Below are 72,089 nucleotides of genomic sequence, written 5' to 3' on the forward strand. Positions count from 1 at the left end.
GAGTTGAACAGAGATAACCTTTCTTGGTAGATAAAGCTGATACCTGAAGGCATAGATTATTAAATGATACTCTTTTGCCAGGTATGGAATATTTCCCAATGAGTTGTATTTCAGGAAGGCCTCTATGATCCATTGTGTGTGTGTGTGTGTGTGTGTGTTTGCATGTGTGTACAAATGATAGTGCTCATGATTTCCTTAGAACTAATTATTAAGGTAATAATGCAGAAAATGCTAACATCTGTTAACAAGACACAGCAAAGCCAAGCAGGAAGTGTGCTAGGAGCTTTCTCCATGTTTGATGTCTCTCTTTGTGCCAACAGGGTTCAAGCAGTGAACTAGGACAGGACTTTTACTCTCAGTTACTTAACTGTGGATTCGATGTGCAATGATAGTGACCAGCTAAACAAAATGTGCTTATCCATGTGATAGTGGCAAAATCTGGTACGGTAGTAACCATCCACCTATATTCTGATTAGATTTTATGCTCACTCCACAGGAAGAAGTTCACGTCTGGTAACATGAGCCTAATCGAAATCAAGTGGCCAAGGAGGTCATAGGCTCTAGTAAAGAAGCTCTTGCTATTGTTTTGCTAGATAGATATGATGGGCCTAATAAATGCCTACTAAATAGCTATGGTTATGCTCGTAGAACAATGCTACTGTCAGAAATGGCCAGAAAACCAATGAGGAGGAATGGAGGGACATTTTCTTAATGGCATATCCATAGGTTAGGTGTGCATGGTCCTACAAACAGCTTGCATTTACACTTCCATGAACAATTCTAAAAGAACTCATTGGGTCATAAGAAAAACTATGGTTGAACAGCGGTTGATTAGGAAGAGAAAAGGAATTAATGGATGTGAGAACTGGCTAAGGGTAGATAATGGGAATGAATATTATAAAAATTTATTATATATATTGCCTGTACATCTCATAGCAAAGCCCATTATTGTAATATGTACTATTATATATATCATATGTACTAATAAAACAATTTTAGAAAGAAAAGAAATATCAAAGGCTTTCCAAAATTAATGAGCAGTGTCTTAGTTTGCCTTCTGTTGCTGTGATAAACTTCATGACCTAAAACAAAATGAGGAGGACATTTTATAGCTCATCACTGAGGGAGGACAAGGGTGGAACTCAAGAAAGGGGCTGGAGGCAAAAACTGAAGCAGCAGCCATGAAGAAATGCTTCTTACTGATATGGTATTGTGGGGTTGCTCAGTTTGCTTCTTCTATAACCCAAGACCCTCACACAGTTAACAGTAGTCAAGAAAATATTCCATATACTTGTGTATTGGCTGTCTAAAGGAGGCTTTTCTCAATTGCGGTTTCTCTTCCCATATGACACTAGCTTACACTAAATTTACCTCCCCCCCAAAAGTTAACCAGGAGTGTGGGGAAAGGAATTGTTTGCATGGCTAGTAGGCATTGTGAGTCAAAAACATCTCCAAAGAATACCATTTTGTATTGGTGAGCATGTAGCCGGCCCTTAAGTGTGGTTTGTCTATTCATTGAGACTCCACTGGAGAAAATTTTTTCTTTGTGAGTGATTGTCACATGGTTGAAGCTTCTTTGGTAGGCATGGCAGCTTGTGTCTACTTTTCTTAGCTTTGGGATCCCACCTGGCTTAGACACGTACTTTTCTTTTGCCCCTGTCCCTATGAGTTTTATGTGCATCAGCTCTTTTGTATCTAGAAGGCCTTGTCTTTTGGCATCTTCAAACTCTCCTTGTGCCTACAATTTCACTGCCTTCTCTTCTGCCAAGTTCCATGAGCACTTTGGGGAAGGATTTGATGGAGATATCCCACTTAGGACTGAGTGTTCCAAGGAAGCTCACTCTCTGCTCATTGTCCACTTGTTCTCTGTTTTGTTCCGGTTTTGCTGAAGGTGGATGCTTCACTGATGAGCAAGGCACTGATCCACGAGTATAGCACAGTTTCTTTATGTGTCCTTTTATTGCTATGTTCCTTTAGCAGAACAGTTTTATTAGGTTTCCTCTAGGTCCACAACTTATCAATTCTCAAATTTTTGCTCACTGGAGAAGTGTCAGGTATATATCTATTATTCTACAGTTAGACATTTTAAATTCCATAACACTATATCTGACAGAGGGTTGATATCCAGCATATATAAAGAACTCAAGAAGTTAAACAGCAACAAATCAAGTAATCCAATTAAAAATGAGGTACAGAGCTAAACAGAGAATTCTCCATAGAGGAATATCAAATGGCAGAGAAACACTTAAAGAAATGCTCAGTGTCCTTAGTCATCAGGGAAATGCAAATCAAAATGACCCTGAGAGTTCACCTTACACCCATCAGAATGGCTAAGATTAAGAACTCAAATGAGAACACATGCTGGAGAGGATGTGGAGAAAGGGAAACCCTTCTCCGTTGCTGGTGGGAATGTAAGCCTATACAACTACTTTGGAAATAAATTTGGTGCTTTCTCAGATAATTAGGATTAGTTCTACCTTGTGATTCAGCTATACCACTCCTAGGCATATATCCAAAAGATGCTCAAGTATACAACAAGGACATTTGCTCAACCATGTTCCTAGAAGCTTTATTCGTAATAGCCAGAAGCTGGAAACAACCCAGATGTCCCTCAACTGAGGAATGACTACAAAAATTGTGGTACATTTACATAATGGAATACTACTCAGCAATTAAAAACAAGGAGATCATGAAATTTGCAGGCATATGATAGGAACTAGAAAAGATCATCCTGAGTGAAGTATCCCAGAAGCAGAAAGACACACATATACTCACTTATAAGTGGATATTAAACATATAATATAGGATAATCATACTAAAATCTGTACACCTAAAAAAGCAGAGCTAGCAGGAGGACCCTGGATAAGATGCTCAGTCTTCATTCAGAAAGGAAAATGGGATGGAAATCGAAAAAAAGGTTAAAATAATTAACAAGACAAGAGCCTACCACGGAGGGCCTCTAAAAGACTCTACCCAACAGGGTATTAAAACAGATGCTAAGACTCATAGCCAAACTTTGGACAGAGTATATAGGATCTTATGAAAGAAGGGGGAGATAGAAAGACCTGGAAGGGTCTGGAGCTCTATCTGGAGAACAACATAACCAAAAAATTTGGGCCTAGGGGTCTTTTCTGAGACTAATAATCCAACCAAGAACCATGCATGGAGATAACCTTGACCCACTGCATAGAAGTAGCCCTGGCAGCTCAGTCTCCAAATGGGCTCCCTAGTAATGGGAGCAGAGGCTTTCTCTGACATGAACTCAGTGGCTGACTCTTTGATCACCTCCCCCCAAGGGGGGAGCGGCCTGACCTGGTCACAGAGAAAGACTATGTAAGAAAGTCCTGATGAGACCTCTTAGGCTAGGATCAGATGGAAGGGGAGAAGGTCCTCCACTATCAGCGGACTGGGGAAGGGGCATAGGAGGAGATGAGAGAGGGAGAGAAAGCAGGATTGGGAGTGGACAAAGGTGGGGCTACAGTTGGGATACAAATTGAATACATTGTAATAAATAAAAAAATTTTATTTAAAAACCATAAAAAATTTTAACTGCATAGATGAACACAGCCTATACATGTTTATCTTTACAAGCATGCATGTATGTACAGCCCATATTTCCTGTTCCTTTTTCCATAATACTTGACTGAAGTATTCTGTGATTGTTTTCCCAGGAAATAATGATTTTTATTTTTTAGGAGCAGGAGACTGTGTGCCAACATTTTGGGAGAAATATTATAAGCAAAAAAAGTTGGTAGTGACAACCATATAGTTCCGTGATACTGTCTTGAAGAATTTAGTATGACTACATCCAAGTGTTCTTTCTTCTATGTGCCCCAAGTTGAGTTTGCTGGAAATATTCATGTATTCTTTTGGCTCTGTAAGCTTGTAGACATCACTGAACTGTAGTCAATAACCTCAAACTTTTACTGTTTATATCTCAGCTAGTATTGTGTGAATTCCAATATGAAAGCAAAAACAAAAACAACAACAAGCAAAAAGAACTATGGCTCCTTGGTCTTACCACGTGCCAATACCTAGGTCTACAGTAAGGTAATGCACTACTCGCATTTCCCAGGTTATAAAACTCCACATAATGACAACAGCTCTCTGAGGAAAGCTCTTTAAATTCACCTATATCTTTGTGCTATGACCTGAGAGAATGATTTAAAATCCCACAGAACACTTTCCATATAAACACTTGGTTTACATAACATATTACCTTTTGTATTCCTTGTAAAAATGTAGTTGTCCTTGCAAATAAGTATCTGCCATTAATATCTGTTCTCAGGACGCTACTCTCAAAGAAAGATTGAAATATTGTAGCTTTACAGTGTGTTACACAGGGAATGGATTTCTTACTGTTTAACACAACCTCCAAATATTTTTTTTCTCTTTTCATTTGTTTTAAAGTGGATGTCATGTAGCCCATGAATTTGAACCAGTATGTAACTAAGGATGACCATGAATTTCCTGATGAAAGAATTAAACTTATAGATGTCTGTTACCATGCCTAGCTTTATACAGTGCTGGTCACTCCCCCAGAACTTCATGCTAGGTAAGGATTCTACTTAGTAAACCACACCCGTACCCCTCAAAGGGTTCATGTTTGTAGTACACGTTAATCATTACAAAAATTCCAGTTAGCTAGCCACATACTTTCTAACAGTATGAATCTGCTACTGGAAGATGACAAAATTTTCTCAAAAAACTTTGTTTTCTACATCATTGTAATTTTTCATTTTATGGTGTTTTTAATCCACTCTTCTATAAGAACTTTATAGGAAATGTGATTTATAATTTTCTGTACTAGACAGCTAAGACTTATGTGTGTCCATAGCAATTTTGAACAAGTGAGAAAAAAATACCACCATTTCAGAAATGATAATATCCATTTCTTTGTTGTAAGGCCTGTTAGGATTTAACATAACACACTGTCTGAAACAAGGATCTATCTTATATTCTTAAATATGGTGTTTCCTAGAGTCAAAAATTAGCACTAAACAATTTTTATCTCCTCTTGTCTTAAATTTTCTTACTTTTGTAACAACCCCAAGAAGTGTGTGCCAGACGTTTATATTTCACATTTATTCTGTCTCTCTGACTCTGTCTCTCTCTCTTTCTCTGTGTGTCTCTCTCTTTGCCTCTCGCTCTTCCTTTCCACCCACCTCTGTGCTTGTGTGTGTATGCACATCCCATAACCTTAGTCAAAAGATAATTTACTAATATTGGTTCTCTCCTTCCATCTTGTAAGTTCCTGTTATAAAATTCAGAATGTCACTTTAATAGCAAGAACCTTTAACTACAGAGTCATCTCACGGTCTCCTAGAGAGGAAGTCAGAAGGTACAGGACCTCCCATGATAAATCCTAAGAAACAGAAAGCTTCCCCGAGATTCAGTTATGGCCCTAAAGGCAGCCAATAAAATCCTATGTACTAGCCAATAGATGAGAGTAAGATAGAACTCGTACAAGTAGTCCTCAGAATTAAGACAGCACATTGAGTGACTTGGCAACACTCTAAAACCTTAGATAAATACGAAGTTATGCTAATTCAACAACTGCAGCAAAGAAGGAAGGCGTGTTTAAAAACTAAAAGAATGGACATGTCACAGTGAGCTTGACAATGTGCTCGCTCATGAGGTTAGCGTGATTCTTCAGTCTTGCAGTGACTTACCTGACCGCTGAAGAAGTAAAGGTGGAAAAGGAGAAGATTCTGTAACAGAGTTTAAATTGGAAAGAGTTTACTTCCAACGGTAAAGTTTTCATTTCTTCTTTTTCTAAAGATATAAGGTAAGTTAATTCTATAATAAAATTGTTTTAAGCTGTTTGTCTATAAAATTTGCAGGTTCTAGAAAATGAAGTCAGCATGCTCATTGCACATTGGAGGGGCTGTGATACTTTTTTTTTTAAACCAATACTGTGTGTTTCAACATAACTGTAAGATTGACAATGAGGGTGATTCTATGTGCTTGCAAAATCACTAGTAACATTTCACTTTTGTTCTTTAGTGCCCTAATCATTGTTACCATATAACAACTAAAGAATTCATAGAATATTTCTTAGCTATAACAAATGTAAATAAGTCTTAGAATTACATCCAGTAGTTTGCATTTACTCAATGAATTGCATGTATTATTTCAAAGCAGCAAATTGAATAAAATGTCTAAAAACAGAATCCCTTCTACTGTAGGGAACATCATCACTCCTTAGATGCATTTGATTAAAGTGGTTTTTCATCTGAAAAATATTTCTGAACTAACCGTACCCCATTTGGGGCCAAATACAGGAAAACAAAACAAAACAAAACAAAACAAAACAAAACAGAAAAACCCTTAGATGGCTATTCTAACACTTTCATATACTTACACATTTGAAACCATCTGACCTGTTTGAAAACATTTACCTAGAGCTGAGTTATGAGTGAACACATTCACTTTCTGCTCGGTACAAAATGTGCCCTCAAAATGACAGTGCTGCTGACAATGTCCTAAATGTCTCCGGCATGACTCTGACCAGGTAATCAGAAGGCATGATAGAGGATGAACAAAACCTAAACTCAGCTTTCCTCAGAAGCCTTGTGAAGCAGGGTTTCTGTTTGTCAGGAAAAGCCATTACTTCCCTTATCTGACCCCCAGAGCCAACTCCTGGCAAGAGCATGTAGTTCACTCAGACAAGCCAGCCAGGGATCAAAGGCCCTCACTAGTTCTCAGCCTGTTGTGGCCCAGACTGCGCATCAACTTTCAGGCAGGTCCAGGGAATTCCACCTCCACCCTATCCCCAGAGATAGCCCCATCAGTTTGAACTCCCCATTAACACTTTCTTTTTTTTTTATTGAATTTTATTTTTTTCTTATCAGTTACATTTTATTAACTCTGTATCCCAGCCGTGTCCCGATCCCTCATGCCCTCCCAGTCCCTCCCTCCCTCCCTCATCTCCACCGTGCCCCTTTCCAAGTCCACTGATAGGGGGGACCTCCTCCCCATTCATCTGATCCTGTTTTATCAGGTATCTTCAGGACTGGCTGCAAAGTCCTCCTCTGTGGCCTAACAGGACTACTCCTCCCTTGGGGGTGGGGAGGCCAAAGAGCCAGTCATTGACTCCTGTTAGAAATACTCCTTGGAAGGAGGGGCAAGATGGCGGCGCCAGGAGGACTCTCATTCTGAGCAGCAGCACAGCAGGATCAGCACAGTGAACAGCAATCAGAACTCTCGGCCATAAAACACAGTCATTGTGTTTCCCAGGTGAGAGGATGCCCCACTGTGGGGGATTCAATCAGCTTTTAACTCACCCGGCTAAACCGCGGAAGAGATCCCGGTTCCGCCTGAAGCTTGGCTGCCGGCCGCCAGCCCCAGCCCCAGCCCAGAGCCACAAGCCAGTGTCTCTGGTCACGGTCCCAGACTGAACCTTGGGCACCACACTATCAGAGACTGGAATTTTCAGTCGAGAGATAACCCCAGGGTACAGGAAACGATTGGGACCGGCCTTAGGTCACCCAGACATCCCCTGGAAAAGACTCGGGCGGGTTCCACGGGCACCCCAGGAGCCAGGCCGGAGCCAGAGCCGGGGACCCAGGTTCCGGCACAGAGCCCTGCCTGCCTGCGCGCCTGATTCGCCGCCAGAGATAGAAACGGCGGGTCTGATCTCAGAGCACTCAGCTCACCCCCAACCTGAAAAGGTCCCCGGAAAATTACCCAGCTTAGGGAGCCACTCAGACTCCCAAAAGCCGCAAAGGCAGACACAGCAGTTTCTGCGCACCAGACAGCTGGCAGAGACTGAGCCGCCATCACACAGCTGTGCTCCAGGCACAGGCAAATTTCTGTGGCCAGCCAGCTGGCGGACACTGAGCAGTGTGCACCAGGGCAAAAAAAAGACACTAGGAGTCCGTGTCTCCAGAGAATCCACGGGGAAGGAAGGAAACTGTACTGATCTAAATCACCCAATCCTTCCCTAGAAAAAGTCTAGCAGTCTAGTGGGGCTGAGGCGCCAGCACTCAGCTGTGCTCCAGACACAAGCACAAACAGTTGAGGCGCGCCTGATGTCCAACTGGGTCACAGCAGCTGATCATTAAATTTGCAACAAGAAACCCAGAAACAGGGCAGCTGCCCTCAGGACTTCCCTGGGTGAGAGGAGAACCCTCTCGACTAACAAAGACCACAGTTACCACTCAGGTCTATATCCCTGAGGTGAGCAACTCCTGAAAAAACACCAGCCATCCAGGGACTATACCCAAAAAGCTGAGAAGACATCCTTCAGGAAAATCCAGCTTTCTGCAAAGGGGATTCTCTCCACCACAGGATCCCCAGGAACCACCAGAAAATAACCCCAAACTCCTAAGATAACACAATGGGTAGAGGCCAGCGTAAAAGCTCAAGCAACAAAAGACAGAGCAATATGGCATCTCCAGAACCCAGTTACCCAGGGGCAAGTAGCCCTGGACACCCCACCATAACTGAAATCCAAGAAGATGACCTAACAAGTATGTTCATGAAGATGATAACAGAGGAAACAAATAAGATACGTAAAGACATAGAGGAAGATAAACTCAAACAGAATATTGCCATCCGTAAAGAAATAGAGGAAGCTGCAGCCAAACAGTTTATGGCCTTTAGAAAGGAAATGCTTAAAACACTGAATGAAATGATAGAAACAGAGTTGAAGGAACTAAAAGAAAAACAGGAAAGTACAATCAGACAGGTGAAGGAAGTAAACAAAACAACTCAAGACCTGAAGATAGAATTGGAAAAATTAAAGAAAACACAAATGGAAGAAATAATGGAAAGGAAGAATCTAGGGAAGAAAACAGGAACTACAGAGGTAAGCATAACCAACAGACTACAAGAGATGGAAGAAAGAATCTCAGGTGTAGAAGATACAATGGAAGAAATCGATGTATCTGTCCAAGAAAATGTTAAATCCGAAAAATTCCTGACACAGACCGTCCAAGAAATGCAAGACAATATGAAAAGACAAAACCTAAGAATAATAGGTATAGAGGAAAAAGAAGACTCCCTTCTCCAAGGCCCAGAAAATATTTTCAACAAAATCATTGAAGAAAATTTCCCCAAGCTAAAGGAGAGGCCAATTAGAATACATGAGGCCTACAGAACACCCAACAAATTTGACCAGAAAAGAAAATCCTCCCGCCACATAATAATCAAAACAGTAAGTATACAGAACAAAGAAAAAATACTAAAAGCTGCAAGGGAAAAAGGCCAAGTAACATATAATGGCAAACCCATTAGAATCACACCTGACTTTTCAACAGAGACTATGAAAGCCAGAAGGGCCTGGACGGATATCATGCAGACCCTAAGAGAACACAGATGTCAGCCCAGGCTACTATACCCAGCAAAACTCTCAGTCCTCATAGATGGAGAAAACAAGATATTCAATGACAAAAACAAATTTCAACAATACCTACAAACAAATCCAGCATTACAGAAGACACTGGAAGGGAAAATACAACCCAAGAAAGCTAGCTACATTCAAGAAAACACAGGAAATAAATAACCTCACTTCAGTAAAACAAAAAGCAACCAAGCACACAACCTGATGACCACAGCCAACATCAAAATCAAGAGATCTAACAGCCACTGGTCATTAATCTCTCTCAACATCAATGGACTCAACTCTCCAATAAAAAGACACAGATTAACAGAATGGATACGTAAACTAAACCCAGCAATCTGTTGCATACAAGAAACACACCTAAGACACAAAGATAGACATTACCTGAGGGTAAAGGGTTGGAAGACGACTTTCCAAGCAAACGGACCCAAGAAGCAAGCAGGAGTAGCCATTCTAATATCTGATAAAATAGACTTTCAACCAAAATTAATCAAAAGAGGTGGAGAAGGACACTTCATACTCATCAAGGGAAAATTCCACCAGGAAGACATCACAATCCTGAACATATATGCCCCAAATACAAGGGCACCCACATTTGTGAAAGAAAAATTGATAAAATTTAAAGCACATATAGATCGACACACATTAATAGTGGGAGACTTCAACACCCCACTCTCAACAAAGGACAGGTCAACCAAACAGAAATTAAACAAAGAAACAATGTCTCTGACAGAGGTCATGAATCAAATGGACCTAACAGACATTTACAGAACTTTACACCCAAACACAAAAGAATTTACCTTCTTCTCAGCACCTCATGGAACCTTCTCCAAAATAGAACACATAGTGGGTCACAAAGCGAGCCTCAACAGATACAAGAAGATTGAAATAATCCCATGTATCTTGTCTGATCACCATGGAATAAAGCTGGACCTCAACAATAACAGAAATAACAAAAAGCCTACACACACATGGAAACTGAACAACTTGTTACTAAATGACAGCTGGGTCAGGGAAGAAATAAAGAAAGAAATTAAAGTCTTTCTAGAAATCAATGAAAATGAAGACACAACATACCCGAACTTGTGGGACACAATGAAAGCAGTGCTAAGAGGAAAGTTCATAGCACTAAGTGCCTTCAAGAAGAAATTCGAGACAGCTCATTCAAGCACCCTAATGGCTCACTTAAAAACCCTAGAAAAAGAAGAAGCAGACACACCAAGAAGGAGTAGACGGCTGGAAATAATCAAACTCAGGGCTGAAATCAATCAATTGGAAACAAATAAAACAATTCAAAGAATCAATGAAACCAAGAGCTGGTTCTTTGAGAAAATCAACAAGATCGACAAACCCTTAGCCAGGCTAACTAAAAGGCAGAGAGACACCACCCAATTCAACAAAATCAGAAATGAAAAGGGGGATATAACTACAGACACTGAAGAAATCCAAACAATCATTAGGACTTACTTCAAAAGTCTATATGCCACAAAATTTGAAAATCTAAATGAAATGGACAATTTTCTTGATCGATTTGACTTACCAAAGCTGAACCAGGACCAGGTAAATCAACTAAATAGACCTATATCCCCCAAAGAAATAGAAGCGGTCATCAAAAGTCTCCCATCCAAAAAAAGCCCAGGACCAGATGGCTTCAGCGCAGAATTCTACCAGACCTTCAAAGAAGAGCTAACACCAATTCTCTTCAAACTATTCCACAAAATAGAAACAGAAGGAATATTACCAAATTCATTCTATGAAGCCACAGTCACCTTGGTACCTAAACCTCACAAAGACTCAACAAAGAAAGAGAATTTCTGGCCAATCTCCCTTATGAACATTGATGCAAAAATACTTAATAAAATACTTGCAAACCGAATCCAAGAACACATCAAAGATATTATCCACTATGACCAAGCAGGCTTCATCCCAGGTATGCAGGGGTGGTTCAATATATGGAAATCCATCAATGTGATCCACCATATTAACAAACTGAAAGAAAAAAACCACATGATAATCTCCCTAGATGCTGAAAAAGCCTTTGACAAAATCCAACATCCATTCATGTTCAAAGTATTGGAGAGATCAGGGATACAAGGCACATATCTAAACATAGTAAAGGCGATATACAGCAAGCCTATAGCCAACATCAAACTGAATGGAGAGAAACTTAAAGCAATCCCACTGAAATCAGGGACAAGACAAGGCTGCCCACTCTCTCCATATCTCTTCAACATAGTATTGGAAGTCCTTGCTAGAGCAATAAGACAGTTGAAGGAGATCAAGGGGATACAAATTGGAAAGGAAGAAGTCAAATTATCACTATTTGCAGATGATATGATAGTATACGTGAGTGACTCCAAAAACTCTACCAGGGAACTCCTACAGCTGATAAACACCTTCAGCAAAGTGGCAGGATACAAAATTAACTCAAAAAAATCAGTAGCCCTCCTGTATACAAAAGACAAAAGGGCTGAGAAAGAAATTAAGGAAACAACACTCTTCACAATAGCCACAAATGACATAAGGTACCTCGGAGTAACCCTAACCAAGAAAGTCAAAGACTTGTATGAAAAAAATTTCAAATCTCTGAAGAAAGAATTAGAAGAAGATATGAGAAGATGGAAAGATCTCCCATGCTCATGGCTTGGTAGGATTAACATAGTAAAAATGGCCATCTTACCAAAAGCAATCTACAGATTCAGTGCAATGCCCATCAAATTACCAACACAATTCTTTACAGACCTGGAAAGGAAAATTCTCAACTTCATATGGAATAACAAGAAACCCAGAATTGCTAAAACAAGCCTCTACAATAAAAGACCTTCTGGAGGTATCTCCATCCCTGATCTTAAGTTGTACTATAGAGCAACAGTTTTAAAAACTGCATGGTACTGGCATAGAAACAGAATGGTGGATCAATGGAACCGAACAGAGGACCCAGAAATAAACCCACACACTTATGGACACCTGATCTTTGACAAAGACGCCAAAACCATACAATGGAAAAAAGATAGCATCTTCAACAAATGGTGCTGGTCTAACTGGATGTCTACATGTAGAAAAATGAAAATAAATCCATATTTGTCACCCTGCACAAAACTGAAGTCCAAGTGGATCAAAGACCTCAACATAAAACCAGACACATTAAATCGGCTTGAAAAAAAAGTGGGAAATACCCTAGAACTCATTGGTACAGGGGGAAACTTCCTGAACAGAACACCAACAGCACAGGCTCTAAGAGCAACAACCAATAAATGGGACCTCATGAAACTGAAAAGCTTCTGTAAAGCAAAGGACACCGTCATCAAAACAAAGCGACCACCTACAGATTGGGAAAGAATCTTCACCAACCCTTTATCTGACAGAGGACTAATATCCAGTATATACAAAGAACTAAAGAAGCTGAAAAGCAGCAAACCAAGTAATCCACTTAAAAAATGGGGAACAGAGCTAAACAGAGAATTCTCTGTAGAGGAATACCGAATGGCAGAGAAGCACTTAAAGAAATGCTCAACCTCGTTAGCCATTAGGGAAATGCAAATCAAAACAACCCTGAGATTTCACCTTACACCCATGAGAATGGCCAAGATCAAAAACTCAAGTGACAACACATGCTGGAGAGGTTGTGGAGAAAGGGGAACCCTCCTCCACTGCTGGTGGGAATGTAAACTTGTACAACCACTCTGGAAATCAATCTGGCGCTTTCTCAGACAACTAGGAATAGCGCTTCCTCAAGATCCAGCCATACCACTACTGGGCATATATCCAAAAGAGGCTCAAGTACACAAAAAGGACATTTGCTCAACCATGTTTGTAGCAGCTTTATTTGTAATAGCCAGAAGCTGGAAACAACCCAGATGCCCCTCAACTGAAGAATGGATGCAGAAATTGTGGTACATCTACACAATGGAATATTACTCAGCAATGAAAAATAAGGAAATCATGAAATTTGCAGGTAAATGGTGGGATCTGGAAAGGATCATCCTGAGTGAGTTGTCTCAGAAGCAAAAAGACACACATGGTACATACTCACTCATATAGACATACAACATAGGACAAACCCACTAAAACCTGTGCATCTAAAGAAACTAAGCAAGAGAGAGGACCCTAACTAAAACGTCCAATCCCCATCCAGAAAGGCAAAGAAGATGGACATCAGAAGAAGAAGAAAACAGGAAACAACCTAGGAACCTACCACAGAGGGCCTCTGAAAGCCTCTGCCCTTCAGACTACCAAAGCAGATGCTGAGCTGGAGGGGCAACTGTTGGGCAGGTGAACGGAATTTTAGGTAAGAACTGGGAAATAGTAAGAGCTGGAGAGGACAGGAACTCCACAAGGAGAGCAACAGAACAAGAAAATTTGAACACAGGGAACTTCCCAGAGACTCATACTCCAACCAAGGACTATTCATGGAGATAACCTAGAACCCCTGCACAGATGTAGCCCAGGGCAGTTCAGAGTCCAATTGGGTTACATAGTAATGTGAAGAGGGACTGCCTCTGACATAATCTGACTGGCCTGCTCTTTGATCACCACCCCCTGAGGGGGGAGCAGCCTTACCAGGCCACAGTAGAGGACAATACAGCCACTTTTGATGTGAACTGACAGACTAAGATCAGAAAGGAGAGGAGAACCTCCCCTATTAGTGGACTTGGGGAGTGGCATGCAAGCAAAGGGAGGAGGCAGGATGGGAGGAGGGAGGGGCTTATGGGGGGATGCAGAATGAATAAAGTGTAATTGATGAAAAATTTAAGAAAAAAGAGAAAAAAATAATTTAAGAACCTTAAATGACTTTCAGAATTGGAGGAAAACATGGAGTTAGTCAATTGGCATGGAGCACGTCTCGCCCCTGGGGGCAATGGTCTCCTGAACCTACTCAGACCTCGGACACCACCACTGCTAGTTCTAGAACTGACACAGGATGTTCCAACGAGGGGTTAAGGCTTCTCATAATATTTCCTATAAGCCCACACCTGTTTGTCTATATCCCCCATTTTTATTCATTATTAGCCAGATAGAGCCAAGTAATTGTGGTAATGATACTTGCTTTTTTGCCCAATGCTAGAATGCTAGTAAAGTTAGGTATGCCCTGGTTACTCGCATGCCTCGCTGGGTGCCTGTGCCCATTGATGCCCCTCACGCTATGACTCTCTTCAGACAGAAAAGGGATCTTGGAACTACAGCCACCATTGTTACTACCATCTCATTGATTGCTGTTGGAGCTACCACCAGGGCATTAGCCATGAGTCATACTGGGCAGACTGCTCAGACCCTGAATAATCATTTAGCCAATGTAGCTCATGCCTTAGTTGTACATAAAGGAATTAATGCTCAACTAAAAGGAAGCTTGATGGTGTTCAATCAGAGGATTGACCTCTTGCAGGAGCAAATTGATACCCTATGGTAAATCGCTCAACCTGGCTGTCAATGAAAGTATGCTGGACTTTGTGTCACTAGCATACAACATGAGAATTTTTCCTGCGCTGCAAATCTGTCTAAACAATTGTCGAGCTATATTTTAGGTAATTGGACTGGAGAATTCGATACTACGATGGAGCAGCTGAGAGTGGCCATTGTCACAGTAAATTCTACCAGAGTGGACGCAGGACTAGCCACAGGATTATCAACATGGATTGCTGCAGCCATGAATCATCTGAAGGAATGGGCGGGCATGGGAGTGTTAGCAGGCCTTCTGGTGTTGGTCTCCTTGGTTTGCCTGTGGTATATATGCAAGATTAGAGTCTCACAACAGTGTGATGCAGCCATGATCATTCAGGCCTTTACAGTCATTGAAGCAGGACATTCTCCCCAAGCATGGTTGGATACCATAAAAAGCTAAAATGATACGCTCAGGATGCAAGGCTAAGCACTGCACTCAGGGTCAGCCGCTTTGGACCCAGAGAAGAGCATGTCTGATTGCATGCGGGTTGATGCCCCAGGTCCCGCCTCTGAGAAAAAGGTATCGGACGGGACTGATGCTCTTTGGGTGGATGACACCTAAATGAACATCTGTACAAAGTCCCAATTTATTTCTAATATCAGAGATCAGACCTCTACTCTTGCCTGATGCGTCTGAAACAAAAAGGGGGAACTGTAGAGAGCTGCGGAATGCTATGCCTTAAAGATGGAGCTGGTTTCCGCCTTCTACCTTCCTGATGGTGAGTGCTCTCTGTCACGAACAACTCCACATTTGGCTAAGGCCGAGGATCTGGCTTGCTTCCATGTATGTGGACCTATCTGCATTGCCCCCGTGGCACGCCTGGGTTGGCTACCCAGAGGCTATTTAAGCTGTGGGCTGGCTTTCCCCGGGGTCCGAGGATTGTTCAATGTTCCTGAATAAACTGCATTGAAGAAAAAAAAAAAAAAAAAGAAACGTTAAGAAGAAAAAAAAAAAAAAGAAATAGTCCTTGTTCCCCTCACTTTGGGAAACCAATTGGTTACTGAGCTACCACAGGCTACATCTGAGTGGAGGTTCTAGGTTATATCCAAGCATGGTCCTTGGTTGAATGTCAGTCTCAGAAAAGACCCTGTGCCCAGATATATTTGGTCCTTGTGGAGGTCCTATCCTTTCCCCATCAGACTAACTCCCCTTCTTTCTTATGATTCCCTGTACTCTGCCAAAGGTTTGGTTATGAGTCTTTGCTTTGAAAACACTACTAAGTTAGAGTCTTTCAGATGCACTCAGTAGACTCCTGTCATACGTTCAATGCACATCCCATCTGTCTTTCTAAATGAGGATTGATCATTTTACCCCATGTCTGCTCTCTTGATTATCTTTTTTAAGTGTATAGATTTCATTATGTTTATCATATCTTATAGGTCTATATTTATAAGTGAGTATATACCGTGTTTTTCTTTTTCCTTCTGGGATATTTCACTCAGAATGATCTTTTCTAGATCCCACCAATTGCCTGCAAATTTCATGATTTCCTCCTTTTTGATTGCTGAGTAGTATTCCATTGTGTAAAAATACCACAATTTCTGTACCCATTCCTCCGTTGATGGACATCTGGTTTGTTTCCAGGTTCTGGCTATTACAAATAAAGCTGCTATAAACATGGTTGAGCAAGTATCCCTTTTGTGTACTTGAGCAAACTTTGGGTATATACCTAGCAGTGGTATAACACTTTCTTTTAGTATAGGGTGTGAAGAAGGAGGGAAGATGGGACAGGGATGAGAGAAGGTTGGGGCTATGATGGGTATGTAAAATGAATAAATTTTGAAAAATAAATTTAAATAATAAAAAAAACAAAGAAAAGGGGTTTCTTTTTAGCCATGAGGGATCTAGTTCAGTGGTTTTGCTGTCTCTGTTTTACATTTTATTCATTAACCATTAATTCAAAAAGATTAAATATTTTACATCTTTTCTAAACCCCAAATTCAGTTGAGTGAAGTTGGATGTATAATACATACTGTTCTTATTGCTGTAATGTCAAAAATAACAGATAAAAGCCACTGAAAGGAACGTATAATTATTTTGTTTCACAGTTAGGAGAGCAGAGTCTTTCATGGCGGGAAAGGCTTAGTGGCAAAACAGATAAAGCAGCCCTCTAAAGTGAATTTGCACTCAACTGATAGAATGACTGGGAAGTACACTTGAGCAATAAAACATCCAAGCTCATCCTGAGTTCTCTTCTTCCTCTAGGGAGACTCTACCTCATGAATGTTTAACAACTTCACAGAACAGTTTGACACCAGTATTACCAGCTAGGGAGTAAGTGTTAAAAGAGTCTAAACAGGCCATTCAGCCCTAAAAAAAAAAAAGAAAGAAAGAAAGAAAGTGATATTGGTTGTATGATAAAGATTAAAAAAAGATTATACATACTTCATTTGGACACATTTTCTTTTTATTACCAAATTTGGGGTCACAGATTGTGTTCCAAGTCAGGGTCACTCTTAATCAGCCAACCAAAAGAGTAAAATTAAAAGTGGAAAGTAGAAAGGGGATGTTTATTCAGTGTGGCTACATTGGGAAAAGGGACAAAAAGGTAAAGCAAAGGCATCAAGTCTGTCTTTGAGTCCTGAAATGATTTCAGTTTAAATAGAGGGTCATGTTTATGCCCTTCTAAGCACTCCTGGTCAAGGTGTGATCCTTCCCACCACTGTTTGTGTTTGGTCTCATTTTGCAAGGTGATCTGATAAGTTGGTAGAACCATCTGAATTCTCTTTTCAGAAGGCAGGATCATCTGCTCGCTGGTGCCCATTCCTTTTTCCCACATCAGATTTCTATGGAAATTACCATTTTAGGGGATCCATTCTTTCATTATTTTGATAACCAGATTGAGAGACACTCCTCTCTATTCTTCCATTCTGCCATGATAGTTATACCCTGGAAACCTTTCCTAGATGTGATATGGGCTCTTATTGATGAAGAAGAACAATAGGTGAAGAATAGCCAGGTGAAGGTTCCTTCAATTAAAGACAAGATACCATGAGCTGCAAAACTTTACAAGAAAGATTACAATAAATATTTAATATTTCATAACATTTCAGGACACAACTGTAGATTAATTCTTCTTAGGAAGTATGGAGGTTTGGGGATATTGAGTAAAGTCATGTAATTGGACATCAACCAATTCATTTTTCAAATTCCTGGCAAAGAGTACCAGCCACATGCAACCCGAAAGCTGTGATCACCCAACTCTGATCACTTCATAGAACAATGTCTACTCTATTTATGTCTTATACCCTGGTCTTCAAACAAGATTTCAACCTGGAAGTCCATTTCTCTATAACAATCTCATATGGTCCCAGCTTCAATTATCAACTGTGTGGGAATGACTCCCTTGGCCAGCCAATCATTCTTCCTTTGTGTTTATTTAAAATCTCCAATTTCTTTGAAGATCCTTCCTTCCAGGAATGCCACTTTCTGCATCCTTTTGTTCTGGTCATCTACAGACCTTTTGGGTCACCTTGAGGACATTACTAATCCAGCCTGCCCTGTTTCTCATGATTATCTTAGGTGAGATCATATCCTAGCATTACATTCCTTAATGACATTCACCTCCTCTTAATCCAATCTCAAAAGCAAGCAGATCCTTTGGAATACTTGCAAAGCCAATTCACTCCAATTGTGGTCTTTAAAATTACTGAAAGGGGCCATGTATGAACCCATTCATGCCCTATAAAATACTTTCTATCTTTTACAACATTTTATGTATGGAATAAAGTACTTTCCACTTCAATCTATGTATGTTTTCTTTTCCTTATCTTGTCTTTCTCTGTGTATTTTAATGCTGCTTCTTCTTAACCCTTATTTTTATTGTCTCTCCAGGTACTGTAACATTAATTTCATATTCAAGCCTCTGTCTCCATTTAATGTCTCTCTTGATTCCAGGAAATTTATGCCAACATGTGTCTATTCATTTGGCTTGTTCTTTTTCACAAGAATGGACTTAGAAAGGGTCAGGGAGGAGATGAGTGAGGGAGGGTAGGATTGGGAGGGAATGATGGAGAGGGCGGCCACTGGGACACAAAATAAATAACCTGTGATTAATATTAAAAAAATAAAAATTATAATAAAAATAATTGTATCAATCACACTATTTCTTAGCCTCTTTTCCTTCAGTAACTTTCTGTAGATTTAAAATTGGTTTGGAGAAATATTCATCATTGCTCTGTATGCCAATATTATAAGGAAAGTGAGGCCTGAAAAATGATGACGTTGCCAGTCACTGAAATATGTACACATAATGTGTGTGTATATAATTTTGTGTGTATATTGTGTGTGCGTTTAGTTTTTGAGTAAACCTTTCCAGAGATTGTCATTATTGTCATTATTTTGAAGAAGTAGAAACTATGGGCTTTTTTTCTATGAATTCAGTAGGACTAGGTAGAGTAGTAGTATTATGCTGCCTGAACAATTTGAGATTCAAAGATGAAAGAATTGATGCCGTGCCTTCCATGGAAACACAACTTAAACGAACATCCGGTACACTTTATTTATCCTAGTGGCCATCATAAGAAAGTACAAACATTCATCTATTGGATGTTATAAAATGAAGACACTAAACCAGACGTACAATCAAGGCGAAGCTCTGATGTGCGCTTGTCCTCCTTTGTGGAAGTATGGCCATTTCACAAAAAGTGCAAATTCATGTTGGTAAGTGCCACATGTTGTTACTGCAGCGTACTGAGATCTTCTGAGTAGTTTCCTGGGTATGCTAAACAGGCTTCGGTGGACACCAGTGCACAGGGAGTGCAATCTGTTGATTCACTGTAGCTCCGTGGAGGATTTATCCCACGTGAGCAAGAGGCATGATTTCTATGCTGCCTCAGATCCTTTTTCATTCTGTTTATTTATGGCATTCAGTGTTCTCTTTTCTCCTCAGAGAGATCTGACTTTAGATTGTAAAAAGCTCAGCAGATGTTCCCCTAGGTAGAGTCTGGAAACCGGCTTGATACTCTTCAGAGAATAGTACAGAGGAAATATAACTTCAGGCACTTGACTTTAAGAAATCGGATCAACTACTGGACCCACAAAAAGGAAGTCATCGTAACACTTCAAAATTCAGCCCCAGGATTAATCTTTTGTTTCACAATTTTAAGTCGTTTCAAATGTGAATGCACCTGTGTGAAAATAAGATCTAGATTATATCAATGGAATAAAGCTGAGACACGAAAACTATACATAGGACAGTCACTGCTTTAAAATTATGTGGGGAATTAAGGGAAGCATAGGAATTGGTGCTATAACTTTATTAACTTAAGAATAGTTTTAAAGATGACAAATTCCAAAATACTGAAAACATCCTGGTTAGTCAGTAACCTTCTCAGAAAATTTACTTACGTAGATATCTTATAAACATTTTTTCTTAAACTTCCTGATGCTGTGACACCTTAATACAGTTCCTCATGTCATGGTGGCCTCCAACTATAAAATCATTTTCACTGCTACTTCATAACTGTAATTTGGGTATTGTTGTGAATCATAATGTAAACATGTGATATGCAGATGCTCTTAGTCAACACCTGTTGTTTGATCCCCACAAAGGGGTTGCAACCCACAGATTGAGAATTCCTGTTCTCAAATATCCAAAGCAGAGTAACTTTTTTAGATGATCGTCACATTATATGGTGTGAGCCTTCTTTGAAATGGTTTTGTAATGTTATCTGATTCAGGGATCAGCTTATATAGTTTTACATAACCGCTGTTGAAGGTTAGTTTTTGAATAGAATAAAAATAGAAAAAAACACAATTTTTATTCAGTTGCTGGGCTTCTAAGAGATATAAAATCATAAGTAAATATGGAGAGCTCCAATACAAATGTAAACATCTTGCAAGTTCAAAAATCGTAATAGGCATGCTTTAATGATTTTAAGTGCGTGCTAGTGAAAATGAAAGAATAAGTATGAAAAGCAAATAATGCAAGTGCCTTCAAGAATAACAGCTTCTAGTCTGCTCCAGGAGAATTTTAAGTTGGGTACATAAACCATTTTTTGGAAATTAGAGATGGGAACTGAATATGCTGTAATACATAGCTGAGAGAAGTAGGGAAAGAATGTCACATCGACCGTGGACGAACTGGCAGTTTCTTCCTCTGGTGAGTTGTAGCCCTTATGTTACCACTGAAGTGAAACCCAGGTTTTAGGAAAATGTAATATGTAGGTATGCACACCCCACATCCAATCAGGAGAAAAGGCCCACCACATGAATGTATGAGATGAATTATATTGATGCCTGTTATAAATCCCTAACATAACTCAGGAGATCAATTAAGATGTTCAAGCAGCTACAAAAAGGATGATTGAGGCAAATGGTAACATCAGGGTGACCATATGGTAAGGGGAAACTAGGACTGCCTGGATGTAAAATGAGAGCCATCGGAATTCCAGCTACAGTCTAGCTATACAGAAAAGAGAGCAGGAAGAGGCAGCCAAGGAAAATACTACATGAAGCACAGGATGTGCAGTGATAACGACAAATGCCAGTGTTTCCAAGTCAATTAACAGGTGGCAGGAACGGGGCAACATCACCAGTGCTTGCTCTTGCTCCTTCCCCAAATCCCGGTGCTTGATAGCTCACTATAGCATCTGTTATTGGTCAGAGAATTAACTGCTAAATTTTATAAGTAATGGTAGATGCTTTGGGGACAGCGTTTAATTGAGGAAAAAAACTATTCCTTAAATGAGGCCATCAAAGGTTGTATTTCCTGTGCTTTATTCAGGAACAGAGCATGTTAATTGTATCACTCTCTGTATGATCCCAGACAATTCCTCTCAATGCTGCCCAGTAGGCTGTACGGCTACAAGCCATCATCACCCCAGGAAACAATGGCCTTTGGAAAATTTAGCTCACCTAGAAATGCATTATCAGATGATAACAGCCTTGCTAGCTCATGTCACCCCAGTAAGTAAGTTTTAAAAGGCTTTCATCGTGGAGGTTTCTTCAGACTGCTGAACTCTGATAGGCAATTTAGCCTAACTTTTCACAGCAGTGCTAAATCCATATTTACTAATGATTCCATCATATGGTGAAAGGAATACACTTTGAAAATCTTCATCAATTAAGGATGTTGAGATAGAGGAGCGTAACCCAGTGGAACATTTCCTTTCTAAGGTATGTGGAACTTGCCATTCACAAATAAAACCAACAATGAAGTTGTCTGTAACTAAATAGAGATGGAAACTGGAGAGCATTCCATGACCAGGAACAGTAATCTTCAATCGTACTGACACTGGAAAGAATCATCCCCAAGATTAAACATGAGTTTTTAAGGCAATGTTTGGAACGTAGTATTTATGCAAAAGCAGGCAATTCCATTATCGTGAGCTTCAAAATTCATATGGAATTCAATCTCTCATAAATTGGTATAATGAATATTTTTCATTGCTATGACCAAAAGATTTTCTTCTGCTTTCTTTTCTGCGGACTCCAGTACATGGTTGTAGGGACAGTATGACAAAATAGCTCAGGTCTTGAGTAGATGTGTGTGTTATGAAAACCCTACATGCCATGGTGATTAAGCCAAACTCAGTAACTTTTGTCTAATGACATAATAGTTTTTCTTTTTAATTAAGTACACTGTTTGTGAAAATCCATACCTTCTAGAATTTACCATATAGATTTCAAGTACTTTCTGTACCCTAGTCCTGAAAGAAAGCAAAATAAATTAAATTTCACATTGATTTTTAAGATAGAGTAGAGAATTTGTGGAGTGAGTTATTGTTACCCAATTTTTGTGTACAATGACAGTTGCAGGAGGAGTTAGAGTAATTAGGTCCCCTTTCTCCAGCAATATGATGGCCAACTTTTGTAGCATATGGGGAGAGTGCTGGTGAGCACAGTCTTGATGAGATAAGTCTGAATATCATTGTGAGTAACAGAACACGGATTCTCAATAACACTCAAGAGAATTTATTCCTGCTGCTGTTATGCTTTTCATTGCCACAGAATTATAGATACGGCACTGCAAAGTATTCTTCATTCTTCTCCTTTGGTGGTTTTGGGAAGAAAATATGGTCATGATATCTGGATATAGAATGCTTGACATATGAGAAAGGCGGTGTTAGAAGACTCCGTTCTTATTCATGTCATGCTATTTTGATAAGAAGGTAGCAGGGACCTTCATTTGTTCTGCCTGTTCACAGGTTCTCTTAATTTTAGATGGTGGTGGGAGAAGTATCTCCTTCAGTGTTAGGTAAGTAAGCGTGTACTAAAATCATGGACAAGTTATATATCAGACATTCACATAGCCTTATAGATTAATGCCAGTGCCGTGTGTCAGAAAACGTAAAGCGAGCAGGCAGAGGACCTGCTCTGTGGGTGGAAAGCTCCTCAGCAGCTTCTGACAGACCATACTTCTATCCTCATCTACTCATTATCAAATAAGTGATAGGCCCTTTTGTAAATGATGTTTTAACTCATTAATACCAAACTCCAAATGCCTATTTTCTGCAGTAGGAAACGACCCTCTGACTTGTTTAGCAGTTAACTAACTTAGAAATCACACTAAAAATATTAATCATAACAAGGTGATACTCAGTAAAACAATCGGTATATAAGAGGTAAGCTTTTTTTTAACCTTTGAACCTACAGAAATAACACAAATTATTCAATTTTAGAAAAGCACTTTAAATAAACAAACCTTTAGAGTTATACATAAAATATTTTTCAATCGCATTTCAAAGAACTGTGTTTACTGTAACGTTAGAAATATTAAGGTGGCTAATAACATTGAAGGTGAAGTAATCAAAATTAGAAGAGAGGAACATTCATTGTGGATGGTTCTTGGCACATCACTCTGTGAGCAACATACCCATCTTATTTTTTTCCTGAAAGCATCATTTATTGTGAATTCTTAGTATCTTGTAGAAGTTCTGTCTGCTGAGAAATCTACACTATTTTTCTTTCAGCGATTCTTCTGAGTTATTTGAAAATATAAGCTCACGATAGAGTTCACACTAAGACATATATAAGCCTATAAACAGACTCCTAAGAAACCTTTTTAAGATATATGTTTATTTTATATATATTCATGTTTTGTCTGAATGAGTACATGGATATCACATCTGTGCAAGGTTATCAGATGTCCTGCAACTGAGGTTGCATACAAATGGCTATGAAAGGCCCTACAAATACAAGGAAAATAATCTGATTCCATCATAAAACAGCAAGTGCTCTAGCTACATTCAGTGTTTAAAAAGAAGGCATCAAGAGCCATGTGTGGTGGTGTACACTTTTAATGCCGGCACTCAGGGAGGCAGAGACAGGTGGATCACTACACAAAACACACACACACACAAAAAGACATCAAAATAGACGGGAGAAGAAGAAAGGTTTTAGGAAAGAGTTAGGATGAGAAAGGTTACTAGTGATTAAAAATACACACACACAAAATCAGTACTCATGTATGGATTAATGGACTTTTCAGAAAGCAAAAAATTGATAAATGATTAATTATATTTTCAATATTTTGTCTAAAATTTGAAAATATTATGTAATTAGAATTACATTCTTGAGCATAATTGTGGGTTATTTTAGATGTAGACAAATTACCAGTGGCTACAACAATGAAGATGATGACAATCACTTCCCCATCATTCATTAATTGCCCAAAGTCTTTTAATTTTGTCCAGGTACTATTTCAGGAACTACAGCTGCAATGAGTTTTTGAGAGGCCATGTCACGCCTGGGGAAGAGTGTTTTGTTGGACCGTTTCCCAGGTCATGGGAATATATATATATATATATATATATATATATATATATATATATTCTATATTTATATTAAATATAGAATATATTTATATTTTACTTAGCCCTCCTGTGCATATTTCCTGAGCCAAGAAGGAGGTGGTATGAATATATTCATTCAGGGTTTAACACTCCACACTCACTAATTTTCTGCACTTTGACCCATTGTGTACTTTGACCCTATTAGCCCAATGCAGAAGAGAAACTTCACTGACAAAGACTGAAAGTAACACCAATGTGTGGGTATAAGCATAAGCATTTAACAGTTGTATGGGTATTAATCTACTTAGAAAAAACACTATTAGGCTCTTCCTTGGTGCCCAAGACTTACTTCTTCACTCATGTGCTGTATACTTTTGTCCAAAACTAGAGTCCTCTTCTATTGAATGGACCTCATATCTAAACAGAAAGTGACTGGTTACCACATTATCAGCATGCTACCATTTCATCAATAGGCATATCTTGTTAGTCAGGTCATCAGTATATCTCTTGGGGTCCACAGCTGAATAGGGCCATTGAGGACATTTCTCCACAAAGAGTTTGCATAGCACCTTCTCAAATGAAGAAAGCTACCCAACAGTTGAAATAAAGCTTCATTTGTCAATGTCTTATAACCCAAAAGCATGGTATGTTTGGCAACAGGACCTTATGATCAAGAACTAGAGGGCAAATCATGACCTAGGGAATGGTTTCAAATCTTTTGGAAGCCTCTGGAACTTCCTTGACCAACAGTTAGTAGGTAGATATTCTCCATCCACATACTCTTTAATAACAGCAGGCTGCTGGGATGAAAGTTACCCTCCCATTCAAGGTACCTTTGTTCAAACACTTCTAAATGCACTTCAGCATTTTAACAGAATTACAAAGTAGGTTTCCATGGAGGTTTTTACATATGTACTTAGTTTAGGATAACCCTTTTACTATACTTTCTTCTCTTATTCTCTCACCATCATCCCCACATAAATGTTTCTGACACCAATATTCTATGACATGCTCTATTTTTGCATCAAATGTATTCTGTCAACACCCATTCTTTAAAGTATCTTGTTACTTATCACTTTTTGAGTTTTTTTTTATTATTTATTACACTTTATTCACTTTGTATCCGTGCTGTAGCATCCTCCCTTTTCCCCTCCCAATCCTTCCCTACCTTCCTCTTCTCCTCCTATACCCCTCCCCCAGTCCACTGGTAGGAGAGATCCTCCAGCCCTCTCATCTGATCCTAGCCTATCAGGTCTAACCATGACTGGTTGCATTTTCTTCCCCTGTGGTCTGGTAAGGCTGCTCCCCACTCAGGAGGAGGTAATCTAAGAGCCAGGCACTGAGTTCATGTCAGAGACAACCCCTGTTCCCCTTACTAGAGTAGTTCATGGCAGCTCAATCTCCAAGTGGGTCCCTAGTTACCTACCCTTCTAATGACCCCATTTTAGTTCCCTGGACCTTCTTCATAGACACTCCAATTTAAACAAACTAATCTAAGAATTCAAAGCAATTTTCAACACATGAGAGAGAAACTGTGATATTTGTCTGACTAGGCCAAGGTCATTTCATTCAATATCATTTTCAGTTCCATAATTTCATATTTTATCATAATAAAAATTCATTGTATGTATGCATCTTAATTTCATTATCCATCATTAGTTGATTTGTATACAAGCTTGTTGCATTTCTTGTCAATTGTGAACAAAGCATCAGTGATCAAGTGCAAAAATCTCTGGACAATAAAGTTTACAGATTTAAAGGAATGAGTAATCTAAATTTTGACATATGAATAAAACAAATCATTTAAAGTAATATTTCTATTGTCCCCAAATGTTTATTCAAATGTCTTTAAATTTCATGCTTTTTCTTACATATGTCATAGTCTGAAAATATAGATTATTTTTCATTTCCCAAGACTTTATAAAGTAGAGAGTTGCATTAATTTCACTACTTTTCTTGGATAGCTTTAGCCAACATGACTTTGGAATTATTCGAAGTAATATTAATAAAGACTCAAGATTAATGTCTTATTGTCTAGATGCATGACAAATATTTTATTTTGTATGAATTGTTGAAATCTTCAGATGTTTCCACTTTCAGTCATTTTCAGCTATAGGATTTTGACTTAGAACTTGGGTTTTTGTCCATGTAAGCCAGAGCTGAGAATTCCATGGCTGGATGGTTGTAGAGTCACTGGTTTTATTTTTTATAAGATATCAAATTGTTTTACAAAGGTTTTATAACAGGACATATTATTATTACAGCTGTTTCATAACCTTCCTATACTTTGTGTAGTGAAAGTATTTAATTTAGTCATCTAATATTTTCGTATTTACAACTTATGATTTAGATTTCCTCTGACTCCTCTGATGACTGCTCAAATAAAATTTCTCATTGTATATCTCTTGCATTTTGATAAATATTTTATCCAGTATCTATTGAAATGTGTGGGTCCCTTTTTGTTTCAGTTTTTCTTTTTCTTTTTTTTTCTTTTTCTTTTTTTTATTTTATTATTATTTTTTTTATCAGTTACATTTTATTAACTCTGTATCCTAGCCGTGTCCCGATCCCTCATTCCCTCCCAGTCCCTCCCTCCCTCCCTCATCTCCACCGTGCCCCTTTCCAAGTCCACTGATAGGGGGGACCTCCTCCCCATTCATCTGATCCTGTTTTATCAGGTATCTTCAGGACTGGCTGCAAAGCCCTCCTCTGTGGCCTAACAGGACTGCTCCTCCCTTCAGGGGTGGGGAGACCAAAGAGCCAGTCATTGAGTTCCTGTTAGAAATAGTCCTTGTTCCCCTCACTTTGGGAAACCAATTGGTTACAGAGCTACCACAGGCTACATCTGAGCGGAGGTTCTAGGTTATATCCATACATGGTCCTTGGTTGAATGTCAGTCTCAGAAAAGACCCTGTGCCCAGATATATTTGGTCCTTGTGGAGCTCCTATCCTTTCCCCATCAGACTAACTCCCCTTATTTCTTATGATTCCCTGTACTCTGCCAGCTATACCACTGCTAGGTATATACCCAATGTTTGTTCAAATACACAAAAGGGATACTTGCTCAACCATGTTTATAGCAGCTCTATTTGTAATAGCCAGAACCTGGAAACAACCCAGATGTCCATCAACAGAGGAATGGGTACAGAAATTGTGCTATTTTTATACAATGGAATACTACTCAGCAATCAAAAAGGAGGAAGTCATGAAATTTGCAGGCAAATGGTGGCATCTAGAAAAGATCATTCTGAGTGAAATATCCCAGAAGGAGAAAAACAAACATGGGATATACTCACTTATATAGACATATAAAATATGATGAACAATGAAATCTATACACCTAAAAAAGATAATCAATAGAGTGGACATGGGGTAAGATGATCAATCCTCGTTTAGAAAGACAGATGGGATGTGCATTGAAAGTATGACAAGAGTCTACTGAGCGCATCTGAAAGACTCTAACTAGCAGTGTTTTCAAAGCAAAAACTCATGACCAAACCTTTGGCAGTTTTTCTTTTTCAAGACAAGTTTTCTTTGTATAGCCTTGGCTATCCTGGACTTGCTTTGTCGAATAGGCTGGCCTCAAAAGCATACTCACCTGCTGAGCTTGCAGGTGTTCACCGCCACTTCTGACCTGGTCCCATTATCTTATGATACTTTTTATAATAAAAAAGAAAAAAACACTTTACACCTTCTTTTTGAAGTACAAAGTTAAGTCTTTGATTTATAAATATGTTGTTTGATTAGAACCTTCAGCTTGTCTGTTTTATCTAAGTAATAGTGTGTCTGAAAATTTGTTTAACATAAATTTTTTGAGAATTTCATAAAAAATACCATATTTGCATCTTTTAGTTACTTAATAGATTCTAAGAGGTCTATTTAGAGTTACTCTTATTTATATATGTTTAGTGCAGACTGTGTGATTAGAAAGCCAGCCAGGCACAGGAGAAAACTGATTCCTTTCGCTCACAATAGCCACTGATTGCTTTTAGCTCTTCATCAAAAATAAACTTTTTGGTGATCATTGTCTTAATTACTTTTAAATTTATTTTATATGTCACACAGACTAAACCAACTTATAGAAGAAATGAATTATTGGGGCTTACAGTTTTAATGAGAGAGTCCATGACAATCAAGGTAGAGACTATATCAGCAAGCAGATAGGCATGGTTCTGACTCAGTAGCTGAGAGACTCCATCTGGTCTACCAACAAGAAGCAGAGAGCTACCTGGGAATGGGAGGTATAGTGGTACTTTTAGGATGCACCAGCAGTTAAATAATATTAATTTTAATATTTTAAAATTTTAGCTAGACATACCTCTCAGCTGGTTCATCTAAACCATTTTAATCCATGATCTGACATGTGGCTAGTTTTAACCTCTCTCTCAGCCACTCTACGTCTGTTCCTTTCTGTGTCATGCTGGTGATTATCCCAGAATCTGAGTTCTTCCCCCAGAAACCCTCTCTCCATCTGGAAGATTTGCCTTCCCCTTCTTAAAAACAGTGAACAAGTGAGAAAGGTGAGCGTTTACAAAATATGAGACTGGTGATGGTCCATAGATCTCTACTAGTGCAGAAATAAGTAACTATTGAATATACAGGGACACACTTTCTCACAGTGTTCCCCCACAGAAATTAGCTGCATCAAACATCAAAGTGACATATGTCCTTCAACCTCTGTCTTTCTGAACCCTTCCCAAACAGTTCTACCAACTGGGAACCAACTATTCAAAAAATGTCTCCCTAAGGGTCATTCAAACCTACTCCAGTGGTGAAAGCTATACTTATCTGGGTATAAAAGGATGAGTATTTAGAATACAACTAGAAACTGAAATCATATTAGTTTAGAATAGTCATATTAGTAGTTTCTACTCAAAGGCTTATGACTTCTCCAACCATGAGTAATTGTCTAGGTTTACAGTACCAGACATGTGGTCCCTCACTTTTAAAGTCTAGTAAGACAGCTGTTGGTTACCCCCAGGATAAAAGTATATAGCACAATTAGTCCACATCTTGATGGACTGGTCTTATGATTCACATGAGTCACAGAAGGATAAGACCTCTGATTGCTTTTCACCCTTGCTAGGTTGCATAGTACCTTCAATACTATGATACTACAGCATCTAGTTTTCAACAGGAGGCTTCCAGGTCAGTTTCGACTTGGTTGCTCTAAGTCTTATGACCATATGCCATTGGTGTCTTCAACAATAGAGCCTTATCTTTAAATTCTGAGAGGCAACCAAGTGATAAAATCTTGACTAAACTGATCTTATGCATGTCTTGTGCAATAACTATATTTCACAGCTTTCCTCCTCTTTCTCTGACTCTTATATCCTTTTGACCCCTCTTCCATAATCCATATTCTTTGATATTATGAGTTTATAAAGCATTTGACACTTATATAAATATATACATATAATATAGAAAACATATATACTTGTAGTATATATGCATATATTACACAGTATATGTTATATTTTATGTATAGTGATATTGAGTGTTATATTTCACTGTCATAAAATAGAATAGTTATTTTTATCACCTCTTTTTTTTTTATCAGTTACATTTTATTAACTCTGTATCCCAGCCGTGTCCCGATCCCTCATTCCCTCCCAGTCCCTCCCTCCCTCCCTCCCTCATCTCCACCGTGCCCCTTTCCAAGTCCACTGATAGGGGGGACCTCCTCCCCATTCATCTGATCCTGATTTATCAGGTATCTTCAGGACTGGCTGCAAAGCCCTCCTCTGTGGCCTAACAGGACTGCTCCTCCCTTCGGGGGTGGGGAGACCAAAGAGCCAGTCATCGAGTTCTTGTTAGAAATAGTCCCTGTTCCCCTCACTTTGGGAAACCAATTGGTTACTGAGCTACCACAGGCTACATCTGAGTGGAGGTTCTAGGTTATATCCATACATGGTCCTTGGTTGAATGTCAGTCTCAGAAAAGACCCTGTGCCCAGATATATTTGGTCCTTGTGGAGCTCCTATCCTTTCCCCATCAGACTAACTCCCCTTCTTTCTTATGATTCCCTGTACTCTGCCAAAGGTTTGGTCATGAGTCTTTGCTTTGAAAACACTGCTAGTTAGAGTCTTTCAGATGCGCTCAGTAGACTCCTGTCATACGTTCAATGCACATCCCATCTGTCTTTCTAAATGAGGATTGATCATCTTACCCCATGTCCGCTCAATTGATTATCTTTTTTAGGTGTATAGATTTCATTATGTTTATCATATCTTATAGGTCTATATAAGTGAGTATATCCCATGTTTGTCTTTCTCCTTCTGGGATATTTCACTCAGAATGATCTTTTCTAGATCCCACCATTTGCCTGCAAATTTCATGATTTCCTCCTTTTTGATTGCTGAGTAGTATTCCATTGTATAAAAATACCACAATTTCTGTACCCATTCCACCGTTGATGGACATCTGGATTGTTTCCAGGTTCTGGCTATTACAAATAGAGCTGCTATAAACATGGTTGAGCAAGTGTCCATCCTTTATCACCTCTTATAAAGAAAAAAATAGCAACTTCAAAATATCTTCCCTTACCAAACTAATATTTCTAGATGACTACTGCATTTCAGTTTAATTTTCTGTTTTATTAAAACATGAACAATTCCTTGAAAAAAAATAGAGAAATGAGGAGCCTACCACAGAGGGCCTCTGAAAGACTCTGCATAGCAGTGTATCAAAGCAGATACTAAGACTCATAATCAAACCTTCGGCAGAGTGCAGGGTATCATATGAAAGAAGGGGGAGTTAATATGACCTGGAGAGGACAGGAGCTCCACAAGGACCAAATATATCTGGGCACAGGGGTCTTTTATGAGACTGTTTCTCCAACCAAGGACCATGTATGGATATAACCTAGAACCTCTGCTAGGATGTAGCCCATGATAGCTCAGTATCCAAGTGGGCACCCTAGTAAGGGGAACAGGGACTATTTCTGACATAAACTCAATGGCTGGCTCTTTGACCTCCCCACCCCTCACCAACGAAGGAGGAGCAACTCTGCTAGGCCACAGAGGAGGACATTGCAGCCAGTCCTGAAGATACCTGATAAACCAGGGTCAGATGAAAGGGGAGGAGGTCTTCCCCTATCAGTGGACTTGGAAAGGGGCAGGGTGTAGATGAGGGAGGGAGGGTGGGATTGGGAGGTAATGAGGGAGCTGGATACAGCTGGAATACAAAGTTAATAAACTGTAACTAATATTAAAAAATAAATTTAAAAATTAAAAAAAGAAAAAATAGAGGAATGAATACCTCAAAATATGGAGTTTTCATGTTAAGTTTGCAAGGAGTTTATGATATGTTTCAGTAGTTTTGTATTCTTGAAAGAGTCGTACTACTCTAAATGTGTGTGAATCTAATTTTTTCTCTTCTAAATATGCTTAAACTAGAGACACATGGATGAAAATTCATTCCTGAATGCCTACATCCATAGACTCACTCAACAGAAAGCACTAAAATTGCTGAAAGCATACCTGAGGAAAACAGACACTCTCTGATGTCTATTAGAAGGAACAAAAATGTTAAATTTCCTCAAATAAATAGTCAAGATTTATTTCAAAAAAATGTGTATGCCTTACATATATGAACGTATCTGGGATGCTCAAGGCCATCAAACACTCAACTTCCTGTTTGAAGGTTAATTTTAATAAGGCCTGTGGGTACTTGGCCTCATGTCAATTTGCATGGCTGAATAAATCTTCCTATACAAATCTCCTGATAAACATTTCAGGGTTTCCCAGCCTGTATAGTCACAATAATTAACCTAAAGTTTCTGTTGTCACATAATTCTATATTATCTAAGGGGACAGGGAAACATCTGGACCCTATCATCTATAAAATAAATTTTTATTTGATGAGATTTCTATTGTTTTCCTTAGACCGTTTCTCCTTCAGATTAAGCAACATCAGTTTCTTTATGCATGGTTCCTATTTTCCACAACTTTTCTTATACTTGCTTTGTCATACCTCTGGGTCTCATTTACAGATTGCTGTCGAGGTCCTATTGCTCTGGGTTGTCTATCTCCATATAAATGTGCCAAGCCTGCACCTTAAAAGTCCACATGCCTCCAACTTGTCTATCTGTTTTCCAGGATACATTCCCATTTTCAATTTCACCTGGCGGTATCCTACCTTTCCTTTCCTCAATAGAACTGACTTGATTTCTAAAACATTAGAAGCTTAACTGCAACTTAATCTTAAAATAGTGGAATACTTTAAAAGAGAAATAAGCATTATACAACATATGCCTATGACATATGAGGGTTAAAGAGTATTTAATTTTTGGTGAATAAATATTTTGTTGGTATAAAGAAACATTAAGTTTAACAGTTCTTCATATGAGATCTACTGGTACAAAAGGAATAAAGAATAAGTTGCTTCAAAATAAACATTAAGTAGATGCAGCTTTAGAACAACTATATTCAGTAAATAAAAAAAATCTGTATGGATAGTCATTCTACTTCAGTTGTACTAAAATATACAAAAGTTGCAGAGAATTGAGGTTATTATCTCAAAAATGAAGGCCAAAGAATACATTTTGCCTGAAACATATAAATAATTGTGGCAAAGATTTTATAAAAACATCTGGCTCAGAAATCTATTTCACTTTAATTTGAAAGCACAGCCTGAAGTGAGACTCAGTGTCAACAGGGTTAATACTTCCAAGAAATTCCAATATTAATATTTTCATCATTACAGTTCCCAGGATGCCATAACCAGAAAAAAATGTTGCAACAATTTAAGAATCTTTAGACATAAAAATAAAAACCTAAAAGTCTGGTGTTGCCATTTTAAATGACTTCCTCTGAGAAGCAGGGAAAATAAGAAAAAATATCCTACATCTGAATTGGGTTGCAATGTCAGCACAGACTTTTAACTCTAAGTTGGTAATTTTAATTGTACAGTTATAATTTTGTTACTTTATTTTGCCTGTGCTTTTCTCCCACAATTATATTCTCTATTTTCACAAAAATATAGATGCAATATGATGAACTATTTAAGAAAAAAGGCTGCTCCAAGTCACAGTGATGTGAAGGATCATCTTACAACTACACAAGTTTTTTGTTTCTTCCTATCAGAGTGGGAATTGCCAGAAATAAATTTAAAGGTTTTCAATTTATTAATTTATCACAACAATTATTTTAGTTTATTAATTATTTGACTGCAATATTATTTATATTACTTAGATTCAAAATTCAAAGCACATATTTATAAAAGATTCATAGAATTTTATTGAGTATAATAAATCAGTGAGTTTCTTGAGAGCAGGATCTATACATGCTTCACTTCTGTATTTCTCAAATCTGTCAGCATATCAGGGACACTTATGAAAAGTACTGGGATATTATAGATGTGATCATAAAGGAAAGAAGTAGCAATTTCTAGATTTTCCATTATAAGATGTGATGAACATCTTCATTTGGAGTTAAGTCTAAAAGTTGGACATAAGAATGATCGCCAATATTCATGTGAAGTCCCTTATATAACAGCTTATTTTCTTTTTACAGCATGGTGCCTACTTATTTTTTCCAGCCTAATTGAAACATAGCCTGATGGCTGCAGCTTTCACTGTTTTCATATGTAATGATCGATTTCTAATGTAGCACAACTATAACAAAAGTTTAATGAGAATGTCAACAGGGACCCTGAAATGTCTCACTGCGCTGAGAACTAATCTCGGTGACAGGACAGTCTCTTTCAACTCCTCTATTTTCCTTTCTCACTTGATCTCCTTTCTTTGCTGATGAATTTTAGAACTTTAAAACACAATTAAAACAATCAGACTCAACATATCACTTATTGCAACCTGCTTGCCTTCTCAAGCAGACTGTAACTAGATTTTAGAAAACTAGACAAAGCAATACATTTTAAAGTTCTGTATCAGTTTCATTTGGGATGGAACAATTTTAAGAAAGACAAAAGAAAGGTGATCCCAAGCTGTAAAGAACTGTGAAGGTTAAGTCTACTACTTGCTTTAATCTCTAAGTGAATTAGGCTCTAAAAGACAACACCCTCAGGACCTTCCAACATAATGCTGCCTTGTACTTTTAAAACCATAGAACATTCCCCTGGCCTCTGCCCAAAGTTTGGCAATGAGTCTCGGCATCTGCTTGAATAAGTTGATGGGTAGAGTTTTTCAGAGGCCCCTTGTGGAAAGCTCCTGTCCTGCTCCATGTCTTCTCCTGCTTCTGATGTCTATCCTGTCTGCCCTTCTGAATGAGGATTAAGTCTCTTCCCTACGGTGGTCCTTCTTGTTTAGCTTCATTAGCACTATAGATTGTAGTATATTTAGCCTATATTATATGTCTAATATCCACTTATAAGTGAGTATATACCCTGTGTGTCTTTCTGCTTCTGAGTTACCTCACTCAGGATCATCTTTACTAGTTTCATTCATTTGCCTACAAGTTTCATGATTTCCTTGTTTTAATTACTGAGTAATATTCCATTGTGGAAGAAAGAGGAATAGAAAGGCCTGGAGAGGACAGTAGCTCCATAAGGAGACCAACAAAGCCAAAGAATATGGGCTCAGGGGGGTCCTGAAGACACCGATAAATCAATCAAAGACTATGCACGGAGAGGACCTAGACTCCCTGCTCAGATGTACCCAAAGGAGATCAGTCTCCATGTGGTTCCCTAGTAATGGGAACAGAGGTTGTCTCTGATATGGATTCAGTGGCCAGCTCTTTGATCACCTCCCCTTGGTGAAGTGGCCTAACTAGGCCACAGAGAAAGAGGATCCAGGGAATCCTGATGAGACCTGATAGGCTAGGGTCAGAGAATAGGGGAGGAGGTCCTCTCCTATCAGTGGACTAGGGCAGGGACATAAGTGGGGGACATAGAGAGGGAGAGTGGGACCAGAAGGAGATGATGGAGTGGGCTACAGCTGGGATACAAAATGAATAAATTGTAATAAATAACAATAATAAAGAGAAAACATAAAAAGCCATGGAAAGTGCTAACATTATTCAATGACTGTCATGCTGTATTTTAAAAATGGACTCAAAGTTTCAAACCAGCTCTCATTGGAAACGCTATAGTATAAAAAGCCTAAAAAATGTTTTTGTTGTTGCCACAAAGATACCACTATACACAGCACTAGAGGGAAAAAAAATGACACAAAAATTGAACTCGAACTGGTACACATATACCCAACCTAATGAAGCTGTAGGATGGAAAAGGCAGTGGGATAATGCTAAAATTTACAGAAGACGTGCCAGAACAACAACCAAAAAGGCATCAGAGATGGATGAAGGAAGGGAACTGGGTGGGAGAAGGGGTGGGAAGTGGAAACGAGGCTAGGGATCAGGTGTGGGGAGAGGGGAACTGTGAGAGACAGTTGGTGTGGGGGGTCATCTCTGGGACTCACCAGAGACCTGAGACAGGTGAAGTTCCTGAGAGGCCATGGGGATGACACTAGCTAAGAATCCTAGCAGCAGGAGATATGGAACTTGAAGTGGTCACCTCCTGTAGCCAGTCGAGATTTCCAGTGTAGGGAGGCAGATACTAGCCCACCAACAAAACTTTCCACCCCCAATTTTTTCTGCCTACAAGATGTGCATGGATAAAGATGGAGCCAAGATTAAAGGAATGGCCAACTAATGACTGGCTTGAGACCCATCTCATGGGAGAGAGTCAATCCCTGACATATTAATGTTACTCTGCTAGTTTTTATAGATAAGAGCCTAGCATAACTGTCCTCTGAGAGGCTTCACCCAGCAACTGATGGAAACAGATGCAGAGACCCACAGCCAAACATTAGACAGAGCTGGAAAAGTCCTGTGAAGAGATGGGAAAAGGATTGAGGGAGCCTGAGGGGTCAAGGACATCACAGAAAGACCTACAGAGTCAATTAACCTGGGTGCTTGAGGGCTCACAGAGACTGAACCACCAACCAAAAAGGGCTGGACGTGGCCCTCTACACATATGTAGCAGATGTAGAGCTTGCTCTTCATGTGGCTTCCCTAACAATTGGTGCAGGGCCTGTCTCTGACTCTATTACTTGCCATTGGATCCCTTTCCCCTAGCTGGGCTGCATTTTCTGGACTGTGCTTAGTCTTACTGAAACTTAAAGTGCTGGGGTAGCTTAGTACCCATGGCAGAACTCCAGAAAGAGAAAAGGGAATGGAGAAGGGTGTGAGGGTAGAACTGGGAGGAGATGAAGGAGGGGGGTCTGCAATTTGGATGTAGATGAATAAATAAATTAATTAATGAAAAGGAGAATTGGAAAAAGAAAAATAGAAAACAATGTGTCAACAAAGGAAATTAGTCTAAAGTTTTTATAGCTTTTTCTGCTGCCACTTTAACTTAACAATCTGTTTACGACCTATTTTAACAAAAGGAAAAGTGAAGACTGTGATGAAAGGCACAGAGTGTAATGACATTTCTTAAAAGCCTAGTTTTCTATGTCACTTGTTTGGGACATATTAACTTGGTGAACACTCACTCTTGTCTTTACTAGGGTCATAGCTATATCATAGCTAAACTCCTAATTTACCTGACTATTTCCTGTTTATTTTTGAAGATAATATGTATTAGTCCAATCTGCCTACAAGATATGCAAGGTATTCATCTCTAACCAAGAACATGTTTGCACGTATGTTTGCTGGAGATTTAATACCCCTCTCAGGAGCATGAGCCAATTGAAAATACAGAAATAATTCAGATCTTCCTGTTGATTTAAAACTATGAAATATACAGTCCAGAAAACAATCTGGAGAAGCATAGAAGACACCCTAGAAGTTAGCAAGAGTCTAGAGACCCAGCTTCCACAATGATGGTGATGAATTTTTCAACAATTAGAATTAACAGAGTAAATCATCCTCTTCTAGAACTTCCAGAAAGGAATAGAATTTTTGGTATATGTGAGTCCACGAGTCTAGAAACAAAGGATGCCACATAGACCAATTGCTTGCTGCTAAAGAATAGGTCTTGCAAGGCTGTGTTCAGCTTCAAGAAAAATTTCTTCCATGAGAATATGTGTTTTGGAGGGATGCGGGTAATGATCATTCAGAGCAATAACTCTACCAAATGTTACCATCAATTTAGCTGAGAAGTTAAACCACCCTAAAAGTTTTCTCTAAAAGTTTTTAGAGAAATTTTGTTCTTACTGCATTGCTTTCAAGAAAGGAAAGTTTGTAAATGAAGACTTACCATTAATGAAGAAAACTGCACCTGCCACTGAGTTCATGTCAGAAACAGCCCCTGTACTCCTTACTGGGGGACTGGGGGATACAGCCTTTCCAAGCCGCAGGGGAGGATGATGCAGCCAGCCTTAATGAGACCTTATAAGCTAGGGACAGATAGAAGAGGAGGAGGTTCTCCCCTATCAGGGGACTAGGGAAAGGGCATAGGGGGAGAAGAGGGAGGGTGGGTGGGACTGAGAGGAGGGGGCTGCAGCAGGGATACAAAGTGAATAAATTGTAGTAAATAAATATATAAATGAAATTAAATATAAAAAAGAAAACTGCTCCTGTAGAATCATCCACATATATGTGTGTACATATATATATATATATGTATGCATCATATGCACATTAATATACATGATATACATATATATGCATGTACAAATTAGAATTTATGTCGAGTGTCTGTATAACGTAGTGGCAATGTCCCTGCCCTAGACACCATTGACTATAAATGGGTTACCTCTTTTGAAGTTTTGGGCAGTGGAGTCCAACATTCATATCAGTGAATATCTAGCATGGGTTATTGATAAACACCTATAACCACGTATTGTAAGTAAATAGCTATAATTCAATAACTTATAAATGGGAATGCTATAAAAGTCATAAAAAAGAAGATTAAGATAAATACTATTGTCACAACTAAATTAAAATGAAAGCAAATGCCATTTCTTCTAAATAATATAAACTCCATTTCTGCATTTTTTCATTCACTTTTCAAGATTTTATTTACAATAAAGTCATATACTATTTTTGGCATGTTAGGCTTGCTAGTAGATCAAACAAATCCCCTACCCTCTTTGAGCATCCAATCTAGAAAATAAATCAGAAAAAAAAGTTTTGTTAAAGCCAACTATCCTGAAACTAAATAAAACAAGGTTGAGACTCATTTGGCATTTCGTGGCTGTACAGGGCTTTGTGACCGATGCCAGTAAATACACTTTTGACTGACAAGCAGGCTCCTGTCAGGTTATTTACTCTGTTACTCTGTGCTGTATCAAGACAGACATAGGTTACAGGCTGTAGCTTTGTCCTAGTCAACGTCCCACTTGTATTTATTCACTTTGTGCACATTTGACAGCTAGAAACTGGGCCGCATTAAACATTACACAAGTTTCTACAGTGAGTCTGGTTTCCTCGAGACATCTACAAATGAGTCTCTTCACCCAGGGTGCGTTTGGACAAGATCTACTTTTAATTATGGTCAAAATGCCTGTGTGTGTTTTTTGAATGCTACCAAAAACTTCGGACAATTATTTTCATCATGTGTGCAAACAAAAGTAACACGAAGAGACACTAAAGGTTATTTTTAGTGATAAAAGGTCATTGTTTCACGTTAGACACCTACATGCACCATACGCTGTGTTTCCTGTCCGTGGAGGTTTTTAGCTACTTGAAATCAAATTATTTTTAAAACTTATGCATAAAAATTTAAATGAGAGGAGTCTGACATCTGGCCCATTTTATGATGCACTGAAGCAGAGCTGGGAACTTGGTATTCCAGAAACCTGTCTTTGATTTTCATGAAGATGCTTGCATCATCCATTCAACCCTTGCTTCATCGGGCATCCCTTCAAATGCCACCTCCGAAGGAGTCATTTTTACAAGGAGTTTCTGGAGAGAAGAATGAGATCACATCTCGTTCCTCACTGTGGGCAAATTTCTAAGTGCCTCATATCCTGCATATTTAAAAGTACCAAATTATTAAATCAGTTATTCCATACATGGGGCGGGATTCAGACAGTCCCAGAATTAAAGCAATCATTTCAGAAATTTTGTGAGGCCGAGAGTTCTAATATCTCGGCCATGTAAATCAGGTCAACATCGTAATCATTGCATGTGCTCGGGTCTCAACTTAGGTTAAGGAGGAATTGTGTCTTCATTAAAGGTTCTTCCACTTTAAAGAAATGCCCTTTTATCTGCAATGGACTTTAGATTCATAGTTGCTTAGGTTGACAAGTAGTAAATATGCTTTTTGCTTTCATTTTCAATCAGAGTATATGTGTACCTGTTCCTCTGCTTATACTTGCGTGTTAAGGGGTGATAGGGCCTCTGGTCACATGTAGTAAAGGATGAGGTCTAATCTCACTTGTTTGCACAGTTGTTCTTCACATTAGCTTTGAGAAAGGGTCTTCAGCTGAGTGAATTTGTGACTCACTGAGTTTGCTACACCAAAGGGCTTCCAAGTCCTAAGGATCTCTGTCTCTGACTTCCTCTCACTGGGATTATAGGTGTGTATACTGCTGAACTTGCCTTCTTCAATGGACACTAGAGATTTAAACTCCAGCCACTCTGCTTATGCAGCAGTCACTTTACAGCTAGGGCCATCTCCTCAGTCCCCAGACGAAGGATTTCTCATACGATGATCTTTAGGCACGAAGAAATAGCCTGAACAAACCAATTTCTTGCTAGCAAAACTACTTTCACCCCGTATGACCTTTAACCTTACGCTCTGTCCAGATGATGATGGTAATTTTAAGGACTGAGAGTTATAAAATCTTTCTTGCAGGCTTTTCCTACTGCAATTGGTAAATCAGCTAAGGCACACTCTGACGGAAAGTACCTTCTGTGATTAAATGAATGAGTGTGGACTTGGTGCAGAATGGACAGTCCACTCTCAAAGTCATGCAGAATGCAGCAGGCAGGCTTGGCTTGGCTTTACTTTCTTCCTCATTTTGGCTTTCTGTTCACCCAGTATTTGTCCATGAGTACTCTGAGCTGACTTTCCACCTTCTAGAATTTTTTTAATGCTGTTTTTTTAAAGTAGGAACTGTCATTAATTTACAACCACTAAAAGAAGGAGAAACATTCTCTAGCAGATCTCCAGTCAGCAACTGCTCTTTGTAAGCAGATCCTCAGATAATGATGAGCAGGAAGTAATGCTTTTCAGCAGCCCTGGTTTCCAAAGCGAGTGAAACCCCACCCTGACTCCCCTTACTCTCACAACCACCACGCTGCCGTTCGGGAGCTGCTTATTTGCGTTTTGAACACCACCTGTTGAAAATAAAGATCTCATGACATTTGAAAGCTTGGTTCATCTCGATGTAGCTGTACACAGCAGTCTAACTACACAGTGCTTAGCAATGACTTTTATTAGTTACTCCACCCAATGACCACATGATGTCAGAAACTTCATCTTTTCCTGTCTCCACTGCTCTTATTCTTGTAATCTCTCTCTTTCTCAAACACACACAGACACACATATACACACAGACACCAAACATCAGCAAAAACATCTTAACCCAACCATTACATGCACTAAAAACACGTTTCACATAACACAAATAGAAGCGTTTGAAAGGATAAATATCATTGCTGTAACACACGAGAGCATCAGAGACTTGGAGGAGTACATGTTTCTCTAATTAGAGATTTGCTTTGGAGACATCCACTTACACAGGGAGTTGGGAGGCTTTTTCTCCTGGTGCTGTGGCTCACAGTCACTCTTGGAACCTTTGCCAGCCCCCATTTCTTCACTGGTTAAAAGGAGGCAGCTGGATGGCTTCCATGGTGTCCTTTGGGGATATCGTTACACAGTTTTGTTTTCTTCCAAGAGTGCATGTAAGGAAGGAGAGCGACAGAGCAGGAAGGAGTCAAAGTTTGCTGGTCCCTGAATGGGCTGTCCTTCCCGGAGCTCACACGCTTCTGAGCTGAGTCTCAGAGGGAAAGGAAAGGCTGGATGGATGCTTATTTCTAGAAATCCTGCTTCTCCTACTTCAGTCACAGAGTTTACTGAAAAGTTAACTTTTTTAAAAAAATATTTTTTTTTAAAGTTCTTCAGGATTGGTTTCTTCCTGTTATTGTTGGATATTTGCTTTCTCTGGTCATTTGGTAAATAAATAGCTCTAAAAGGGAAATAAACAATGTTTTGTTTTTGTGCTACAAGGTTTATGTGCTAAGTTGCAGCCACAGCATGTACTAACAGCTTTGTGCTTCAGTGGGTTGTGGGGACTAGGAATTCTTGACAGGGCAGGGCAGGGCAGGATGTCCTTTCTATTGCTCCTGAGTCATGGAGGACAAATGCCATTTCAGGAGTTCTGCACTGGTGATTTCATTCAAGTTGCAGAGGCTCTTAACCACTTCCCTAAATCTGAGAGGAGAAGCAGCTTCAGGCTGTGTGAACTATTCTCAAACACTCTGATTAAATGCTGAAGGGGAATCTAAAATGCACCTCTCAAGTTTATATAGTTATCAAAACCATACAAGAGCAGGAGAGCCTGAGACAGAGCAGAATCTTTGACACACGCCCTGCCTGTCTCAGGAACAGTTTACCAAGTATGTGTCCTGTGCCTGAGCTCCTTTGCCTTTGGGGCCATAACCTCTGTGTTTGAAAAGGCATGCCTTACACAGAGCATGCTCCCTTGTAGACACAAGTACAAGATTGTGTTTCGATTCCAAAGGGTTAATCCCAAAGTGAATTCTTTGCATGTGTAATTCAATACTTCATAACTGCTGAAAATTGGAGTCCACATAATTTATTTTCTTTGGTCGGGCACATTTGCCTCATGCTTGGCCGAGGCTGACTTCAGAGAGACACACCTAAAACTCTCAAGGGTCCCACGTGGCCCATGTCAGTTGTACAGAGAGATTGTGGTACTTGGATGGAGCCCAAGGATTAGGTGTTCCTGAGAAGGTTTTTTTGGCTCTACAAAGCCTCACGATGTCATGGGAATGGGCTGCACTCCCTTTCCCCCCTCAAAGGCCACATATCAACTGGGTATCTAGCCACTCAGAGACAGCCTTTACACAAAGGTATACATTAAAATAAATAGAACATGCAACCAGAAAGAACCAAAGGAGGCATGAGTTGCAAAGCGGAGACAGGAAACAATTGCCTCATTGTTGAGGCAGAGATCTTAGAAATGCAGAGTGCAGCTCCATCTACAGGACTATTTGGAAAGTTGGAGCTTTTCACTTAAAATGCAGGACAGAACTTTACATGCTGGTTTTAATCCTCCTTTCTTTGAAGGGGCTTCACCTAAGTCATAAAACTTCAATTTTTTTTTCTGAAGAGAATTTGTTTCCTTTTGATGACAGAGAAAGGCACAGGTAATGAGTGAGAGGGGCTGTCTCAATCTTTCGATGCTCAATCTATCCTTCTCATTTTCAGCCGCTTCTTTTTATTATTTCTCAGTTGGAAGGAAGGACGTGCATTAAAAAAAAATTCAAGGCTGTGTTTAAATGAACACTGTTCTTGCTTTTCCTTCATGACATTTGACTTAAGGAAAGATTAAGGCTTAGCAGCAGCTGAAAGCCAACTCTACATACATGTCTCCTTCTCCCCACTTTGTTTTTTAATGCCATGCCTGCCAGTTCAGTGGCTGCTATCTAATGCTATTTCAACAGGAGACCTAGGTTTTAGGATCAGATCCAGGCCATAGGGGAGAGTTGATGGCTAGTAGTATTAGGAATGGGATTTGGAGTCCTTTTTTTCTAGGTCACTGGTTTGAATAGAGCCCAGGTCAGTAATGACTGAGAGCTGTTGCCACCCAATGGCTACTCTTCCCCAGCTGACCTGAGGTTGCCTGCCACTCCATCTCAGGCGATTGTGGCACATACGCACTAATGGCATATAGTGACAGGTTGGCTGTTACAACTTAAACTGAAATGTGAGGCAAGCCAGTCTCTGAAGTGTGCAGAAAATTTTTCCATGCTGTTGACTGTGTCTTTAGTGATGAGAGAGGAGAGAGGAAAGATGAGAGATGAGAGACCAGAGATGAGAGAGAGGAGAGAGAGGTGGGGGGGGGTCCATTCTAATTACTCTGAGTTCCAGCTAGTCTATTCTAAATTACTCTGAACCCAAACATCTTCTCCTTAGCAATGCTAAAGTTTTAAAAAAAAAGTCCATAGAAAAACACTGAGCCACAAAGGACAATGTTGGCAGGCACTGTACTCTAAATACATATATTCTGAGATGGTTGATTTAGAAGCCTTGAATTGAAAACTATTTTCTTAGTTTCTAGTGCCAGGTAGATCTTTAAAGGTAATGCTTTCTAGATTTCAGATGTGTGCTTACTAAAGTTTAGAGGTCCGCAGGTTTCTAGAGTTTATATGAGGTTTGAAGAAATAATGATCACTTTTTTCTTTCTTTTTTCTATTTCTAAAGAGAGACTTACATTCTTCAAAAGGATGGAGAAAGAGGAGAGGCTGTGAATCTATATTGCTGTGACAGTGTGCAACCAGTTCCCTTTTGGGCTTGTTCTCAAAGTCAGTCTGTGGTGATGCAGCTGCTTTAGAAAGAGGGACAGCTCTCAGCTGCCTGCCAGTCCCTGGCCCTAGAGCTCAGCCAGTACATACTTAGTCCTGTGGGGTCCCCAGGGTACCACATTCCTTCCTCCGGGGCGTGAGAACCTTGCTCCTCAGGAAAGAACTATGTATTCATAACCAATTGAGAGACTCCAATTGTATTGAGATCCATTTACAGCAAAGTTCTATTTAAATTTCCTTTGTAGACCAGTGGGTTCTTAACAGCATTGATTTTAGCATTCAGTCAATAACAGGTGCTCACCATATTGCTGAGATATCAGATGAGAAGTTTTACCTAAAGAGTCAGTTAAAAGGCACAGCAAGAAACCCAGGGCTCTGGTCTCATTTACTGAGTGAACCAGCATCTCTTTTTTATGTCCTAAACTAGATATGCCTGTTTCTTATCTTTTTTTTTTCTTTTTTGGAGGTGTGTGTGTGTGTGTGTGTGTGTGTGTGTGTGTGTGTGTTGACTTTACTGGTAAAAACATGAGGCTTCTTTTTATTTTTTTTTTATTTTATAGGATTGTTCATAACCACAGTTGCCTATGTTTTTGCACCTAGGTTACTGGAAGATAGATGATTTCTCAACTCTGACTCTTTGAGCAGGTCATCATGCTTTAGTCCCAGTGATATTGGAGCTGAGACAGTAAGAGTGATCTCCTTGAGGGCTGTGTACTTACCCAATCCCCATTTCCACCTCATCTTCAGGGGTAACCCAATTCTTTCTGCATCGTTTACATCCTGCCCATTCTCAGCTGGACGGATGAATAACTTCAATGCTCGTCCTGACCACCATAGAATCCTAGCATCCAAGAATTAGATATAGTCATAGTTTCATCTTGTTCTCTGATTTCTGTGGTGGGAATCTTAATTCAGATTAAATCACCTTCACATGGAAATTTCTTCTCTTCCAGGAACCACACCCCCTTTTTGATCCTGTCCTGCTCTCAAATTTCACATGAGTCAGAAAAGAGCTCTATTGGTAGGTAATTTGTATCTCTGAGGTTTGGAATCGAGCGTAAAAGTAATAATCAAAAAATAAGAGCAAAGATGGGAACGCCTGCTGAACTTTGTATGTTGTCATCTCTACCAGATGGCTCCATTTCATGGTGTCAACTCTCTCTCTCATGTCCTTCACTGTTCTCTACTATTTTGGGTGTTTTTCTTATACATGGTGGCTCTGGAGGACCTATGCCCCATTCTGATCATGCTCTTTCACTAGCTTCTAGAGTCTTGAGACACTAGAGGGAATTAGTGTCTGGCTTTTTATCCTTTGGAAATAGTAGCTTGATAAGAAGCTAGAAAACTTGTACCTGAGCTTAGTGTCTTCAGGAAATAAAATTATCACTTCTGTTTGTTAAGTGAGTAGTTGAGGATCAGATTTGAAAGAGAGAAAATGAAAACTTATGTGAAGTGTCTTTAACTGCGATGTAGTTTTCCTATGGAAAACGTTAGCAAGGGACACGAGAACTGAGCATTATAACAATTACAGTGGAACAATGTTATGGAATGCTTTCAGTAACATATAAGTACCAAAAAACCCTCACAGCACTGATACCTTTATCAGGGAACAGACATGTATTAGTACATGCATTTTATGTTGATTTGGCTTTAAACCATTGAACATACTGCCAGTTCACAAATCACAAATTTCAAAGTTATTTCTGATTTACCAACATTTTAATAATTGTTAAAAAAATCCTGAATTTAGAAAAATAATTGGAGAAAATTTTTTTACTTTTTCCTCAGCCTAGAATTGTGAGTCGTTACATGACTTTCTTCCAAAGAGTTTAGCATAACTTTAAAGCACTGATTATTATATTCAAACTGCAATTTCTGGATAAATAATACTAATTATAAGGTTTACAGTTACAAGAAGAAAAGAAGGAAACTTAAGAGGAAAAAAAATCATTAAGAAATGGTACTTGCTCCTAGGGAATGTAGACTCTTCAGTCTTTAGACCTAATTTCTAAGAGCAGAACCTTGATGTTTTAAAACATGTTTATGGGGAGAATAGTCTTACTCTAAACTCTTGTAGTTACGTCAACCAACTATGGGATCCAAGACCTAACATCATAATTCTGAAACCTTTGTTTTTCTCCTGTGATTTGGATACTGATTTCAGACATTCCAGGCTGAATTGTGATCATGAAAATCACAACTGATAATTTGCATCTACTGACTTGAGATGTAGTCCATTGGTGATATACAAAGGAAGTTGATTCATTTCTTCAAACCTTTTTTGTTTTTCTGCGCTGATAAGGAGATGAGAATAATATCTACACAACATAAGCTAAAGGCCAACCTCAAATGCCAGCAAGAAGATTCTTTTTTTTTTTTTTTTTCAATGCAGTTTATTCAGGAACCTTGAACAATCATCGGACCCTGGGGAAAGCCAGCCCACAGCTTAAATAGCCTCTGGGTAGCCAACCCCAGCGTGCCACGTGGGCAATGCAGATAGGTCCACATATATGGAAGCAAGCCAGATCCTCAGTCTTAACCAAATGTGGAGTTGTTTGTGACAGAGAACACTCACCATCGGGAAGGTGGAAGGCTGAAGGCGGAAACCAGCTCCATCTTTCAGGCACGGCATTATGCAGCTCTCTACAGTTCCCCCTTTTTGTTTTGGACACATCAGGCAAGAGTAGAGGTCTGATCTCTGATATTAGAAATAAATTGGGACTTTGTACTGATGTTCATTTAGGTGTCATCCACCCAAAGAGCATCAGACCCGTCCGATACCTTTTTCTCAGAGGCGGGACCTGGGGCATCAACCCGCATGCAATCAGACATGCTCTTCTCTGGGTCCAAAGCGGCTGACCCTGAGTGCAGTGCTTAGCCTCGCATCCTGAGCATAACATTTTAGCTTTTTATGGTAGCCAACCATGCTTGGGGAGACTGTCCTGCTTCAATGGCTGTAAAGGCCTGAATGATCTAATGCTTCACATATCAAAGTGTAGGTCTTTGGCAGTGCTTTATGAAGTTAGAGTGTGTTTCAGCAGTTATGACCTGGCTTTAGGTGGCAGCCCATCTGGTTAACTACTCTCTATTATGGTGACTCCGATGCCAATTCCAGATGTGCCCTTGGAAACAAGTCTGCACGGTCCTCTCTGGAAACAGTAGTTGAGTCATAAGAAAGAAACTTTGAGTGCCAAATGGGGTTCAGTTCCAATGGTTTTTCTTCTAGGACTTCTGTGTATTAGCTTTCTGTTTCCTTCCACAGAGGTGTGGTTTTCTTTGCTACCTGAAATGCTTAGCAAATGAGACTTATGTCCTTAATTTGCAGCAGTAAAGTATGGCTAGGCCACATGGCAGGAGACAAAGGAGGAAGGGAGGGTTTGGGAGGGGATGAATAAGGGGCTACAGCTGGGATACAAAGTGAATAAACTGTAATTAATATAAAAAAGAAAAAAAGAAAAGCTGTGGAAAAAAGTCTTAAAATGTTACCTTCTATAGTCATACAATTGGAAAGAAATATAGAAAAACATTTGAGAGAGACAGAGAGAGAGAGAGAGAGAGAGAGTCTGTAAAAAGAAATTAATAATTAGGTAGGGAAAAAGTACATGGCATTTGGACAAAGGGATTACTATTTTTGTTTGTTTATCCTAACCTCTCTTTAAAAAATAAATACTGAAAGCATGTTAGTATAATTGAAATATATTATGTGAAATTTCCATGGCTGAACTTTTAAAATGGTTCTAGCAATGGTGGGCCTGATTTAACTTTTGAACCCCATAAAGCAAGAGCAAAAATCAGCAATGAGACCTGACTGCTTAGACCCTTCATGTGATCCCAGGGGCCTTTTACTCCAATATTCACCAGGGTTTCTTTTGCAAAAGTGACCATGTCAATCTCAAGTGGATGGCTGTTAAAATGTTGATATGGACATATTATGTATGAAAAATGGTTAGCTCAGCATTTGCAGAGGCTGATTTTCATGCATTAATAATCTGACCATTTAATTAAAATATAATGCCGAAGAGTCCCAATCCACAGAAGAGAATGACCTCCAGAATGTCCTGTCATTGAAGGGTAGTAAGGAAATATGAAAGAATCCTGTGAAAAGAAGGTCATTCTTGTGTCTTTGTGTCATTTATTATAATAAAAACTTACAATTGTCTGAGGCAAGGGCCCATACCTGGTCCAGTCTTTAGTTCTTCACATGATCCTTAGTTTTATCCATTTGGAGGGGGTGTCCAATTCTGGGACCACACAGCAATGGAACACAAATGTGCAAATTCTGGCAGAAGTCCTTGGTTCTTCTTTGGCTTTAGAAAATATTCCATCAGTGAGGTACCCCAGACAGAGCCACACACTGAAGACCATTTTCTTCAGCCATTGTAACCTGGAAACTCTACAGTAGGAGCTGGCTGAATGTGCTAATAACTTATAACCAAACTTTTCAAGTTAAGCTCTCTTTCTACTTTGTAAACCCCTAACACAGAGGTATGCTAAACAAGAATTAGCTAATGACTCAGGTCTCTAAAGCCCAAGAATTAGAAGAGAAGACTTCTTTTTTCCCCTTGATTTTTTTTATCAATTTTTTTATATTAATTACAACTTATTTTTTTTTTTATTCTAGCTGTAGTCTCCTCTCTCATTCCCTCCCAATCCCATCCTTCCTCCCTCCCTCATCTCCTGCTATGTCCCTCTCCAAGTCCACTGATAGGGGAGGTCCGTACCCCCTTCCATCTGACCCTCATCAGGTCTCATCAGGACTGGCTGCATTGTCCTCCTTTGTGGCCTGGCAAGGCTGCTCCTCCCACCAGGGGAAGATGATCAAAGAGCCAGCCACTGAGTTCAACTCAGAGACAGTCTCTGTTTCCCTTACTAGGGTACCCAATTGGATACTAAACTGCCATGGGTGATATCTGAGCAGAGGTTCTAGGTTATATATATTTACGGTCCTTGGTTGGAGTATAAGTCTCATAAATGACTACTGTGCCGAGATTTTTTGGTTTTCTTTTTTTTTTTTCTCTCTCCTAAGAGAAGACTTCTTAATTACAGCACCAAAGGGTTCTTTCTACTCATTGTTAGGTTAGCTGGGTAATGTGTTATGTTCTTAAGTTGTCTTGTTTTTGCATTGACAGAGCCAGGCCTCTACTCACTCTTGATTTAGATGGGCAACCAGCAGGCCTCTTAACTCTGATCTCCTTCAAGGACTGCACTATAACATTCTCAGAAGAATATAATGACAATTTTTATTGTATTTCTTTGGCTAAGTATAAACAATGGTAGTCCACTAAAAGGGGAGGTCCTCCCCCCCTACAGCCTGACCCTCCCTTATCTTGTCTTTTTCTTTCTTTCTTTCTTTCTTTCTTTCTTTCTTTCTTTCTTTCTTTCTTTCTTTCTTTTTTATTAGTTACATTTTATTAACTCTGTATCCCACCTGTATCCCGCTCCCTCATTCCTTTCCAAATCTTCCCTCCCTCCCTCATCTCCTCCCTGCCCTTTTCCAAGTCCACTGATTGGGGAAGACCTCCTCCCCTTTCATCTGACCCTGTTTTATCAGGTATCTTCAGGACTGGCTGCAAAGTCCTCCTCTGTGGCCTAGCAGGACTGCTCTTCCCTTGGGGGGTGGGGAGGTCAAAGAGCCAGCCATTGCATTCGTGTAAGAAATAGTTCCTGTTCCCCTTACTATGGGAAACCAATTGGTTACTGAGCTACCACTGGCTACATCCAAGCAGAGGTTCTAGGTTATATCCATACATGGTCCTTGGTGGAGTGTCAGTCTCAGAAAAGCCCCCTGTGCACAGCTTATCATGTCTTATCAGGTCTGTCTGCATCCTCTTTCTCTGTGGCCTAGTAAGTCCACTCCACCGTGGGGAGGTGATCAAAGAGCAAGCAACAGAGTTCATGCTAAAGACTGACCCTGCTCCCCTTAGTAAAGAACCCCAAATGCAGACTCAGCTGCCCATGGGCTACATCTGAGCAGGTGTCTAGGTCCTCTCAATGCATAGTCTTTGGTTGATTCATCAGTCTCTGCAGGACCCCTATGCCCAGATTTTTTAAAGATATATATTTTAAGAAATGATATTTATATAAAAACCTGGAGTTACCTTTGTTTCCTGCTCAGAGACAGGAAATACATAGACTTCACTGTAAGTGACTCAGTATGTAGCATCTATGTTACCTTGAGGCAGAATCAAGGAGCTCTTGTCAGAATATGGATGCTGTGGGGAAGTGTTCTGACAGGAGTTCATTTGGAAACAGGAACTCTCGGTGAGTCTGCCTCTGCCATTGTGAGAACCATCAACACGCTTATTTTTACAAAAAGGAAGACTGGAATAAGGGGTCAATTTCCAACAACTTCTTCCTCTGCATACTGGTATTTATTTGAAACTACTGTAAATTTTTATATAATTCTGTGTCTTTGTGATATTTGTTTGATTAACCACTTTGGCTACCTTCAATCTTTTGAAAAATACAACTGATCAGCCGAGGAAGAAAGAGACAGACTTTGTCTTCCTAAAAATAGTTGGTGTGTTAAATCAAGTGCTCCCACCCTTTGGCTAAACTATTCATCTAAACTATTCAGCTTAAAATGTCACACAGACTATTTATGATGTAATAAATAAATAATAAATAACTTGACACTGTGAAGTTAACAAATGCTATTTAAAATTTTTGGGTTCAATCCCAAATTATTTATTTTCTGTCATTCACATATGTAATTCATTTGCAAATATTTTTTGGATAAAAAAAATGAACAAAAAACAATCAGAATCTTTCCCATTTCCTGATCATATTACTAAGGGGAAAGAGGCCATAAACCCTACAACAAAGGACAAAAAAGACCGCCCCCCCCCTTTTCTTTCTCTTATCCTGATGAATTTTGTCAAAATAGATTTAAAGCAAGAGGCTTTTTCTTGGCCAAAGGAACCCCCAAAAAAGTAGCTGCCGTTTGCATCCTGGTTGTACTTTATGCTCAGCTGCCTTATCACAAGTTAAACTTGCATGCTGGAAAACTGCTCTTCCTTTGGTACCTTTTTTTTTTTTTTTTTTTTTTTTTTTTGCCAGAATTCAACTCTAACAACAAAAGTTTATAAACAATGAAAACTCCAGCTGGTCCACATCAGCATCAGGAACCTTTCTCCTCGCACTGATACAAATATTTACCCTGAGCTCTGGCAAAGCTTTCCTTGCCAGTGTCACCCTTAATCATACATTTTTCTTTGATTGAGTTATGCTTTCCAGTACGTGATTTGCCCTGGTTTACTTTTTAACACATCCCAGAGGCTTCGTCAAAATCAACTCTGAGCAGGCCATGTCATTTGGTAGCTGCCAAACATGTTACTGAAAGGGATCTTGGCAAATATCAAAACAGTCATTCTAACTGTTCTAATAAATGTGTTTATTCTTTCTGACCACCCTTTACTTTTTAGGTCTCTCATATCCATAAAGGAAGGAGCCAAGAAAGTAGAGTTGAATACAATTCCCTTTGCTGATTTCTCTCTCTCCTAAGTGCAATGAAGTTGGAAACTTAAAAGGTTTCATCAATGATTCTCATTTCCGTCTAGAAGACACAAGGTTATTTTCAAAAGGTTAAAACAATGGATTGATGTACTGTGGTGCTATAGTAAAGTCTGCTAGAACAAATATTTGCCACACCAAAGTCACTTGGGGAGGGATTAGCACAAAATATTGCAAACATTTCTACCTAGTTTTCTTGGCAAAATAAAACGGGTTCTCTAAACAGAACACTTGAAAAACCATTTTAAACTACATGAGCAGTGTAAAAATAAGTGGGCTTTTCCTCTCCACACTGAATTTCCTGCTTGAGTAGGTGATGGATTCCTATTGAAAGAAAGTATAAATAATTATTTCAATCATTTGTCTGTATTTATATTGTTTTTTTTATTTGAGAAAAACTTATTGTTATATAAAACCTTCATATAAGCATTGTATATGTCTCTATCATGTGCCATTCTGTTGATTATTAGTTGAAAATTAATTCTTCAATTTTAGTGGTCCAGTCAAAAAACACAGGTTCAAAACAAGACAGAATCATAATGTCTGAGGTAGTCACTATGTTATTATTGGTAGCACTATTGCTATACCTGTGATCAGATGCTATACAGAAATGTAAACACAATCTCCTGTTTATATACCATTCTACTTTCCCCTTGCAAACCTGAACTTTCACCTAACTGGAGGTTTGTGTTTCCCTAACCATATCAAAAGTGCAATGATTTGTAACAACTCATACTAACTGCAGCTCTTAATAAGAAAACATACCTGAAGAACATTATTAATAATTGCTGTACTTTAACATCTGGCCAGAATATTTAAAATTTTTTTCTATTTATTTATTTATTTATTCATTCATTCATTTATTTGTTTGTTTGTTTATTATTTATTACAATTATTCACTTTGTATCACATCTGTAGCCCCCTCCATCTCCTCCCAGTTACACCCAGCCTCCTTCTTCTCCTCCTATGCCCCTTCCCTAGTCCACTGATGGGGAAGACCTCCTCCCCTTCCATCTGACCCTAGCCTATCAAGTCTCATCAGGGCTGGCTACATTATCTTCCTCTGTGACCTGGTAAGGCTGCTCCCCACATCAGAGGGAGGTGATGAAAGAGCAGACCACTTAGTTCATGTCAGATACAGCCCCTGTACCACTTACTGGGGAACCCACTTGGAAACAAAGTAGTTAATTGGCTTCCTCTGAACAGCTGGTCTAATTCCTCTCCATGTATGGTCCTTGGAGTATTGGTCTCTGCAGGGACCCCTAGGTTCAGGTTTTTTTTTTTTCTCTCTCTCTCTCTCTGTTGTTCTCCTTATGGAGTTCCTGTCCCCTCCAGGTCTATCTCCCTCTCTTTCCATAAGGTTTCCTACACTCTTCCTGAAGTTTGGCTATGAGTCTCAGTATCTCCTTTGATACCCTGATAGGTAGAGTCTTTCAGAGGAACCCTGTGGAAGGACTCCTTTCCTGTTCCTTTTTATTATTATTAATATTATTTATACAATTTATTCACTTTGTATCGGGGCTGCAGCCCCCTCCCTCATTTTCTTCTGGTCTCACCCTCCCTCCATCTCTGCCCCTATGCCCCTTACCACTGATAAAGAAGGTCCTCCTCCCTTATTATCTGTCCCTGGCTTATCAGGTCTATCAGGATTGTCTGGATCCTCTTTTCTGTGGCCTACCACTGGGCTAGGGGGAGGTGATCAAAGAACAAGCTACTGAGTTCTTGCCAGAGACTGCCCCTGCTTCCCTAACTAGGGAACCCCTGTGGAGACTGAGCTGCCCATGGGTTACATATGAGCAGAGGGTCTTGACAGCTTAGAATTTACAAATTTGTACTCCTCAGTTCCATGGACAGTGACTGGAGCTTCTCATTCACGGAAGCTCATTATTTCTTCATTGCTGTAACAAGGAGTGTACTATTAATATAAAAATAAAAGGACTACGTTATGAATAAGTGTGAGGGAATTAGAGCAACTTCCAAATTTTCTAGGCTGCTCTTTTAACAACAGCAAAGAAACGACATGCCTGAGACGCAGTGCAAAGCACAGCGAAAAAGGAACGCTCATCCTCACTTCTCCACGGCTGTGGACGGATCTCAAGATCTGCTCTCTGACTCCCCAGGGCAATTCAACTATCAGGTGACATCAGGACTGCCACCTTAGCTGTATATAAAACAGAAAACTGAGTTCTAACTATCACCAATTGGGCTAACAGAGGGCTGTAGTTTGGTTCTGGCAAATAGCTCCTTAAAATGTTCAAGATAGAAAGGTTTAATGGTTAATCAGGTAGGATCTATTCTCACCTGTCTATTGGAATTATCACACTGCTTAATTATTGAGGATTTAAAATGAAATAAAAAACACATTAATGTTCCTTTGAATTCTGTTTTAATCTGGAGCTCTTTAGTGGGTCATAACAGCCAAAGGCTTATTCAGGCTCTCATCCCTGCTCTGCACTAAGCTGTCCACATTTAAAGATTTATCTTGTGTGTGTGTGTGTGTGTGTGTGTGTGTGTGTGTGCATGCTTCTGTAGAGGCTAGAAGAGAGTGTCCAAACCCAACCCTGCATCTGGACCGAATATCAGTTGTGAGCCTCCCAGTTAGGGTGCTGGGAACCAATCCCTGTACTTTGCAATACTGACAAACACTCTGAATCATGTTTCCAGAACTCTCTCCAACCCACTTTTCCAACTTTAATATTGATGCACTAGGTATAAGCATAAGACTTTGTTTAAATTTAAAGATTTTTAAATCTTTGCTTAAAGATTTTTTTTCAAGATTTAAACTTATAAACACGCGGTTGAAATAACCTGAATTTTATAATGTACATGTTTTGTCATTTTAAAAAGTTTGAAATATCCCTTAGATCTACACAAAAATTTTAACCAGATTCTAAGTTCATGTCATCCAAGAGCTCATAGAGTTCAAATCACCTTGTCATTAATACTTTGCTCGATATGAAATCGCTTACTTCTTAGATTTTCACATAGTAATGAGTTACATATTCATACCAGTTAATTTAGCAGATCTGTCTCTGAGAATTATATAGATAAAATTGCTTTTATACGTTCCAGTAAGATTGTCTATCCATGGGGACATATTAATAAGTTAAAGTATAGTTCTCTATACTTCTGGATCTTTGCAGATTGTATATAAGACATAGCTGACCAGATAGTAGTTATTTTAATTTACACCTCATGGGTCATTGTGAATTGGACATATTGTTTCTGTGATTTCAGTTCCTCGTTTACAAGGTGGAAATGCATCTAGTTAGATCAACTCCCATAGTGGGGAGCTCTGTAACCCATGCTCATGAGGTTATGTATAATCATTCAGATTTAAAACCACTTATTTGTTTTATTTTCATTTGAATTCCTTCTCCTTTCCCAGAGAGAGTGTTTGGTCTGTGTATATTGCTTCCTAATTGCTTTAGGCAGCACACCTAAGGCCATACTCCCTCGCTGCTCTTTCTAGACACAGATAGAAGTGAGCAAAGGCAGGTGAGTATGGTGGGCTGATGACCTACACTTATGGCAAAGTGGACACTCACACGACGTATTTGGTGGCTCTCCTACTCCAAATCCTTTTCACATGAAGTGGCCTCTCATTATCCTACTCCGCGCATTATAGAAATACCTGACATGTTCGCGATGCTCAGCCTTTATGTGTTGCATATAAAAGATAAGCAGGCCAGCCACCATTCAAGGTGAAGTGTAAGAAGCTTTCATCAGTAGGTTTTTTAAAACATTTAATCTTACTGTTCCTGAATTTCCAGAATGTAATTCATCCCTTCCTCTTTATGGCCTTTGGTAGTTCAGTTTTCCTTTCCTAATTTGACTTTTAATACTTCCTTACAGTCCTCATTTCTTATAGAGTCCCTTCTTGGTCTTCTCTCTTAAGCATAGCTAATCAATCACTCTTCCTCTTCTCAACTTCCCAGAAGACACAAGTCCTCAGAGCATAACTGCTCTCCCAGCGCTACTCTCAGACCATGACCCATGCTGGCAAAGCTTCTGCTCCCATGTGCCCGCATGTTTCATAAAGAGAGCTACTAAAATGCAGGCAAGCAAATCGTCTTAATTGCTTGCTAGTGGGCACTCAGCCAACATGCTGTTAGCAGAATGAAACCCAATCTTAGAGAAAAAGTGCTGAAGCCCTGCACTAGATCACCCAGGCCCCATATGGATTGCATGTGTTTTAGAGAGATTTGAGCAAGATGAACTCTTTTTCCACTTCTCTGGGTGGGAATATCAGTATAAGGGTTTCTAGAACATTTTAATTTTTGTGTAATAATCGTAGCTGCAAGACAGCTCTAAGAGGAAACTCTGTCCTTCCTTTGTGACTTATGACATGGACATATTAGAATATATTCTGATTTTTAGTATTTTCATTTCTATTTTAAAGAAAATTATTGCTTCTCAATGCTCCTACATAGTATTGTGGAATTTTTAAGGCTGGTTCTGTTATTTGCTAAATATTTGGTCTTTCCTAATTAAATATTGTAAACCTCAGTTGACTTATCTTTATACATGGAAAATGTGCTGCCTTCTTGAGTGGCTGTGAAAAATCAATGAGATCAAAAGCTCTTGGTATTGTGTAGCTTACAAAGAAAATGTCCAATAAAGGCTGGATTTTAATTTTATTGCTAAAACATATAGTCTAATAACATTCTCACTGTGAAAGCATCTTAATATATATTAAAATATTTTGTTGTATATTTTAGTATTGGTGCTTTCATTATTTTTTTTTGATATTTGAATTAAGTTCTATTTTATCTTTTCTAAAGAGCCAAAGGATGCCTTTCAATTTCTAGGTAGTAAAATAAGGACATGAGTAAGACAGAAATATACATGATTAGATATTTTCACATTTTATTATTACAAAGGTAAACCCCAAACATTAGTCAAGCATGTTCTCTTAAAAACTGGAGCACTAACAAGTGATAAAGACGAGATTGGAGATGAACTTTGTCTTGTTCTGTGCGATAGAACTTTAGAGAGCTGTATGCCTCACTCAAGTACTAGAGGAATTTTGCATCCAATTTTAAATTGCATTCATTCCTGAAGGTTTCGATAACTTTTTGTGACCCATTGCTTGTAGAGTGTTCTTTTCACCAAACAGGGTTAGAACCCAGAAAGGAGAACCATAAAAGTCCTGTCTCATATCACTCTAGAAATTTTAGGAAGGCCATACAGATGTTGGGTGGCTTACACTAATATCCAGTCATTTCCCAAGGGACATAGAGAGAGAGAGAGAGAGAGAGAGAGAGAGAGAGAGAGAGAGAGAGAGAGAGTAGTCTTTGGGGGGGAGTTCTTCTTCTATAATAAAAAATTGAAACATGAAAAAAAAGTAATGTTAGCACTTTTTGTCATCAATTTTTATGCTGTTAATCTATTGTATGGTGTGTTAGCTTTTAGCTCAAAAAGAATTCACCACAGACTTCTGATTAATATTACAGAGGCAAGCATGTAAGTAGTCCATCCAGCATTAACAATTACCTTTGTCATTTTCTTGGTAAACAATAAGGTCTAGATTTGATGAAAAAGACATCATCCATATGGTAATTTGATATCTTTAAAAAAAATCATGTGAGGACATTTAAATTGCTAAGTTCAATAAAATGTCATTAAAGATATCTTATTCCCTTTCTCCCCAACCAATTCTGAACCCCAGGAAAGGGTTACCATAAAAGTCTGTTTAACTTTGAATCAGATATGACTCCCTCTATTTCTTCAAAAATGGGTAAGAATTAATTAATATTAATCTATAATCACATTGATGGAAAAATTAATGGAATTTTTAATAAAAATATAACCTTAACAGGATTTGAAGTTGTCCTTTGGAATAGAAAGCTAACATTTTGTCCTGCTAGCAACTAACTACCAAATGATTAAATTATAAACCTTCATGCTGCATAAATCTTCTTTTCTTTGCTATATATAGGTAGATTTGTGAACTGCAAAAATAATTGAAATCAAAGTAAATTCAGAAATTGATTAAGCCTGTTTAGGGAGCTTGTGAGATTATTTATTATTGTTTTTCTAGCCTATTGAAATTCAGCTTGTATTTTTACTTGTAGGTTTAGATAAAACCTGCTAAAAATAAATTAATAAGACAAGTCAATTTGAATTATTGATATTAGGGGAAATATAAAATAATAGGAAGGTATGTGAAACTTTAAAATATTTGTTTTAAAAATTGCATGTAGGCTAAAATTAATGTAACATCAACATCAAAATTACCAACATCAAACATACATTTTCTAAAATATAAGCAGTCACATCAAAATTAGTGTATGTGTGTGTGTGTGTGTGTGTGTGTGTGTGAGTGTGTAATTGTCCATGTGTATGTATAATGTGGTACTTAGCAAAGTAACTCATGTATAGTGCTAGGAACTGTGTTATAGTTTAGAGGAAGTTTGATGTTTTAAATTATTTGTTGAATATTTATAATGTTACATATTATGCATAATACAGAACAAAATGATATATATGATAAAAGACTATTATTTTCGCCATTGTGTTCTTTTTAGTGCTTATCAATATTTTAATGCTAATACTGGATGTTAAAAGCTATTTCCTTGTATCATATTAGCCAGATTTTTTTATTAGAAGGTACTTCATAGCAACAGAATAAGGATAACTTGGTTTTATAATGATAACCCTAAAGCAAAAAAATATGATGAAATCCTTTTTTTAAATTATCAAAGAAAAAAGATTAAGTAGCACTAAAGAAAATGTTGTAATAAGCAGACTTTTATTATTACATCTAGTAACTTGAAAATTGTTAATTCATGTGTTTCAGTTACTTTGAGAAGATCAGAATTGTTTTATTAACTGAACAGAGAATGCTAATAGCATGCAACGACGGAATTGACAGTCTTGGCTTGGCTGCCGGGTCCACTGGTGGACATGCACAATGAGGCTGAGGCAGAGATTCTGATATCTACTTTGTGTCTTTACATCAATTCCAGTCATCTTGATAACAGTGAAGTAGTAAATAATCAGTCCCTTTCCCATTGCCTGCTTTCCTGAAAGCACTCTCTATCCCAGAGGCATAGCAAATGAGAAAAATCGCCTAAAGAGCCACTGATTCAAGGAGAGAGAAGCTTTTCTTATAAGAATTCTCAGTCAGAGATTTTTTTTTCTTATACTAAATGAAAATTTACACAGAACGTTAGGACTTGAGGGTTTCATGAATAAATGGTGGCCTACAAGGGCCAAATCTCATCAAATCTTCAAGAACCCATCCTCTCTGAAATGTAATTTTGAACTCTAAATATTTTCCTATTCTTTCCATAAAATATATGATATAATTTTACAAAATGCAAAAATACTAACTCATTGTAGCAGTGTCTGCCAGGCATTACAAGCATAAATAAAACATATTGGAAAAAGTACACTATGCAACTAAAGAGTAACAAAAACTCAAATCTGATCAAAGTAGTATAGTATAATTGGTTAAAAGAGTACGTGAATATTTGAGCTCATTCCTTTATATTACTGATGTAGTGAAGACTTTTTTTTTCTCCTCACAACTCTGAAGGTTATGTTGCTAGCTATGTAGCCAATTATATACTGGCTCCTAGTTACTAGAGTCACAGATGTTGTTCAACTCCCCACAATGACAGGGACATCCCCTGCAACAAAGAATAGTCACACTCAAAAAGATCAATACAACAGAGATTGTGAAGCCGGGCTTTATACCCAGAGAAAACTGGTTAAATCCCACTTAATATAGCCCATCTGCAACCCTCTATCATCTCTTTCTCTCCTAAACTCAGGCACTCAGATATTTGCAATACATTATATTTCTTCAAAGTGAAAAAACTTACACGCCACTTATTTTGAATGTACTGTTGCTGTGCCTAAGAATATACAAACAGACCCAGAGCAGTTGTTCAGCCTTCAACACCGTCAGCACTGGACCACAGATACCCCATCTGGTGCAGTCTGATATGGGTAATAATGGTGGAGTGTTCTTGCTGTCTTGACTGTAGTCATTACTGTGATGTTATTTTAGGACTAAGTAGTGTTTGCCCATTGGACCATAAAAGTGTGTCATGTAAATACAGGTTTTAGACCACACAATAGTCTGTGCATGTGTAGAAATATGCAGGGAAAAAAGCCTCATAAAGCGCCTTTAATAGTGTTTGTTGGGCATGTGAAGTAATTCCTTTCCAAAGTTAAATCACTTGGAAAAAAAGGGGCTCTTCATTTCAAAGACCCCGTAAATAATTATACTACATTATACATCATTCATATGTCAAAGTAAATTTTGCTGTTAAATGGAAGGAGTTTGGAATGACAGCGTACCAAGCAAATGTCCCACATTAACCAAACCTTTTATTTATTTATTTATTTATTTATTTTTTCTCACCTGGGTTGCTCTTTGAAATTGAATTGTATGTAGGGGGTTAGATTTATTCAGCCAGCAACCTTATATTTGACACTTTATCCTAGAATTAAGTTCTGAACACTAATATATCTCATAGAAAAGAAATTCCAAAGGGAAATCACCTTCACAGAAGACATCCTGGCAATACTAGGCCATGATTCTTGGCAGATGTTTTATTCAAGTTGACAGCAAGAAAATAAAGTGTAAACTATTCATGGCTGAAACAAGATTTTAAAATTGTCTATGTTGAATTATGGCAAGAGGCATATACCTGGCAGTTCATCATTATATTATGGAACATTGAAATATATACTTCTTTGCCTGCAGGTTTTTTTTTTTTTCCATTACCCTAACAGGTACAAACACTGAAATACATTTTTAATAATGGTAGTTAATAAAACTTATTATTATCTATAGCAAAACTATAAAGAACTATTCAATTGCACACAATGTTTTCTTGTTGTTGTTTTTGTTTTGTTGTTTTGTTTGAGACAGGGTTTCTCTGTGTAACTATAGTTGTGCTTGAACTCACTTTGTAGAAGAGGAAGGCCTCGAACTCAGAGATTCACTTGCTTCTGCCTTCTGAGTGCTGGGATCAGCACAGTGTTTTTTTATACAGAATAATGAGAGGTATTAAAAAGCTAATGAACCCCAAAATAAGGGAAGTCACCCTCCCCTACTGTCTGACCCTAGCCTATCAGTTCCCATTAGGACTGTCTGGTTCCTCCACAGGAAGAGGAGTAGGGGAGGAAAAGAGAGGGAGAGTGGGGCCAGAAAGAGATGAGGAGGGGACTACAACTGGGATATAAATTGAAAAATTGTAAATAATAATAATAATAATAAACAAAAAGGATACATAAAATTTGAAAAAATGAATGAGCTTTGGACTTCCACATGATTCTAATAGAGGTCATCTTGTTAGCTTTGACATAGATGAAGCCTAATGCCTGCCTAATTCCCATATACTCTAAGATTAAGAAAAATTCTGAGAAACTATTACAATTTTATTTTAAGAAATAGACAAGTCAAATATTATTTGTTTAATTAAACTAAGATTTTATTTTATTTCAACATTTAAGATGTATACATGAGAGATTATAAATATATGTACAGTTAAGACATTGATCTATTGTAGCAAGAACTAAATTTACATTTGACCACATCAATAAAATTTTATGTCTAATCAACTTCCAAACCATTACTCAATTATGGTATATGCAATAAGTGTGGAAACAGAAAAAAAAACAGTATTTTGACATTAGATTCTCTCAGTGCTATGACATATTTCAAGTCACAAGGAATCGTGACATATTGGCCTGTTGCATGAATTTCTACAAAATGCTTATATTTAAAATGATTTTATAACATTAAATCTGAAAAGTTCATTGATAGTTTAATCAATTCTTTTTTTTTGGAAGATGGAATTTTATTTTATTTTATTTTTTTTTTTCAATGCAGTTTATTCAGGAACATTGAACAATCCTCGGACCCCGGGGAAAGCCAGCCCACAGCTTAAATAGCCTCTGGGTAGCCAACCCAGGCGTGCCACGGGGGCAATGCAGATAGGTCCACATACATGGAAGCAAGCCAGATCCTCGGCCTTAGCCAAATGTGGAGTTGTTCGTGACAGAGAGCACTCACCATCGGGAAGGTGGAAGGCGGAAACCAGCTCCATCTTTAAGGCATAGCATTCTGCAGCTCTCTACAGTTCCCCCTTTTTGTTTTAGACGCATCAGGCAAGAGTAGAGGTCTGATCTCTGATATTAGAAATAAATTGGGACTTTGTACAAATGTTCATTTAGGTGTCATCCACCCAAAGAGCATCGGACCCGTCCGATACCTTTTTCTCAGAGGCGGGACCTGGGGCATCAACCCGCATGCAATCAGACATGCTCTTCTCTGGGTCCAAAGCGGCTGACCCTGAGTGCAGTGCTTAGCCTCGCATCCTTACCCTATGGCAAATCGCTCAACCTGGCTGTCAATGAAAGTATGCTGGACTTTGTGTCACTAGCATACAACATGAGAATTTTTCCTGCGCTGCAAATCTGTCTAAACAATTGTCGAGCTATATTTTAGGTAATTGGACTGGAGAATTCGATACTATGATGGAGCAGCTGAGAGTGGCCATTGTCACAGTAAATTCTACCGGAGTGGACGCAGGACTAGCCACAGGACTATCAACATGGATTGCTGCAGCCATGAATCATCTGAAGGAATGGGCGGGCATGGGAGTGTTAGCAGGCCTTCTGGTGTTGGCCTCCTTGGTTTGCCTGTGGTATATATGCAAGATTAGAGTCTCACAACAGTGTGATGCAGCCATGATCATTCAGGCCTTTACTGCCATTGAAGCAGGACATTCTCCCCAAGCATGGTTGGATACCATAAAAAACTAAAATGATACGCTCAGTTTAATCAATTTTTAAGAACCACATCAAAGGTATTAGAGATCACCTGTATATTTTTTTTCACTCAAAAAACATTAAAAACATCTTGGTTATTGTTTCTTCTGAAAATTTTCCAATGACAACTAAGATTTCAGATATGAATAAAACTCTTTAAGTTTCAGACTGCAAATTGCGGCATGTGTCTTCAGAAAATTAAATAAGAATTTTGTGTTTGATTTCTTCATAATTTTACTAACTGCCTGAATGCACGGATAAAGTATTAGATGGATTAAACATACAGAATTTAGAAACACGGGCAAGATGTTGCCCTATTTACCGGCATCGTTTTTTAAACATTAACATTTTTTTTCTTCATTTAAGGAAAAACAAAACAAAACAAAAAAATAAAATGTACTTGTAGAACAGAGCAATGATTTTCTGGTTGAATATCCTGAATATGGGCCAGAGTAAGGAGCCAAAAGTAACCTGAGTTTCAGCCATGCACATACTCTTTAAACTAGTGAAAATGCTTTTGCTACTGTACTAGGATGAGTAACGTTAATGATAGAGTCTGAGTAAGAGTTTTTAAGGCATCAGTAACTTATGTAGGCTTTATATCACAAGACAGCTATGCAATAGATGGTTGAGCCATGGAATAACGCATACAGCAAAAACAAAGAGAAAACTTCACAGATAACTTCCAGTTTATGGTTTTCCCATTTAATTATAAATTATTCGTTGATATTAGGTTTGTCTTCTGTGTTAATTATCAAATATGCTTTCTTTTTTGTCAAGGGTCTCTCCTTACCTGATAGTGTTTAGCTGCAAAATAGAGGAGTCGATGGACCTGATATTAAGACCACTTGATCAAGATATAGGCAAATTAATTTCAAAGGCCTTGGGTGGGATCCAATTACAGACTTCTCCTAAAGGCTGAGGGTCTTCTTAGACCTGCATTAGAGTAAAGCTGCTGTGAGTCCTAGCTAGTATTAACCCAATAGCTAGGATGAGGATGACCTAACTTTATCTGAAGGCTCCAATCCTAAACCACTCCCACCCATGCTCCCTAATCTGCAGTTACACTGGCCACATTTCAGTTTCTTAAATGCATTAATCTTTCTCTTTCCACAGAGAATTGAAAGGAACAGTACAATTTCCGGGAATGTCCTTTTTGTTTTCTTTTTACCTGACTAATATGTCTCTACTAAGATATAATTTGTGATGCAATTTCTAAAACAGTTTGTGTTCTAATTTCACTGTCTTTCTCTTCTTAGATACTACCTCTTGTCTGTAGCGCTATCTTCCAGATTAAAGCATTCCTTCTTAGAGAAAATAAAAGGTAGTAAATGAAATTTGCCGAGGACTACAGTTACGTAAAACAAGATCCTCAAGGTCTCTCCTCAAGGTTTTATAAAGAGTAACACAGTACTAGAAGGAGGATAATCTCCAGTTGGCTAAACTGCCTGCAAGCTCTGGAATGTAACTTTCATGAGCAGTAATACCTCCTAGGGTGGGCTTTGTGGTGATGCAATGTCTTTGAGTCATTCATGTTCCCATAAGAAAACGCCATGTAGAGGCCAGTAAATAACCCTCATAAACCCACTGATTTACTCAGCTAGGCTTATGTAAAATTGTTTCTCCTTATGTTGTTCCTACCTATCTGAAGAAAATAGACACTTGGTCACATCTCCCAAGGAAAATACATTTTGCATCAACATTACAACGTTAATTGGCTTACCTCAACAAATCACATATCAACACCACAGTACTGTCTTCCAAAATCTTGACTTAACTTCAAGCTCTTTTGGAGTTCTCCAACAGGGTTCACGTTGAAGTCTTGACACATTATCTCCCACCAAGATGTTCCTCAATGGAGGAATGGATACAGAAACTGTGGCACATTTACACAGTGGAATACTACTTAACAATTAAAAACAAGGAAATCTTCGCCCGTGTCTGCTTTCTTGATTCTCTTCTTTAGATGTGTAGATTTCATTATGTTTATCATATCTTGTAGGTCTATATAAGCAGGTATATACCATGTTTGTCTTTCTCCTTCTGGGATACTTCACTCAGAATCCTCATTTAGAAAGACTAATGGGATGTTCATTGAATGTATGACAGGAGTCTACCACAGAAGGCATCTGAAAGACTCTACCTAGCAGTGTTTTTTTTTTTTATTTTATTTTATTTTTTTTATCAGTTACATTTTATTAACTCTGTATCCCAGCCGTGTCCTGATCCCTCATTCCCTCCCAGTCCCTCCCTCCCTCCCTCCCTCATCTCCACCGTGCCCCTTTCCAAGTCCACTGATGGGGGGGACCTCCTCCCCATTCATCTGATCCTGTTTTATCAGGTATCTTCAGGACTGGCTGCAAAGCCCTCCTCTGTGGCCTAACAGGACTGCTCCTCCCTTCGGGGGTGGGGAGACCAAAGAGCCAGTCATCGAGTTCCTGTTAGAAATAGTCCCTGTTCCCCTCACTTTGGGAAACCAATTGGTTACTGAGCTACCACAGGCTACATCTGAGTGGAGATTCTATGTTATATCCATACATGGTCCTTGGTTGAATGTCAGTCTCAGAAAAGACCCTGTGCCCAGATATGTTTGGTCCTTGTGGAGCTCCTATCCTTTCCCCATCAGACTAACTCCCCTTCTTTCTTATGATTCCCTGTACTCTGCCAAAGGTTTGGTCATGAGTCTTTGCTTTGAAAACACTGCTAGTTAGAGTCTTTCAGATGCGCTCAGTAGACTCCTGTCATACGTTCAATGCACATCCCATCTGTCTTTCTAAACGAGGATTGATCATCTTACCCCATGTCCGCTCAATTGATTATCTTTTTTAGGTGTATAGATTTCATTATGTTTATCATATCTTATAGGTCTATATAAGTGAGTATATCCCATGTTTGTCTTTCTCCTTCTGGGATATTTCACTCAGAATGATCTTTTCTAGATCCCACCATTTGCCTGCAAATTTCATGATTTCCTCCTTTTTGATTGCTGAGTAGTATTCCATTGTATAAAAATACCACAATTTCTGTACCCACTCCACCGTTGATGGACATCTGGGTTGTAATCCAATTAAAAAATGGGGAACAGAGCTAAACAGAGAATTCTCGACAGAGGAATATCGAATGGCAGAAAAACACTTAAAAAAATGCTCATCCTCATTAGCCATCAGGGAAATGCAAATCAAAACGACCCTGAGATATCACCTTACACCCATCAGAATGGCCAAGATGAAAAACTCAAGCGATAACACATGCTGGAGAGGTTGTGGAGAAAGGGGAACCCTGCTCCACTGCTGGTGGGAATGTAAACTGGTACAACCACTCTGGAAAGCTATCTGGCGCTTTCTAAGACAAATAGGAATAGTACTTCCTCCAGACCCAGCTATACCACTGCTAGGTATATACCCAAAGTTTGTTCAAGTACACAAAAAGGACACTTGCTCAACCATGTTTATAGCAGCTCTATTTGTAATAGCCTAGCAGTGTTTTAAAGCAGACACTAAGACTCATAACCAAACACTCGGCAGAGTGCAGGGAATCATATAAAAGAAGGGGAGTTAGTATGATATGGAAAGGATAGGAGCTCTACAAGGACCAAATATATCCGGGCACAGGGTCTTTTCTGAGACTGACACTCAACCAAGGACCATCTATGGATATAACCCAGAACTTCTGCTCGGATACGGCCCGTGGTAGCTCAGTAACCAAGTAGTTTCCCAAAGTAAGGGGAACAAGGACTAGTTCTAACAGGATCTCAAGGGCAGGCTCTTTGACCTCCCCCCCCCCAGGGGAGGAGTAGTCCTTTTAGGCCACAGAGGAGGACTTTGCAGCCAACCCTGAAGATACCTGATAAAACAGGGTCAAATGAAAGGGGAGGAGGTCCTCCCCTATCAGTGGACTTGGAAAGGGGCAGGGAGGAGACCAGGGAGGGAGTGTGGGGTTGGGGAGGGAATGAGGGAGCGGGATACAGCTGGGACACAGAGTTAACAAAATATAACTAATAAGAAAAATAAAATTAAAAAAACAACAACAAGGAAATCATGAAATTTGAAGGCAAATGGTGAGATCTAGAAAAGATCATCCTGAGTGAGGTATTCCCAGAAGCAGAAAGACACAAACCGTATATATGTATATACTTACTTATAAGTGGATACTAGACCTATAAGTTAGGATAAATATACTAAAATCTGTACACTTAAGCAGATAAACAGAAAGAGGACCTGGGGTAAGATGATCAATCCTCACTTAGAAAGACAAATGGGATGCACATTGGAAGTAAGAGAAAACAAGTAACAGGACAGAAGCCTACCACAGAGGGCCTCTGAAAGACTCAACCTAGCAGCATATCAAAGCAAATTCTGAGTCTCATAACCAAACCTTGGGCAGAGTGCAGGGAATCATATGAAAGAAGGGGGAGTTAGTATGATATGGAGAGGACAGGAGCTCCACAAGGACCAAATATATCAGGGCACAGGGGTCTTTTCTGAGATTGTTTCTCCAGCCAAGGACCATGAATGGATATAACCCAGAACCCCTGCTCAGTTGTAGCCCATGGCAGCTCAGTATCCAAGTGGGTACTCTAGTAAAGGGAACAAAGACTATTTCTGACATGAACTCAATGGCTGGCTCTTTGACTTCCTCCCCACCTCTGAGGGAGAAGCAGTATTGCTAGGCCACAGAGGAGGACATTGCAGCCAGTCCTGAAGATACCTAATAAGCTAGGGTCAGATGGAAGGGGAGGAGGACCTTCCCAATCAGTGGACTTGGAAAGGGGCAGAGAGGAGATGAAGGAAGGAAGGTGGGAGTGAATGAGAGAGGGGGTTACAACTGGGATACAAAGTGAATAACCTGTGGTTAATATAAAAAATTAAAATTATTAAAAAACGAAGTGAATTTAGGATAATTAATTATAGCTGGTATAATTCAGTTATTACACATCAATTAAGAGTTTTTAATGTACTTATGAAATTAATTTTGTTTCTCAAGGCTGCCTTTATGCCTGAGTTTGGTTTGGTTTGGTCTTATATTTCTTACATTTTTTTTTGAGAAATCTCACTTCATCTTGATTCCTCTCACTAAATGGCTTTCCTTTTTAAAGTTCAAACATGAACGACTTTTTGTTGGAGCTATTCACATGTAACCTTGCACTAGATGAGGCAGAATATTTCTCCTGGAAGAACTTTAATGCCTCTAATTATCAGATTCCATAGAATGACACTTTTATAGGATATAAACAATTTAATATTTTTGTACATTTAAGAACTGCCATACAAATTGGTTCATTAATGAATATTTTGCTGTTGAATGTCTTTTTTTCTTTCATCTAAAGTTTTTGAGTTACTATGTACCTCCTGGCTCTGATCTTTGACCACTTCATTGTAATAAAGCTTCTTGTAATATCACAGATGTGTTTTTTTTTTTATTTGAAATAAGGCTTTTTTATGTGTTCAATATGAACATTGATAAGTATCTCTGCAGTCTACATAAACAACTCTATTTCTGTTGAAGGTTCTTCCCTGTAACATTTTTGTTTTGATAAAAAAAAATAGATGAATACCTCACCTAAAATCTAGTATTTAAGTTATTTATTATCTCAAAGTATTTTGATGTAATTGTTTCAATAAACTTTAGTAAAGTTAAAGGTACTAAATATACATATTTGTAGGTATGTGTTGTAACAATACTTGTGCATTTCATGATAAATATAAAAGTGACTAATTTAACCATTCCACAAATTGACAATGAAAGCTAGCATGTTATTTTTAAATATTAATTAGTGTATAATAACTGTGCCAAATAGTAGAATTTACCATGTTCATTTACATAATGCACATCTATACTTTGATCATGCTCTTCCTCTTACACCCTCTCATTCGTCTTCTGTACTTTCCTTGCATTTCTCCACCATTTACAATGATTACCTTTCTACATTTAAATTTTCTTTTTATTCTCTATATTCTGAACATTAGAGAAAATGTGAGCTATTTGTCTTTCTGAGGCTTGCATTTTTTACTTGACATGTTCATCTACCTAGAGTTCCATACATTCCCATGCCAATGACTTGATTTCATTACTCCTTATAGGAGAATATTATTTCAGTTTTTATAAACCACAATTTTTTTATCTATTCATTTTATTTTAAACAGTGACTTAAAAATGTATATTGTAGTATCTTTGTTGTTTATTGATGTTGATTCATTTAGGTATATATACAGGAGAGGTATATATCTAAAATATAGAATCTTGATGTAATTGTTTAACAAACATATGGCTGTAATGATAGCCATTCTCACTGACAGCCTTCAGATTGGGAAGAGGTCTTCATGAACCCTACATCGGACTCAAAGCCAATATCTAGAATTTATAAACAACTCAAGAAATTAAACAGCAACAAAACAAATAATCCAATTAAAATGGGGTACAGAGTTAAACAGAATTCTCAACAGAGCAATAATAAATGGCAGAGAAACAGTTAAAAAATGATCTTTTTGAATTCTTGGGGTCGCTCATGTATAATATATCATCTGTGAATAGTTTGACTTCTTCCTTTCTGATTTGTATCCCCTTGATCTCCTTTACTATGTTGAAGAGATATGAAGAGTGGGCAGCATTGCCTTGTCCCTGATTTCAGTAGGATTGATTTAAGTTTTTTTTTTTCCAATTAATTTGATATTGGCTATAGGCTTTCTGTATATTGTCTTTACTATGTTTAGGTATGTGCCTTGTATCCCTGATCTCTCCAAGACTTTAAAGATGAATAGGTGTTAGATTTTGTCCTGTGGTCTCATCCTACTTTTTATGTCTTTTACAGTCTTGCTGTATGTGCAGGTAGACACAACTTTTGCACACTAATAACTATACTGCCATATAATATCCAGACTATCAATTTTCATTATCTTTCTCTTAATCCTATAACTCTTAGAATGTTTGCCTCCTCTTCTGCAATGATCTTGGGGCCATATATAGAGTTATATAGATGTGCCTTTCAACAGTCACTTATTCTTAGCCCTTTGACCAGTTCTGAGACTCTGCATTAATCATCCCCCCCATGCAATAAGAAGCTTCTCTGATCAAGATTGGCAGTAGTACCAGTCTATTTGTTAGAAACTCAGTGTTTAGAAGGCAGTTTGACAATGTGTTCACTTACCACATCTTCTGTAGGTTTTCTTATAATTATGGTTGTGAGCCTAGCCTTTAACAGTTGAGCCATCTCTCCAGCATTGTAGGTTCTTTAGTTGGGCCTATGACCTCCCCAACCACAAGCTTTTGACCAGATTCATATACCAGGCATGGATGGGATTGAATTGGATTGGCTGGGATCAAGTTCAAAGAGAAAGCACTTGGTTAACATCTCTGTAGTCATATTATTATTGCACTAGGAAGCACATCTTGCTTTGTAGGTCAGTATAATAATACACAGGGTATTGATAGCTTACTCTTTCAGCAGTGTCATTATCACCTACTGTCACTATAATCACAAGTCAGAGGACGCTTGCAGCTCAGATCCAGCTCAATTTCTCTTTGACAGTCTTTTGGATACTCAGCCGTGGTTGCAGGGGCTTCCATTAAACACTCTAGGCTTTTGGTCTAGGTCACAGTTCTAGTGCCAGTAACACACTGTTTTTGTTGGCTAAGGTTTTTGAAGCATAATTAAAATGAGATATTACGGTAAGTGTATCTCACAATTCCATATCAGTTACAGAGCTGTTTGCCATTTGTATGAATATGTGATGTGTTTTAAACTTCTTGACTCTTTTTCAATATATTTCTTCAAAGTTTGCGTAGTTTTCATGGTATAAGTTTAACTTCATTTGAAGTTTAATTCCTTTTCATCCATCTGTTTCAAATGAGTTTTTTTCTTAATTCTTTCAAACTTTGCAATTCAGACTACAGAATAACTATTGATTTCTTTTTGTCATAGGTTTACTTTTTATTCAATAAGTATTGATTTTTATATCTTAATTTTGCATATGTTTTATTGTTTCTGTACTTTCTCTGATTTTTTTTGTATTTCTGCACTACTATCTGATGACATATAAGACATTATTTATCATCTTTAAAATTAAAATTTGTAAATATTTGATTTATGGTCTGAAAACTTTGAGGAGAGAAAAGTTCACAATATTTTATAAATGTATATCCCATTTCTATTGACCCTTTAATATGTCCATTTAATTTGGGGTTCATTTGAAATCTGAAGTCTCTTTATTTACTTTTATTGGACTGAATACTAGATGAATTGCTGTGTGTGGTGCTTTGAAGTTCGTTACTATTATTGCACATAGGTTAAGCTATTTCTGTATATAATGTTGGTGTGATAAAATATGTGAAACAACATTCAAAGCAAATATGATTATAATTGTACTGTTTAGTAACCTTATATATATATATTCCAGCTAATGCTGATTTAAGCTAATTGTCATGAATATGCATTCCAATTTGATTTTGGCGTCTATTTACTTACTGTACTGTTCTCCACCATTTCATGTTTTCTCTGTTTTTTTGTCAGGGAGGTGAGTTTCCAATGTCGAATCCTATTCTTTATTCATTTTATTCTATTTTCTGCTGTTGTTTTGTTTTTTGCTATTTGTTGTTTTGGGGTTTGTTTATCTATTCAACCAATATTTTAATTGGAGCATTAAAGTTTACATCTAGGTTTAGTATTGAAAAGCACAAACAAATTTTTTCCTTGTCAGTTTTAGAAGTTCTCTGGTTATCAAAATCAAAGTTGATGATGCTTGTTTGTTTCTTCTTCTTCTTTTTCTTCTTCCTCCTCCTCCTCTTCCTTATTAATCTATTTCCACTTAGATCTTTCACTATCAAGATCACATACATTTATTTTTTCATTATACCTTTGAATGTAGTATTTCTTTAAATGTCTTTTTTAAAACAGTTTAATGGACAGGAGTGCATTAGTTTATGCATATCCTGGAAGATCTTTATTTCACTCTTAAATTCAAAGGGTCATTTTTGATTGGCAGTTATTTTGTTTCAAGGGTTGAAGCGCATCAGTATATGCTTTCCAGGCCTTCAGCCTTTCTTCTGGGAGGTCTGCTGTTATTCTGTTTGTCATTTTAAATAATTTGGCACTTCTCTTGGATTGCAAGTCTTTCTTTGTTATATATTCTTTGTATATTTGCCATAATACATGACACTTAGACTTTTAGGTTATGTCTCTTTTCTAATTTAAATCCCTCAACTATGGAGATAACATTAATTATCTAGATTTTGATTATTTTTTCTACTACCATTTCATGGTATGTGTGTGTGTAATTTTAATGCATTTCTTTGTTGTTTTTTATACCCCATAGATTGTAGGTTTGCTTTCTTAATTCTTTCCCAGATGCTTTTAATATTGTCGAGCTATATTTTAGGTAATTGGACTGGAGAATACGATACTACGATGGAGCAGCTGAGAGTGGCCAATGTCACAGTAAATTCTACCAGAGTGGACGCAGGACTAGCCACAGGATTATCATCATGGATTGCTGCAGCCATGAATCATCTGAAGGAATGGGCGGGCATGGGAGCGTTAGCAGGCCTTCTGGTGTTGGTCTCCTTGGTTTGCCTGTGGTATATATGCAAGATTAGAGTCTCACAACAGTGTGATGCAGCCATGATCATTCAGGCCTTTACAGCCATGGAAGCAGGACATTCTCCCCAAGCATGGTTGGATACCATAAAAAGCTAAAATGTTATGCTCAGGATGCGAGGCTAAGCACTGCACTCAGGGTCAGCCGCTTTGGACCCAGAGAAGAGCATGTCTGATTGCATGCGGGTTGATACCCCAGGTCCCGCCTCTGAGAAAAAGGTATCGGACGGGTCTGATGCTCTTTGGGTGGATGACACCTAAATGAACA

The 72,089-nt window shown here is 38.5% G+C and overlaps 1 long non-coding RNA gene across 1 annotated transcript; it reads right to left on the bottom strand.

The window, feature by feature from the left end:
* Positions 1 to 19,262: 19,262 nt before the first annotated feature.
* On the bottom strand, positions 19,263 to 41,379 carry LOC132655895 (uncharacterized). The gene is made up of 2 exons (XR_009593844.1): positions 41,116 to 41,379; positions 19,263 to 19,915 (listed from the first exon to the last, which is right to left on the bottom strand). It is a non-coding gene; the product is annotated as an uncharacterized LOC132655895 (long non-coding RNA).
* Positions 41,380 to 72,089: the final 30,710 nt, after the last annotated feature.

This window comes from Meriones unguiculatus, chromosome 8, assembly GCF_030254825.1.
Source record: "Meriones unguiculatus strain TT.TT164.6M chromosome 8, Bangor_MerUng_6.1, whole genome shotgun sequence".
NCBI lineage: Eukaryota > Metazoa > Chordata > Mammalia > Rodentia > Muridae > Meriones > Meriones unguiculatus.